The 72,089-nt window shown below is 42.1% G+C and overlaps 3 protein-coding genes and 1 long non-coding RNA gene across 17 annotated transcripts; 2 read left to right on the top strand and 2 right to left on the bottom strand.

Annotated features, from left to right (window-relative positions):
* The first annotated feature begins 6,991 nt into the window (after positions 1–6,991).
* LOC111258999 (uncharacterized) lies at positions 6,992–12,432 on the top strand. Its single transcript, XR_002679351.2, has 3 exons — positions 6,992–7,749; positions 9,317–9,540; positions 10,153–12,432. It is a non-coding gene; the product is annotated as an uncharacterized LOC111258999 (long non-coding RNA).
* Positions 12,433–12,864: 432 nt separating this feature from the next.
* Positions 12,865–23,748, bottom strand: LOC111258994 (low-density lipoprotein receptor-related protein 2). Its single transcript, XM_022830640.2, has 12 exons — positions 23,616–23,748; positions 22,696–22,764; positions 21,861–22,078; positions 21,111–21,330; positions 19,302–20,733; positions 18,629–18,959; positions 18,264–18,435; positions 17,047–17,777; positions 15,732–16,714; positions 15,143–15,454; positions 14,249–14,725; positions 12,865–13,443 (listed from the first exon to the last, which is right to left on the bottom strand). The coding sequence occupies exons 1-12, from the start codon at positions 23,665–23,667 to the stop codon at positions 13,122–13,124; spliced, it is 5,319 nt and encodes a 1,772-aa protein (XP_022686375.1). The 5' UTR covers positions 23,668–23,748; the 3' UTR covers positions 12,865–13,121.
* A 1,407-nt stretch (positions 23,749–25,155) lies between these two features.
* On the bottom strand, positions 25,156–51,872 carry LOC111258996 (uncharacterized). 14 transcript variants are annotated; one of them, XM_086967681.1, is made up of 5 exons: positions 51,537–51,872; positions 49,346–49,454; positions 26,542–26,686; positions 26,000–26,179; positions 25,156–25,505 (listed from the first exon to the last, which is right to left on the bottom strand). In XM_086967681.1, exons 3-5 carry the CDS (start codon positions 26,640–26,642, stop codon positions 25,367–25,369), a joined length of 420 nt encoding a protein of 139 aa, XP_086823807.1. In that variant the 5' UTR covers positions 26,643–26,686; positions 49,346–49,454; positions 51,537–51,872; the 3' UTR covers positions 25,156–25,366. The 14 variants fall into 14 exon arrangements, with proteins under 14 accessions (XP_086823807.1, XP_022686382.1, XP_022686380.1 ...); XM_022830647.2 differs by lacking the exons at positions 49,346–49,454; positions 51,537–51,872 and adding exons at positions 29,882–29,996; positions 31,798–31,843; XM_022830645.2 differs by lacking the exons at positions 49,346–49,454; positions 51,537–51,872 and adding exons at positions 29,882–29,996; positions 31,318–31,767.
* LOC111258995 (uncharacterized) lies at positions 31,923–34,195 on the top strand. Its single transcript, XM_022830642.2, has 5 exons — positions 31,923–32,128; positions 32,544–32,678; positions 33,009–33,233; positions 33,411–33,599; positions 33,962–34,195. Exons 1-5 carry the CDS (start codon positions 32,126–32,128, stop codon positions 34,112–34,114), a joined length of 705 nt encoding a protein of 234 aa, XP_022686377.1. The 5' UTR covers positions 31,923–32,125; the 3' UTR covers positions 34,115–34,195.
* Positions 51,873–72,089: the final 20,217 nt, after the last annotated feature.

Raw genomic sequence — 72,089 nt, forward strand, 5'->3', positions numbered from 1 at the left:
ATAGAGTTCCACATCAGGAAAGTAGGCGATCCTGCCCAGGGTCGGTAAAAATTCGACTGCAGGCATTAATGCAGCTGCTTGAAACGGGCTTCAAGGATATCTATTTTTTAAATACGAGAATATAGAGACGTTGACAGCTTGACAGGAAATCAGATTTTTTTTGACTGCCCAGTGGCGAGGCGGCTCGGCCACCAAATGAACCTTCATAGTTGTCTCGGATTCGAGACCTAGCAGGAACTCGGTAATATTTCGAACAATTCGAATTTTTAGCCTCAACTAACCGCACAGTTGTATTTGACCAGCATTCCTTATTCCTAATAGATTCGAAATTGTTTCTTAGCAAGCCTTAGCAATTGTTGCTCATTGAGACATTAAAAAACCAGATTTGAAATATAGTAAGTACTTTTTATATATCAAATTAGTCGAAGTGAAAACCGCTGCACAGACGAAGCTTTACTTGAGGCGCGGAGTTTCTTATTATTGCAACAAAGGCAATTTTAATATGGTATGTTTTAAGAATTATGCTAAACTGCCGATATACCATCCATTTGTGATATGGTCATGACCTTTACGAATCAATATTGGATTTGTGAAATCAAACCTGATGCTGTCGTGTAGCATCGTAAAGCTTTGTAAGCTTTTTATTTCAAAACTCTTCGACCAGCCATCATAATCAAATGGCTATATACGGCCGAAGCATTTGCTTGCTTCGAGAAGTTCAACTCGATGAGTATTTTTTCTAGCCCTTTTATGTACGATATACGGTACATCGCCAAGATTCGAAGGAAGTTTGTCATCGCTGGCTACCTCCTACTACACCTTTCTGTAGATTGTTTGTGACTGTACCAATTGAAGCTTGATGTCTTCGTGTGACCTTTTATTTTATTTTTTTCTTCTCTGAAATCACTTTTAGATCAGTTCCATCGTTTTGGACGCACTTCAGGCAAATCGTTCACGGAAATTTAGTCTTTGCGTCGTAACCGAAATTACAAAGTAAGCAGCTGCTAGCGTACAATAGTATTACGTAAATCGAACAACGAGATGCTAACCCAAAATATAAGCTAGATGGACAGTGAGGGCTGAGAGTACGTATCTATATGTGACCGAGCGGAGCTAAAGTACACAGTAAATAAAGGTGTCACCACTTCCGGTAGCAGCTTCCAGAATAATAATGAGCATCCTAATGAAAAGAGAGAAGACCATCCCAAAGTGATTTCACGTGTCCATAGCGCCCGCGGCCATATAATCTTTGCGAGTGCTATTCTATATAGGAGATACTCTTGTGTTGTCTGCTCCATAGACCTATCATACGGACACGAGACTCGCGTCAAGCAACGACCTTTCTCCTTGGCAAAGTGGATCCATCCATATACGCCGCGTTTTGTATATGACTCGCGTAATGAATATTTTTGGCTGGTTCGTCAATTAAAGGCGGTAAGTAGGCGTTAAAACGTATCTAATAACTGCTTGCTCGTATGGCCTTAAGAAAAGCCTGGATTGAGTTGAGTTCTTCGTAAAAAAATTATTATATATATTTAGAACAATTTTATGTTGTATATTGTTATATGCTTCTGTGATTATATGTCTTGTGACTTGTGAGAAGCGTCAATGCTCAAGTGTTTAATATAAAGCTGCGACATTGGCGTAACGCTGGTGTAAGCGATGAAGGATATTATAAAGAAGACAAATAAGTGGTAATATTAAAATCGCGCACACGCAACAGTGGTTGGTGAACGCTATCTATTGTTCATGCTGTCGTCCTCCTGTGCACGTCAATGTTGATCCACCATAGTGTAGTTTTTTCCGGAAAGCGTTTTGCCATATGTACTGTGTAACTGTTGCCAGTTCAACGTTACTCTTTTGCCAGTCCTTAGGGACCAGTCGTTTTTTTTTCATTGTTTCGCACTACGTTACCCTGCCACAGGTTACGAACACGTCTGAACCTTGCATTCTGCTGTGACCGTTGCTGTCTTCCTCCAGATAACTTTTACGAATGAAACGACGTCAGAATCGAACACCGTGTTGCTCAGGCTTAGTTGTAACTGTTGTGCTGCCAGTTTGATCTTCTACAGTAGAAACAGGATGCGCTTCAAAAGGACATAAGCAATGGCCCCCCAAAGTATCACTTTGAAAGCATCCCAACTGAAAGACTTGCTCGGTGCTACGTATTAAAAAAGCCCGGGCAAATCATATACACTGCGGTTGGGAGATGAAGGGCGTTCTTATCAGTAGGCTTTATACAGGCGTAAGGCGCTAGATGGAGAAGTAGGAAATTGTCCTAGCTTCTAGTATTCTCCAGAGATGTAGAATATGTTGCCTAAAACGTAGGGCCTAAAACGTAAAAAGCTAGCAGTGGAACTAAATATACGCTTTTTCCCATGCAGCCCGCGGCAATCCGCCAGGAGAGATGCCATATGCATACTCTTATCTGTGCAATAGTACCTGTATTTCTACATATATCTCCAAAAGCAGATTTCAACCTGTTGCTTATATTTATAGTTCTCGTTTTAGTCCTGTCGAACTATACTAGAAATTTATATAGGTACTGGGTAACTTTGACCCAACGCATGGTTGACTGAGTAGGATACTACTTTTATCAACAACATAAATTAAATAAACTAATAAAGCAGAGCCTGCTTATAGAAATGTATCTATGGTGGGAATATTTTCTGAGCTAAACAGTGAAACGTAAAAAAACAACAGATATAAAAAGAAAATTGTATATCATTGTACGCAACTGCTAACCTATTGCAGTAGTTATAGCCAAAGTTGCCAGCTCCTTTACAAGGCCCTTCATTTGAGAGATTATAAACAAAAGAACTTCAAATATGGTCAATGATAAAATGCAGGCAGCTGAGAACCTCAATCTTCGCTTTAACGGTGTAATCCCGAGGTGGGAATAATAATAAACATGTTATTATTTAGTGCACGACTCAAGTGAGTGACGAGCAAAAAACAGAAATTAAACGAATATGTACGATGATTCGATGACAGAAAATTGAAGCATCGTAATCGTATAGTCATCGGAAGGATTTTTCTACCCCTTTTGTCAACTACACAGATGTCATCTTGTCATATCTTGATTTTCAAAGGAAGCGCACCTTAGATTTTCATGAAAGTAAATACATATTAACATTCGGCACAGTTTTGTATTGTTACTATAGTTAATGGCGTGTTGAAATGGTGGCCGAAAGGGCTAAGCTTAACCTCTTTAGTCACCCCCTAGCGTAAATACGTTTCACATTAGCACACTGGCGTAGCGTATATTTAAGACTGGAAATATATTTGCTTTCAGGATATTAAAGTACATACAAACTGTACAGTGAAACTAACAACTCTGCTGGTGGCAACCGGAGCCAAAAAAATATTACTTTTTCTGTTCTAAATGTGTTAATGTAGTTTTTTTTTTCCATCAATACATTGCCATGGCTACTCACTTTATAGTTGGGGTATATTCAATGCTTCGGCTACCATTCTTGAGTTCTAATATTTATCTGTCTCTGTCTCGAAAGTACGTTCCATCGAGAAGAATACGAAAAATTTATTCGCTGCTTATTTCCACCGCGCGCACTTTGGAACGCCCACCAGGACAACTTATACTATTTAATCAAAAGGACCGGTTAACCAGCGTAGCCACGGGCCGGGTGGTTTCGAGGTAAGCCTTATTTTCGGTAGGGGATCAAGCTGTTTCTAACTGGCTGTTGCTGGGATTGTGGAATGGGTCTGCCTGATACTATCAAAGTTGTTTGTTTTTTTTTTTTGGAGGAGAAGTTGGGTAGGTGCGAAATAGGATGGATGAGCTTACACAAGAATACGCACACACACACACACACACACACGGCACATAAAGAAGGAACACTCTAAACACCTTATGTAACCAAGCTAACAATAATGTGGCATCATAACATTAACTACAGTACTTAGCCCCTATCTAGTGATACTGGACCCATCACTATCTAGACCTAGTTACTGTTCTGATACGTTAATGGCAAGAGGAGAAACGAAAACCATTTTAGCCTGATGGTAGCCTACTATTTGCTTTTGATTATATAGATACTTTTACCATCGCCTGTAATATACAGTGCAGAACAGCTGTGCTCATATAAGAAAAAATAAGGATACTCATTTTCCGGAACATGTTATACAAAAAAATGCAGCTTCCTTGCACTGCTGTGTTCTTTCATCAGGGTCAGCTGCTTCTGTCACGTATGATGACAGCTCTCTAACGAGTTCCTATTCGAAAGCTAAGATCCAGCAGATTAGGGGAACTTTTGTGGGGAACTGTTGTACAGGTTGGCCATGGCAGAATATCTCAAAGTTGAACGCAGAATAGCGCACATATGCTTAAGTGATTATTACAGGTTCTGTTGTCAGATCTCAAACAATCATTAGACAGAGTGGCCAACAAAAAAAAGCAGTACAAGCTAGAAACACTAGAAGTAAAAAACATGGCTTTAGAGAGTTAAGTGAGTAGAATGAAGATACGCCTTATTGCATAGCCAGTAACGACACTCGTATGTTACAATGACCTGCTGTTTGATGTTCCAAGTTCAAGCAGAGATAACTGAACAACAAGGCAAGCCAAAATAGAGTTATAATACGACACAAAGTTATAGTTGTCCACAGACTAAGCCAACGAGTAAATGACGCTATACAGCAAAGTTTGAATCGAAAGTTTACACTGAACATTGAAATGAAAAAAGAAGCTATCAGCTAAGCGCATGTATTTTGAGACCTGGATAAGCTCATTCGTATGGGTGGCATTAGCAGGAAAAACAGAAGCAAACGTCTAAGCACAGGTCTACAGAAAACACACAGATAACGAGAAAGAAGTTACCTAAAGAAGCAGACCACCGAAATAAAGGCCGGTGACCTGTGAGAATGTGAAAACAGATGATGCGAGAGCCGTGCCATTAACCCATACCACTCAACAAACAACAGCTCATTAGGATGACCAGTTGAAAAAATGGCATAATAGACCTGCTTGCTTTTTAACATTTCTATATTTTTTTTTCTCTGCGATTGATGTTATTCATTCTGAGATAATTCGAAAAGATAGTTGTGAGAATATTACCAAAAAATGTCGATCGGAACTGAAGGTAGTTTATATTAAAATGTTGTGTAAACAAAATGTGAAGTATGGGACTATGTCATCAGCTAGCCATATATCTAACTATGGGTAAACACAGTCATCTCAATTAGGGCATCAAACAATTAATGAGAAATAGGTCTAGTAAAGACGTTCGTGGGGGATCAGAATGGGGAGCAGAAACCAAATAGGTCGTGCTATAAGCGGTTCACCTTTTATTTAATAGAAACCGAATAGTTTTATATGGCAGCTCGTCTTAAAAGGCGACACAGATATTGGTAAACAACTTTGAACATTGCAAAAGCGTAGCTAAAACACTGACTAATTAAATGAGGTCAGGCAAATGATTAAAACTCTACATCTTTACAAGTGTTCCGGAGTTTATATGGACAAAAGTAGGTTGCATCGATTATCTGCATAGGATAGATAAACATGGTATCGAGCTACGAAATCTGTACGTAAGTTGGAAAATGTATATATAAGGAAATATATACATTAATAATAAATAAGGATGTATATATAGGTGAAAAAAATTACCTAAACGAACGTAGCGTGTCTTAAATACAGAATTAGGAGGAAAACAAAAAAGACAAACTGTGTGGCAGACAAGGCCAACGATTTCCTCTTTGAAGCAGAAAGAAGCTTGGCCAAGTAGCGAGGGCAAATTATTATCAAAAACAATGGCTTCTATGCTGCCTCAAACATAGGAAGAGTGAAAAAGTTTATCAAGAGTTGGAAAAATGAAGAGACGTTTGAACAATATAAGTTGACGCCAATAACCCTAATACATACCTGTTCACACGAGCGTCAACCCCCTAGTAAAACTCGTTTTCTACACGAACATATAGCTTAGCTGCAGTGATTTCGATATCCGAAATCAGGAGTTCTAGAGATCTTTCGCAGTGAAAACCCGTCCCACTTCTAACTATCATTAGCTGTGTTATTAAATGTCTGATAATAGAACAATTAACTTAAAACCAATGCATAATTCTATCGGAGTAATAAGAAAGGGCTGGGGCACTACTGGAAGCAGTACTGAGCAGCTGCCTAACTTTATAAACTCGAAGAACTTTAAAAAGGACCATGAAATAAAATTCCAGTAATTGCTTTCTTGGACTTTTTGTTTGCATCTGGTACAATTGCAAGAAAGCGAGCTCCAAATAAAGCTTGAAATAACAGGGATTTTCGGGACAACACTGCAGGTTATTCTATCATAACTCGATGGGAAAGAATTACCTAAAAAATTATCAACTTTTTTTAAAGTATGTTCTATTGATTTTCGGCGTACTCCAGTTAGGCATGACATCGCCGATTATATTCGTCGCAGACCTCCCGCGGGTCAATACATACATGAGAGCTACATAGGGTGCGCCGACGACCCATGCATTGTGTACAGATTTCAGACACAAACTAAGAAATGAGTAAAAAACTTCCTGTTGTAGTGTTAAGTCATACGAAGCGGTTTCTCCTAAATGGAAGAAACCCCAATACAATACGCTCGGTCATTAAACAGAAAAAATTCCTAAAAGGATTACAACGTATTAAAACCAGTCAATGAATACATGCGGCTATTTCAAAATCAATATGATTCTCAAGACAAAGCGCTAACAAGCCAGCAAAAACGCGTAGGCCGACTTTTTTGGCAGCCATAGAATGCTGAATACAAAAGCACCCTTTGCTGGTTTATGAAGCTGTCCTTCCGCGCATTCTAGTACTATAAAGTACCTGAATCAAAGAAATCGCCTCCGCAAAGCTGAGATGTAAAGCAGCACCACTATACGTTCGAGAAGAAAATGCTGCCATTCGAGCTATGTTTGCAAATGCTACGACTTGGCGATTGAACTGTGGCACCTTCAACGCTCAGAGCGCACGGATCTAACAGACCTCCTGAAGTACGGCTTCGAGAGACGATAGAAACCAAAGACTCATTGATATTTACAAGCAACAATTCGCTGGCCAAGATTAGAAAGGAATGAAACAAGACCATCGCAACTCACTCCTAATAGAATTTTTCTTCGAATCCGGTGAATATACATGCGTGTATTTATTCTCACGCTAGCCCAAGTTTTAATTGACACTACAGCGCGAAAACAACGTACTTCCAAAGACCGCTTAGGAGGACAACTTGATCCGCTCGATGCATAATTTCGAATCAGCAGCAGTCTCATCAATCACTTCACACGTACGGTGTTTTGGGGCAGCGCGGTTGTTTGATTCGGATTATCCGTCATTTAATCCTCCACCTTGGTGTCACTTTTGGTGGCAATTTGGTGTTATTGCCACGCGTCAAAATGAACTGGCTTAAAAACAACATAATTTTGTTGTCTTACGTGGTGGGGGCAGATTGCTCGGTCTTGGTAAGAGCAAGGTTATTTGCGTCCGGTGTGCTTTACAGAAAGGTACAGCTTTTGCTTTAAAATGCGCCGTATGGTGCCTGCCGAGTTATTGAGTACATCGTCGTGTTAAATTGATGGACTGTCATGCACACGGCTCCGTATTAGGGCGATGTTATGAGTTGTCCATTCGAACCCAATGCATCTTACTACAAAGCAGAAGTTCAAACAAAACCTCAGCCGCTGTATAAAAGCCGGCAGTGCCAACCTGGAGGTCTTTGCATAACTTGCGTACGGAGCGAGGAATTACAAATCCCAACAAACAAGGTAGGTATCATTACTTTTACTGAGACGATTAGTAGTACGTTTTATACTACTCTGCTGTATGTAGACAGGCGTTTTTTTTTGTTAGGTCCATGGTTGCCATTGAACCGCAAAACAAACATACGTACATCCAATACGTATATGTATAGTAGAAGCATGCATGCGGCATTGCGGTCGAAATAGATATTTGGCTGCCTAGGAGCCAACCAACTGCCGGGCAAGCTTGAGCTGATAGTTATTATCGGAAATATCATTCCTTTCTTGTTCAAAGATAAAAGTGCACCGCGGGTTTTCGGCCATACTAGTAGAATGTGCAACGCCCATAACATGGAATGTGGAGAGCTATGGGGCTGTAGCTGATATATATATATATATGTCTGTTTTTCGCCAGCTTTGCTTGTACCCGTGTGCATATGTGTGACTTCGTTGGAACATACAGAATGTATGAACAAGGAACTCTGTTTCCAAACTGTTATTTGTGATTGTGGTGAAAAGGGGAATGCGTCCAGCAGATCGTTCCACTGATCCTTTCACGGCTGAGCTCATTGTGGGGAAGGCACTGAGATTCCTCTCGGGACTTGGCCTATTACTTGTAGCTAGTTGAGTGCTGTCAGCGGCGGCAGCGCAGACAGGTCGTCACATATAGTTGTATAACGGAAATTAGGTTAAATTCGGCTATTGCTGTATTTTTTGTGCTGGCCGACGGGTGGAGCTTCGATAGAACTGTTGAACACCAAATAGTCTGTAAGAGATCATAGGTGGCGTATAGAGAAAAAAGGCGTCTAGTTGAACCCAAAGGTAATTCACAGGTGGAAAAAGGTCTTGCAGAGTATAGCACGGACGCCCAACGTGTAAGTGGTTATACAGATATCGAGACCCTCGAATAGCGCTTCGTATGTACTACACTAAACAGTTCACGCTAAATACAGTGTTTATGCTTCCAACCTCAAAAAAGTCTCTCCGTAGGATATTTACTGCACAATTGGCAACGAATTAGGCAATCGAAATCGTACTTTCTTCGATGGCCATAACTCGTACATGGACAGTGATCCCGTATTTCGTATATTATTAGACCCTGCTGATATTTTAAATTCGAATAAGCAAGACGAGAAATTACTCGAAACATTAGTTTCAACTATACAAGCCAATGGATGAAGTACATACTTCGGCTTTTTTTTTTTTTTTATAGACAAACAGTAGTTTTTGGGGGGCTAGAAATGCAACAAATTTAATAATATGAATGTGAAAAATGATATAGATATTAGCACTTCTGATTTTATCTCGCTTTCCTTTCAACTGCAACATGTTTTTTTTTTTTAAATAGTTTTTTAGTGTTTTAATAGTATTTATTTTTTGATAGGTGGTCTGCACCATCGTACTTAACGATAGCCACGCTACTGCCAAGTTAGCTGCAGCAAGCATCTATAATCATCCAACCCAATGAGTGTGTTTGTGGTATTTCGAATCAAAAGCAGATTAGTGAAGTCGCCCGAGCAATTCTTTTAACAGACAAACAGAAATAAAAAGCTGGAGAAGTATGAATTTACATCTTCACTTTGTTTTGGTTTAGCTATTCAACTAATTTTGCAGGTCGAAATAACTGAGCTAAAGGTCTGCAGTGTAGATGAAGGGCTATTTCATTGGAAGGTCATCCAACAGCGTACAAAAAATTATACTCGTGCGGGAATGTAGCAACTTTTACGAAGCCTTAAGCAGCTGGATGTGAGATGGCAATTGCAGACGGAAATCCATTGCAAGGCACGTAGGAAACATGTGTTATAAATAAGAGCACTGGTAAGTTTACATAGTTTGGTCATTAGACCGGTTATTATTTGAAACACGAATCTGAACTTAAGGGCATATCGATTATATTGTTTCCCTGATCACTGACCAGCGGCCCTGTCGCCAGTTCACTTGTATATGACGTAACTTACGCCGTACATCAGCACCTGTGTCTTTGCCGGATTTCTATTTAACGGAATAAGTAATACACGTTAATTTTTATGGCCGTATTTTATTCCGTATACCCAATGCTATACTCGTCCTTCCTTTCGTTTACAATATAGTGTAAAGTCTACGACATTCGTAGTCTAACCGTCCGTTTTGAACAATAACAATCAGAATATGCCTCCGTAACGAGCAATTCATTAATGTAAACAAATCCGTCGAACATACGTGTCAGTTCCGTCCCGTTTTTCTTTTGTCTCTCTCCTAGCTTTGTTTGAAAGGAAATTAGTATCACAATCCAAGTAGCAAATTTATTCGCCCACCCTTAATCGTCGTACACGACTAGCACGATCCATAAATAGCTAAATAAACAAATCTATACTCATAGCAAATAATCACTCAAGTAACGTTTGCTATTTTGCACACAATGATAATTTAACGCGCATTCTTTTTTCCCAGTAAAGCACAGTCAGAACTTTGCCACCGGACAATGCTGCACCGGCAGCACACTGTCGCCTCAACAAGATACAAACGAACATTTTTTCTGGAACTTGAACGCTATATTGTATTGAAAAACGACGATCGATAAAGAAACAAAAGAAAACCATAAATTGTCCTTTTGAGAAGAAGAAGAAGAATTCTACTGAAACCTTTATTTATTTGACCCATCAATTGGTTCACAGGTATTTATCTTTTAGAATTCTCACCAGGAAACATCAAGAAATATTGACCATTGCTTGTTTAACCTACTTTATAGTTGCATAGCATAAATATTGCTATTTACACGATTTCTGTATTTGAAAACTATACGTTTGCATTTATGTTGTAGATTATAACCGAAAGTAAGGATATCTAGACGGTAGTGGTCTTCTCGTCGTTGAGACGGTTCTAATGATTGCATAATCATGACGGGCGTTTATACAGTGTTTTCAACTGTTGTTTTCGCGTGCTGTGCTATGGTCTCATCACATATAAGGATAGTGTTAATCGATGCAAAATCCTTTTTGGATATCCAAAAATAAAACTGTAGAAGGTAAAACAACATCGTTGGTTAGTCGTGGCCAGAGTCCGTAGGATCTTACCCATGGCGACACGCCGTCGTCGGACTTTGGACCGGACGGGATGGTTTTTACCGTTTATTTATAGGCGTATTACTATCTATCTCAATTATGCATATCACATGCGAAAGCGATGCTGCAGGAAGCTCCAACATGGTTTGTAGACGAGCCCGAAAATATATTCGCTAGCTACACGGACACGTTCACACCCATCGGAGTCTGACACTCGCCGCTTGACGAGTCTGTTAGCTGACCTTTGAAGGTTTCGATACGTGAATTATACATCGCGAGCTAGCTTTCCAAATTGGAAACTTATCTCCTGACAGCACAACGAGTATTTAAATCGAAGAAATACATATTTTGCGTATTATGTAATATAATAGTATTACGTTAGGACTTGAAAGGAGGTGGAAATAAATGCTCTAAAATATACAGATCATGTCACGGTAAACAGTCACGTCATCAACATAATATTTGATCAGCGTAAATCAAAGAATCATGCACGTCAGATCGCACGGATTATCACAGGAAATCTTAGGAAATTAAGTAGACTTTTCTTGCATATTCCAGTATGGGACAACGTCAATGTAAAATAAAGTTACAGAAAGGCAGTGGGGAAAAAAAACTTCATCCACTTAAATGGTCACACCGATTTCGATTTTCCCTTAAAGATAGGTATGGAAACCGGAACTGAATTTGGACTAAAGCGAGTATTTAGTTTTAAATTCACTAGTAATCGAACTTGGATAAAAACAAAAATTTTAAGATCCATCATTTGTTAAAGACAAATATTACCCGTCATTATCGCGTCAAACAATTAATTTGTCACAGTGTTTATATATACTGAAAGAGCAACGTCAGTTTCAGTATGCTGATAGCTATGAAATGGGCAGCCTGATCGTCAATCCAATCTATAATATTATACTGATGTAAAATTTACATTATTTTCAGCCCAAAATGAAATCAGGAATATGAAACGCGTGTGCCGATAAATACATAACGATAATTTTTCGTACTATCATTAAACATTATACCTGTTGTTATGAGTACACGAATAATTGATAGAAAGCACAAAGCTGTGATCACGTGCTACGCATGTATGTCTTTGGATGGTCAGGTCTGCCGCACTGATCAACTGTTACAATGTTGTAACGTTTATCTCCATTAACCAATAGAACACGCAAGGTATTTCGCCTAGCGCACCCCCATCTGCATCTACGAAGCACTCATCATTCATTATTCGATTTATTCGTTTTGATAGAAGCGGCAAAAGGGTGATCATCACACGAACTTTTGTCCTTTCAAATATTCTCTTAAGTTATTTCGATAGCAATATAAAAGTGTAGCCATTTACATCGAGTAAATGTATAGCGCAAGGTTTGCGCACAAAAAAAACCCACCAACGCGACGAAGCATTACGTTAGATAGTTGCACTGCATCAGTTCACAAACTTGGTCCTAAAAGACGCTGGGTCTTCGCGCCTAAATCTCTTTGCCGTTCAAGATTGCTTTAAAATATCCTTGAAAGGAGACTACCAATCTTCATTCAAGGTATGGCGCTAGCCAAAAATCCGAGCCAGTGGCCATTTCTATCGTATAGATCGGGCAGAACGGCAGGCGTCACCTACGATTATATTTATACTTTAAAAACCTAAAATCAAAAAGCTACAGGCGTAAGGTTGAATTCAGCGTTGTACAACGATTACTTACGAGCGTTAACGGTTCGTCTCTGTGTTCTCAAATTTAAATTTAGTCAAACAAATATCAGCATTAGGCCACTCTTGATACCTCTAAATTGAAGGCTTTGGATGAAAAGGTAAATAATCTCATTTATTAGAGATTTCTAGTCTGAAAAGAGGGTGTAATCTGACGACCTAATTCTGTTCAAACATGTGTCGATGAACCAGCTTATTATCGAATAACTGCAGATGGTACAAAGAAACCCTTTAGAATAACAGTTTAGTTTTGTATAAAAGTACCTGAACTGATTTCGAATTACCGGTTGTTAAAACAGGACCTTTAAATTCACACGACTTGAACTCTACATGCCTAACACTGAATAAGAGAACGAAATTATATATATATACATATATGTACATAAAAACACGTTATGATTGGGACACTTTCTTATTCTATTTCATAAATTTGCTAATAAAGTCTATTTACAATTTTGTCAGTTTGTTAATTTAAAATTGTCATTATTGGCAAAGATATTTTTAGAAGCGCGCAGGTAACATAGCATTACATAGATTTCGTGAACATTTTCACATATATATATATGACTGTCCTAGGTATTCTATGTATATAATATGTATATATATATATATATATTTATATCAATATATACATATATATATATATATATATATAATCAGTTTAGGGAACACAGCCAACCCTTAAAAATTGAAAAAGTCTCTCTCAATGACCTCATTCTTTTCTGAAGGCCGTCGTAGATTCTGCTCCGTAGTTGGGGTGAGGTCGACGGTCGAATTTTGCTGTTGTCATGCGCTAGGGATTTTTCTCCTGTCTCCATAGTGGCCCATTGTAAACCGAACAGTGGGTTGTGCAGGACTCCTCCGTGTTGAATTTGCAGCTCCGGAATGTCGCCCAGGTCCTGGTCGTCCTCATCGTCTCCAATCAGTTTCTTCATATCACTGGCACGATAGGTAGCTAACAAATTCATCTTGGGCGAACTAAAAACAGTTGACGCATAGACACGAATCGTCTTTAGCATCTCTACTGCTGCGAGATTTGATGTCTAGTGTGGCTAGTGTAATTATAAATTTTGCATCGCAACTTTCTAAGCCTGGACCCATTCGTGTTCCTTCGTCTATCTATCTATGTAAGCTGGCACTCAGCGTACGACCTATTTTCTGTAAAACGTTTACTTAAAGAGTAAACATTCACAGTAATGAGACGAGTACACAAACGCTTAAATAACTACGTTATACAGCTGGATTGCTCCTCACTTGAGCGAAGCATCTTCATGCCGCGTGCCAATAACAGACAACAACTCAACAGCAGTACAAAAACAAACTAGATTAGTGTACATATGCAAAAATGAGTATAAATAAGGTTGGTGCAAACGTTGCGTTAGAAAAAGGACCCTTTCAACCTGATTAGGGCGACCAAAAAGCTTTTTAGGTTTTGCAACTATTGTTTGCAAATCTGTTGTTTATAGATTGCACAGAACGCATGCACGAATATGTCACAATATTTGTGACAATATTGTGAGACGGTTTTTACAGCATGCGCCAGTAATTTAATAGTGACAAGTCACGTCTGACTACTATTTAAAGCAGCAACAGCATTTCTTGGTGAGAGCAGTGAAGTTTTTTTTTTCTGAATCTCCAGATAGAAAGGTTAATCTCGCACTGTTCGATGTACATTGAAAGAACGAAAATCCCACATAGGTTTACAGAGGTAGCTTCTAGACTGTTGCATTTTATCTGTTGTTGTTTCCATGTTGTGTCAACATCGTGCTTATTAAGTACTCACAGCTGCGATGTGCACCGATGGAGAACAAGTAGAATTGTTCCGCCAATAAGTCCGACAAGAAGCAGTGTTACAATTAGCACAATTAGCGTTCCTGATGATAGTTCATGATAGGAAACATCACATCGAGCACCGCTATAACCTTGGGAGCATTCACACCTTGCCAGCTTCTGGTTCCGGTGCAGGATGCATCGACCGTGCACACAACCCGGATGACAGAAGTCATGAACCGCGGCGTCTGCGAAACGCGCGTCCATGTCGTCATCAGTTAGCGGAATACATGTCCTATTGTCGTGGTCTAGCTTGAACCCAGCGTCACATGCGCACACGTGTCCGTGTCGGTTGCGCAAGCACATGTGTCCACAACGAGCATTTAAGCACGGGTTGAAGCACGGGGGCTGGCGCACCTTGTGAAGGACGGTCATTAGCGATGCGTGCACTTTGGGTGCGATCGATGAAATTGTATTTTTCGAAGGGAACCTGTTGACGAAAGGACCGAAAAGCAATATTCTATCTGCTGCAGTAATGTTCAAAATCTAAATGATTCAATTCAATTGACTTAGTTTAATTTTTACATTAATAGATAATAGATAGAGAGATATATATATATATATGGAGAATGCCGAGGAAATCATTTATGAATGAATATTCTGAGCAGAAGTGCTGTTCTACTGGAAGCCGAAAGAGAAAATGCTAGGATGCAATATATTTAGCAGCTACGCTAAGAGGACATGGATTGAATACTAACGACATAATCATTTGACTTGGGGAGCCAGTAGCTGTTAAGTAACGTGGCTGTGTCAGCCAGTGTTCATCAAATAGCATGTAATTCATGTAAAAATTCGGAAGCGCGCAATGCAAGTTCGAGGTTGACCAGACCAGTCGAGGCGTACATACCAGTTTTTCTTGAAGATGCCATTATGCTCTGACCAGATAAGTAAATCAGGTAGTAATACAAACGCGTTTACGTGATGGCCACGTAGTACCACCTTCCGATTATTGCCCTGGAAATCGAAGTGTTCAATCACTTGAAGTCGTGAATCAGCGATATATAGGCGTCGGTGAATAAAATCGACCTGGAGATGACTAGGCTCTATTGTTCTACTCTCGATGATGACAGCCTTTGCACCCCCATCCATTTCCGAGCTTACAACCACACCGCTCAAAGAACTGGTCGAATGGCCAGCCCAATACGAATAGAACATTAACCTGTTTGGAAGGGTGAATGCAGAAGAGGCCGTTAGGTACAAATCGTGTACGATACTGCTACGACGAAGAACGCGAAACAGTACAGCCTTCTTTTCCCCCTGATCTATAGCGAAGCTGGCCTATAGCTATGTTACTGTTATAGCAAAATTTCAGTTCATACAACTAGACAATTTAATGTTTCTAGCTGCTGACCGATGTGTCTTATGCTCGTGTTGAGCAATTACCTTGACCAACTAGACCAAATAAACCTTTCTAGTACGACCTAATCATTTCTCACCCTTCATTGGCGGCGAGCGCTAAGGAGCGAATTCCCATCCAACCGTCAAGTCCTTCCATGTGAATACAATGCGCGCACGTCAGATTGCAAGCAACAATCTTTTCGTGTCCTTCTACCATATACATATTGCCAGTGACCCAGTCTAGAGAAATATGACGCGGCATAACGAAACGTGTTGCTTCGATCACTTCCTTCGGATTAAGGACGGCGTCTCCGAGAGGCAATTTCCAAATGCTTGAGTCGTCCGAAAAATACAGCACTTGAGTAATCGCGTTAAAAGTCAACCCGCTAATCATACTGTCGTGTTGAGGTGTCATGCGGGTCATTAAATGATGTCGACTCGACATTGCGCGAATCTCATTATGTGAGACGAAGGCCAGAATAGGAGGTACTCCGAGCAGTTTGCATGTCTTGTTGTCCATAGCGATCTCGTAGCCGGCACTGCAGCTGCAGTAAAAGCCACCTTCTGTGTTCATGCAATAATGAGAGCAATCGTCCTGATGGTCTTCAGCGCATTCGTTGATATCCTCACACGAACGACGATCTTCTGCAAGACGGTATCCCTCGTTGCATGAACATCGGAATCCTTCGGGTGTAGCGAAGCAGTGATGTTGGCACGGTTTACTATCACATTCGTTACGTAGGCAATGACGTCCTTCATCACCACCGTCGTCGCAGTCGTGGTTGCCGTCGCAGAGAGCAGCCAACTGAATACATTTCCCACTGCTGCATCTGAACTGATCATTGTGACAGCTTCTGGTGGGCGTCTTGTGACCGTTTTGAGCCTTTATGACAGAGCATTCGGGCAACGTCTCATCTGAGTTATCGCCACAATCGTCCTCTTCGTCGCAGACCAGGCCATACAGAATACATTTGTTGTTGCTGCAGAGGAATTGTCCCGAAGCGGAGCAGTGACTGGTATCGGTATGCGTACAGTTAGCCTCGTCACGTCCATCGAGACAGTTTGTCATACCGTCGCACAGCTATGAGTTGTGGGGAACAAAAACAACAGCGTTTCACGTGAGTTACAACGCAGCTAGGTAACACCGAACAACATCAGGAGCCGGATATTAACGAGCCGCTTTCTCCCGTAATGGTCGACAGACGTATTTGTCCAGGACTAGTAAAAGCTTTAAGATGTTTTTCTGACAACCCGCCAGAAATACCTATAAAGAGAATCCATGCATAGGGTAAAACGATCGCGGAAAATGGTCATGACATTCGTTTTACAATAAGGCGTTCATGTACAATTTGACAATGTAAAACCAAAAAGACTTAAATTTGCCAAATAAGCTCACAATTCATAACTACTCACCTCTTTGTAGTAAACGCATTCACCATCGCACCAAATCACGCCTTGCTTCTTCGCGCAGAAGAACGGAACGCGTTCGTTCAGGCCCGTCCGTACTCCGACGTACGTACAGTTTGCCTCATCACTTCCATCGGGGCATTCAATGAAGTTGTTGCACATCGAATCTATTGGGAGGCACAGATCATTACCGCATTTAAACATCTTCGGTGAACAAGACAACGGACAATCCTGCTCGTCGTCGCCGTCCCAGCAATCCTCGACGCCGTCACAAACCTTTCCAGAGTCAATACAGCGGCGCCCGTCTTTGCAAGCGTATTGCCCCTCCTTGCATTGGCAGTCGATCTCGTCGTCACCGAAGGCGCAATCGATTCGACCGTCACAGCGTTGGCTTTTCGGAACGCATTTCTGGGTGTGCAAACACTGATGCTCCGTAGCCGTATCACATTTATGTGATGGCACTTTAAGAACACAAAAGTTCTCATCGAAGCTATTCGGACAATCGATATGATCGCATATGGCTGAATCCGGAACACATCGGCCCAGATCACCACATTTTATCATTCCTATCGGACACTTCGTACATAGAGTAGAGTTTTCATCCGAGCGATCATCACAATGTCCGATGTTGTCACAGGTCAGGCTCCTATCGACGCATTGGTAGCCGTTTGAACAGGCGAATTCGTGTCTTTGACATTGCGCCCTCGGCATGGCCGTGCAGTTCCTCCCGTTGGGTTCTGTAATTAGATTAAGTAGTGAAACCAGTGTCCACTGATAATGAACAACTCATTGTCCGCTAAAGAGAGCATTTCTGCCAAGTATCTGTATTTCGTGAAGAATAATTGCTGCGTCAGGAGTCGTCTATGTTTCCCCGATTTAGAGCGAAATATGCCGCCGCTCCAAGGTCTATTCTGTACGTAGCCTATTTCGCTTCGCATAGCGGGCTGTCTGATAGACCAAACTGTCACCTATTTAAGAGCCTTTGCTTTTAAAAGGTTTAATAGACGAACTCGGTCGTAGTTGTTAAACTGTATTAGCAGTTCTCGTAGCGCGAATCCTTATCTGCAACTTTGCGTCTAATGCAAGCTACCTGTATGGGCGCACACACTCGCTAGAGTGCACCCTGTTAACAATACAGCCTATCGGTTCACAAAATATGTTTATAATGCGAGTGTTCGTATTTAGTTGGTCTATTCTATTTACATCGGAGATGTATACCGTACCTAGTTGCATGCCGACGGGGCAAAGACAAATCAAGCTTTCCATGAGGCTGTCAATGCAAGTATGGGAGCATCCGGCGTTGTTTTCGTGACACGGGCCTGAAAGGGCCGTCGGCATCTTTTCTCTATGGAAGGCCAACGCTGAAGTGAATGCAATCCACTCTTCTCGGCGAATCTTTTTTTTTGCAAAGAAAGGTAAACAAAGCATCTTGCTCGATTAGCAGTCGGCGACCTGAGCAGCTTGGGAATGAAATTAATGGTAAGCCAACCTCTATGATGATTTATTATCGGAGTAAAGCTATGAGAAAAAGAAAAAAACATGAAAGAAAGGAAGAAAAAAAACAATAAGTTAGAAAAGCCGAACGCACTTGCTTAACTGTCCAGCCATTTGGTGCTGCACTAAAGAAGCCCTGTTGACGCAGTCCCGACCAGACCAGGTTCGATTCCCAGAAATAAAGATGCTGAACATACGAGACGTTGTGAATTGTGATAACTGTCTCTCCTGACCTCACATCGAGAGAATCGATTTGTTGCTGTTCAGCATCGTAAACAAAAACAATAGTTTCCTTATAGTCCACGGCAATTCGAAATGGTCGTCGTCCGCGGGGCTTCAGTGCACGCTCAAACTTCCCATTAGAGCGGTATATATTAATTACGCGTGCGGCCGTGGTCTTGTTCACAACAATAACGTACATCCGTCTGTGGAGATGGCCATTAGTAACCATTAGTCATGCGGCTTGTAATCATTATGTCCACATAAAACTTATACTCACAACTTAAATCAACGAAAGTTAAAAACAACAAAGGCGAATCCAATCGCTAACTAGTGATATTAACCGGAACAACCATGCTATGTTAGCGCATATCGCGATCGACGCAGAACACTATTATCATTGTCGTATATCACAAAAAAGCCTCATACTTACAACCAGACAAATAAGAGTTCAGGTAAGTGTGGTAATATGAATAAAGAGCCATTAGAAAGACCAGGTACTATTCTGTCAAAACGAAAACTAATTAAATATAGTAAGAAGAACTTGCCCTCGGCTAAAATCAACGGCAAAATCGATTGGACTGGTTACGTCGGGATTCTCTAATCGGAAACGAGATTCCTCGTTCCGTTGGGGGTTATAGACGCCAATGACAGCCTGCGAGATGTCCAACCAATACAGCAGGCGATGGATGGGATCGAAATGCATCGTCGTAACGTAATCGATGCTGACATTGACCGTTTCCGGCTGGTAGTTGTCTTCTAGCTTGATTCTGATCATACGGGGGGTACCATTATCTTCAACGGCGTATAGCATGTTTTCAGCGTCGTCGAAGGCCATAGTAGCGACGTGGGGAATCTTCTTCGCAGTTGTGGTGGCGCTCAAATCTTGACCGAGAGCAGCGTCGGACGGAACAAAAATGAGCTGTTCGCTTGCGGCCATCATGAATGACGCTGTACTCAATTCGCATTGTGTTTTCGATACTAACTTATAATAGGAAGGACAAAGGCAAGCGAAGCTTTTTTCGCTAGGACCAGAGATGACGCACAAGTGGGAACATGGATTGCTTTTGCACGGATTTTTTCTCGGTGGCTGCATCAGAGGATGGTAGGCTCGTAATGTGAAGATAAATTTGCCTGAATTGGTTTCAGTGTGGATAGTAACATTCTTGCCGGTAAGTTTGTCGCATGATGCCACTTTGCTACTGTGATGCCCCAGGTCTGACCAGTAGAGATGATCACCAAAGACGGCAAGTCCTGAAGGGTACCTGTTCGCCGGCAGTGCGATGAGCTCGCCTCGGACGCCCGAATCGGTACGGACAAACTTCACGCGCAGATCCGCAGCCTCAAGCCAGTAGAGTCGGCTGGCAAATAGATCGAGTGCTAAACCGTATGGCTTAGTAACACGTTCCGTTACAAGAGCCTTTTTCAGCTTGCCGTCCATTGATCCTTCATAGATTCCCTTTTTGTTATCATCTAAATCGCTCCAAAATAGACGACCTTCGATTGGATCAAGTACTATATAATGAGCTGAGCCAAGTTCAGTAAAGATTTGAGCGCATATCTCCTCGCTCGGCCGACAAACGACGATCGATGAGATCAGTGCGTCAACTATGTACAAGTTGTTCGTTATCCAATCTACTGCAAGATCTACAATTTCGCCGAGGTGTGCATGATGCTTAAATATGGCATTAGCTCTAGCGCCTCTTGTACTTGACATAAGACGACATCTCCTCGTTTCATGATCAGCCGTTACGATATACAGAATACTATTGCCTATACTTATGTCGAATGCTAGAACCGACGACGCCGAACTTGGATCAGTGAATTTAGCGAAATACTCATGGTTCGCCGCGTCTAGTTCGAGTACTTGATGTCCCATAGCAAACAGGATCGACGGCGGACCTTCAGCTGCATCGATCTCGCAGCGCTTTTCAGTTGTTAGATGAAATCCAGTCTGACACTTGCATTTCACCGTTTGTCCTAAAAATTAGTCGCGGAGAAACACAGAACGTCAAAAGGCAACGAGAACAAGCCACTGAGACAAATCAAATCTTCAGTAAAGGTCACACAGTGAACATAGCGAGATCTGTGTAGACACTACTATACCGAGACTAGGTTTATAGAGGTATTTTAGCTTAACGTGACGCTATTAGTTTGCATGCTCTGTGATGATTCCGCATTTCTCAGTATCAACAGAAACTAGGATAGAGTGAGGTAGCAACGAAAACAGTGCCGACTGTGCCAGTTCGTAACGGTGCAGCTGTCCAGAAGGAGACGATTATTATGACTGGTAGATAGAGCGATGTTTCTATCCGCACGTAGAGGTGCGTAGCTAGCCGATCACATGTTACCCATACCTATTTGGTCACATTGCTGCGAACAACCTTCCGCCATGCAGGAATCGGCTATTCGACAGTGTTGGCCGTCAAAAACATCGTAACCCGGTGTGCAACCACACATCGATACGTTTCGGTGACGTATACAGAAATGCTCGCAGTTCTTTAAGCATGGATGCTGAGAGCAGAGTGTCGGGGCTTCATCGCTATTATCTATACAGTCCTTCCTTCCGTCGCAGATCTATGATGTTCAAAAAACAAAGAAGGTCACATTTGAAATTATTGGAAATTGATTCATATTTGAAATTTTGGTGATTTGCAATTATATTAATTTATCTACCAAATGTTCAAGCGTCTTGAAAGAAGGATTAGTTAGTAGTTAACACAACAATCCGCGGTCAGTGTATCAGTATTGTTATTATATGAACATTCTATTTCTCTCATTTATGACACGGCATACGGTTGATTTTTGCATCTATGCATCTATCATACATAGCGCGATAAATATATCTATCATAGTAAGTGCCCCAAGTTCCTCGCTGGTAGGCTTTTGCATGGTCCATGATTTATCCTTTGTTGACGATGAAGTGCTCTCTGTCTAAAGCAGGTAAGCTGAGCTTCATCTGCTTTAATTAAATATGATTTTCATCAAATTGCAACTTTGCATTATCATGTGAACTTATCATAAACCCTATGTGATCGATATGTTCCATCTACATGCCACTAAAGCACTATAGACCAAAGCTAATAGTAGAAGTATTGGCCTCTTACCTGCTCACTCTCAATGCACGTCCCTCCCTTTTCACAACGAAAGCCTGAACAGTCATCTAGAAAAGTGCGCGAAAGCCAATTGCCTGGGTTACTTCTATTCAGATCGCAGTGAAGCTCATCGCTACCGTCCTCGCAGTCTTCACGTCCGTCGCATTGCGCCAGCTTCATTACGCAACGTGAGCCATCAAAACAACGAAATTCCGGGCAACTTTTTTCCCCTGTGGAGAGCGTGGGCCATCGAATTAAGCAAGCTTAGAGAACAACTACTAATTCGAAACTGGACGAGGTTTTCCGTCGATTTCTGCCTAGATGAGATGTGATGCGCGAATTATACGATCCGCATAAAGGGCCTAATATTCAAAGATTTTTTTACTGGCGTTGTTCCTATCGAGAAGGTCAGGCGGTTGATAGGAACACACGAAAATTACACAATCCGGAAACCCGTCGCATTTTAAAATGTCTATGACAGGGTTGCCATTGTCGCATTGGGATTGCGTGCTGTGGTTACACCCCGCACGGAGTGGTAGATCCATAAGCAGTGGCAAACGTTCGTAAAAGTTCACTTTGCGTAGTACATTATTTATTACTATAGTTTTATTATTTTTATTATTAATATTATTATTAATTATTAATATAGATATATTATTAGATTATATTATGTATATGAAATTTTAAAAAATGAAGAAATTTCTGTAGACCAACTCTAACTTAAAATAACGTTTCAATTTCTTAATTAATCTATCGGTTACTTCATTTGGTTATTTTCTAAGCCCCGATGCTCTAGCAGGACATGACGTCGTTTGCTTGAGGCCGTTTTAAGCTTGATCGCACTCACCTGCATTCATTCCCACGAGGCCGATGTTACTAGCATTCGAAACGACCTCAGATAAAACCTGTAATTTTGCTGTGTTTTATTAAAACAAAAGACCTAATTAATAGTTTGAATGTATCTGACGCAAAGCGGGTTACTGGCTACTGTTCTGCTCATCAGATCCATTTTTACAGGCTTCCTCGCTATCACACGCGGAGCTCGTTGGGGTATACGATATTGATCGTGGCAATCGAACATTGTATGGATGCACCTTGCCGCCGTTGGTCGCAAATCATCAGTATCATTCGCATCAGAATTACACTATGTTATAGTAGAATGTTCCCTTTTGGTTTCTTCCTTAAAGAGTAGTAGCGAGTTTTTTCCCTTTTTTCTAAATACAGAGCTTCGATGCATGTGACGATGCAAAATAGCTTTTCTAGATACACAGTCTTCTTTTCAGCCTACGACATCACCAGTACGAAGCATTTCATGTAACCTCGTAATGAGCCCAGCTGCACCTCCAATTAGCTACGCGGTGAGTCAATTTTTCGGCCTAATTCGGGGAATGGTAGACGTATCTACTTTGTGTTGATAGCATACGCTGTGTGCTAAAAAAACACATTACCGGATCTTCATCGCAGGCAAAAGAAGCCTGAATATAAGTACACTATTAGTATATACGTATGTATATATAAAGTGCCACATTATACCTACAGTCATATAACCGTTATACTTCGTATGTAAGAATTTTATCTATTGGAAAAGCATAATCAAATGTTCTACATCTGTATCTAGTTTCTCAGCTGTATGCAAGAATTGTCAGAAATAAGAGCTATTATGCTTCACTTCTATTATAGGAACCTCAAAATATCATTTGCAAAGGAGCATTGGAGATAATCGTCATGAAGCAATCTATGCAAGACCATATAATCGATGGTACTCACCAGAATCGATTGCTAGGGCCATCCCCAACACGACTTCAAGGGATAACTTCATTGCACCGGCGTCTGACAATTTGCACGAGGTGAAGTTGACAGAGATTTATCGCCGACTGCTGTTTGCCCAAAAGCGGTCCCTTGGAGTGCTGAGAATGGCAAACGCAGCACCCCATAGGCGCTTGTCTGATGCAGGTTTGTATCGTTCACGTTCACGCTGTGTGCAGTACCGTGCAGGTGCCTGAGTAGACGTCACTGTACATGTTCGATGTGCAGTGGACCCAATACGACCTCGCATTGATAATTATTCGGACGATAGAATAGTTTAGCGTGACACAATCCGTGCGCAATAGTTCGATAGGCCAACTATTTTGAGACGGTTTTCAGGGCAAGGCTAGTTTAGAAAGTCAGCGTTTATATATATATATATTGTTTCAAGCACCAATGCAATCAGCTGTTACCAGAAGAGAATGACCTGTTTATGGCAAAGGTCGGTGATGAGTCATGACCTAAAGAAGTACGATTTATCTGATCCGTGCATCGTAGCGTGCCATTGTCAAACCAGCAATTGTAGCCTGATACCGGCAACAAATGGTTTACAGAATTAATTAGGATTCGTTATTTCCGTTGTCGTTGGATAAAATAAGCTAATTCTGATGATCGCTGAATAACGTTTCAGCCAAGTTTTTGTTGGGAAACGAAAATGTGTGAACATCGCAATTTTTGTAGAAGGACATTTGGCCTTAAGCCGTTCTTGCTCTGTCATCATTCTTCAGTCAGATTCTCTCGTCGACAGGACGCTTCGAGTAGCTTATTGAGGGTTCGTCAATTGACTCTGCGAGAGTAATTGAAATACTGAGCTAGAAATATAACGTGTTCTTTTTTGTTGGCATTTTTTCGGGAGCTATAGCAGTCACAATAGTAAATGTGTACACGAATGTGTATCTCTTTAGATCATGCGTCAACAACATCGGTCAAAGATGCACAATACTATGTGTAGCTTAGAATGGTGTGATAATGTAACACAATATATAAATAGTGTTGAATGAATCTATACGTTATAATGAGCGAACGACACGTTTAATTGCGTATCACGTAGAAGAAAGACGATACTCCTGCTTCTGAACGAAACATCTATAGAGAAAAACAGACGCTTGTAAGCTCCCTATCATGTACCCGATTGGAACGGATCGATTTACCTTGCGATCGTGTCACCTATTTTTTTTTTTGAGATGGATGACGATTTTGACATAGAACATAGCGCTAGTATACGATAGACATTTAGCAAACGCACCCGAACCCTATGATTCCGTCAAGCTCCAATGTATTACTACAACGCTTGAAATGCAAATATAGCGTGTTTTTCACATAAATTTATGTTTACTTCAGCTAAGAACATTTCGATTCTCAACATGCTAATGACTTCCATGTCACATTTGTTTCCGAAAAATTTATATATGTCCAGCTTTTCTACCTGAACCGGTGATAAGTGAACGAATGCTTGCACTCGAACGCGCCATTTCTATTGCGTCAAAAACAACGACCACCGTACTTTATTTATTTATTTATTATTATTATAGCTGCATATTTAGAGACAACCCGAAGTGGCGCTATATTAACGGTCCATTCAGCTTTGCTGTTGCATCATCGTTAGACATTTAACTGGCGCTTTAAGAGCAATGTCAATTTTTGACTGTCAAAGGATTTAGAGGACACAGTTCCTGTGCGTCGGCTCGATGATTCCTTTTTGGCCGTTCAATTTAATCCGGCTGTTGCTGCTTGACGCTCTCCAGATCCTTAAGAAGCCTTGACAATTTACTTTCGCCACTGTATATCATCTCGTTATAGGTGTGAAGTTCATTGGAGAGCTTCTTTGCGAACTTGCCCAATTCCTCAGCTCTAAAACAAACAAGGATTGACAATACTATTCTACCGAGCACTATCTACGATCAAACTTTGAACGAGATTGTTTCCATTTGGCCTAGGTACATACTGGCCATAATTACACTCCGAAGTGTAGACCTATTTGTTTGCTGTTCAGTGCACACCAGAAATGCTTTCCTGTACATTTTGCCCTTGAACTTCACTATAGAATTTTTGCAGTCAGCTCGAAGCGGGTCTAGCTAAGCAAGATTCACATTCTCATTTGTAGATTACATCGACTATAGCTGGCTGTAAGTCGATGCGATCAACTCATATTACCGATAGCACGTATCTTCCCTGGTCTTGGATTATACGGAGATAATATGTATATATATAATAATAGCCAGGTCAATGTCTGTCATGAAGCTTCTTACGCGCTAGTCTAAATAAGATACTTCATCTCTAGAATGAAAATATTAGAAGGCATGTTCGCTTGTTAGGCACGGAACTATTGCAAAACATCTGCTTACCGTTTTGCAAGTTTTTCTTGGACTAAAGAAAGGGCTTCCGCCCGTCGATCGAGTTCTGCATTGTAGTTACGGATCTGCTGGTCAAGTGCATCAACCTCTGCACGAAATTCGGTCTCGCTTGCTTCTAGGTACTCCACCGCTTTCTCAAAACTATCGAGATAGGTCGTTATCTGTGACTCGCTAAAAGGGGTCACATACAGAACCTAACTAACTATCTGATGCACGACTCAACGCAAAAAACGCACTTAAATTTGTACTTCAGTCTTCTAGCGTCAAGGCTATGATAGTCAAACGAAACATTACCACGAGCACCTTATCTTTGTCGCTATAAGGCCTTGACATAGTAGTACTAACAATACTTACCTTAAATAATCCATATAAAATCATAGTTAGGTTATGTCCGATTAGAAAAAAAATACTTGCGCCGTGTACCAGCTGCACTGGCTCGTACTATCCTTAAATTTGAAGCTTGAAATCGAATTCTGAATCCAAAGCTATTATGCTCATGCTATTTTAAATAGTGATATATTGTCTAATCGTACCCGTACAAGGAGTCGTTCGGTTCCTCTGCGAATCCAGCGAGCAGCTGCTGAGATGTGGGCACCAAGCCAGCTTCCTCATGAACAGTTACGTTTCCTGTCATTTTCAATCGCTGCAATTGGTAGCTGATGCTCGTCGTGTTGCCAGCTGTGGATACGACTGGCGCGTTACTAGTACGTAAAAAGCATGCATTTTTCGAAGGAGGCAGCAGTGTTCATAGGTTTCGGCCCGCCACCATTCGAACATTGGAAATAACAATAATAAATTAGTGATAATTTGATTGATGATATATCTCGTGCTCGGTTGTAGGTTTTTATTTTTGTCAATTCTTTGAATCTCCGCAAGAGTAACATTATGGGGCTTTTGAGCTATACGGGACACAAATCTGATCCATGGGTTGAGCGCACAAATTGAAACTTTTTTAATAGTTGCTTCTTGTTGCCGCTATATGTAAGTTAAGACGCTAACAAATGGTGATTCTAATATGCGAAGCGTTAGATCGGTGAAGTTCCACTCAGGGCTTACGGTGCAATGACTTCAATGGATTGCGTCGCTTTTATATCAATGAGGAATATTTCTTGCTGGTTCATATATATATTCGGTTATAATGGATAATAATCTAACATGATAATTTTGACTGTTAATTAAGTATAAACTATTAGTAACAATCACATCAACGCTGTTTCCTGTGTGAGGGAGCAGTGTTTAGGGGGTAGCATTTAGGCTTGATCTCGGTGAAACAATGTCCTGAAATTAAATCATTCAATCTACAGAATAGCCAAATTGCTCTCTCTGCTTGTTGCCGAACCGCTGACGTATATAGCTCATACGGCGCAGTCATTTTCTTTCTATGTAATTCCTCATAACACCTGCCACCGTCTTTTAGACTCTACACGAGAACACCAACCTATTCTGCCAGTGATAACTAAACCTGTTACAGCGAAACAATGGATTAATCTCTGGACATCCGATGAGCCCGTTTCAGCCTAAAACCTGGTCCTAAAAATGGTAGTTCTTACTATGCTGTGCTCCAATTATTGCAAACCATAAAATACAGCCAGAATGAAAGTTCTGCGCCAGACACACAAAGGTACCATTCTAACCAAACGCTGGTCAAAACTTACAGAAAACCTCTAAAAAATTAACAAATATAAATATTATTTTCTTAAAATCAAGCAATCTATTGTTTCAGTTGTTTTCTTAAGGCTCACCGTCACTATAGAGAAAGTGAATGGGTAATCGTACTATACGCCTATTTTTGCTTGGTAGCTTTGATTGAAGCCGTTTGGCTCGTGTTAAAGGTCAGCTGCCTTACGCGCTGCCAACGCGATTCCAGATGCAAATACTCGAAACATTTTTTTAAGATATCTAAAACAATAAGTGACCTAAAAATATTTATCTACTTTTATGTTTTCATACGATCGTGCATATCGCATTAATTAGACTTCCCAAAAACTATAAAACCTGATAGACCGCACGTATAATCCCAAAGAGTACAAAATCTCTAGTAGTTATATTACTGCATAACGGGAGTCTATGAACGGGTTAATAAATAGACTGTTTTGGGACACGAGATAACACAGTTAATTAATGAGTAGCCATACTAAGATCGACGCAATGACATATACGTTTCCCTAAATGAGATCTTCTCGTTAGGTGCCGATGGTTTACGCGTACGTTTATACTCAGGTACCATTGTACCGTTGATTGTGTAAGGCTTTTGAAAACTCGGTTAAAAACAGTGTATATCACAGATAAGTGGATTAATATTGCGTGAACTTGGAGATCCAAGCGTCTAACTGAAAGAGACAGGCGTCGCTGTTCAAGGTCTGCCAACAACACAACCCTTGTGAAAAAAGCAAATTATTATATACACCATAACGTAAGTGTAAAGGTAGTAAAAAAGGGATCTTTTTTTTTTGTGAAACGTTGCCTGTTTTTTTTAATCTAACGTATATTGACAGTGCGCTTCTATAGGAGGACACGACGACGTCACGTGATGCAGGAAGTTGGCACGATCTGTATTTGAAACCTGAACATTGTAGGCATCTTATCAGCCTCAAAATAGAGACACTGATCGGCTGTCAGGGAGGTAGTGGAGGACATGGACGGATTTTGATTAAATTTTTTACGGTTCCGCCCAATGCCTCAGCCCCAGTTAATTTTTATAGGTAGTGCAAACGGCTTAGCTCGAAATATTTTTCATGCTTGTAATTACAATAACCACTGTCCGAGATCGGTAAATGCCTAGGTCTCATTTTTCATATGATGGTATACGATTCGAGCTTTTCAAGGTGTCTCTAAACTTCTCTCTGTCTGCTGTGATATCAGGTACAGCCTGACTCATCAATAACAATTGGCCTGAATCGTCTGAAGCTTAACATTTAAATGTTTTCCTTATGAAGCGAATATCTGACTGACTTTCGCGCATTGTAGTGGCACATTGTTCCGTATGCTGCTATTTTCACTATGAAAATAATTCACATAGAGAATGATAGTTTATAGCATTGTTATTTTACTGTTTTGTCCTGCTTTTTGAGGCATTGTCGATTATAGATACGAATCGCATAAGTCAACCATTTATTGAAGCTATGCCCGCATATTAGACATTGCTTCAGATCGAGTTCCCAATACGTTACCTTTAGCAAATGTAACAGACTAACACAGAATGCTTTGCTTTTTATTGGTATAGCTAATAAATGGATCAGACTTCTTAAGTTGATACAGAGCTATGACCCTTTTTGATCCACTATGTAAAGGGCGTAGGATCTTACTGGGCAAATACAGGAACTTATCCAATCGCTAATTATATTAGTAATATCTAACTTGCAACGTAATGTTCGTGAACAAATCGAACATGAAATACGGCCATCAGCGCTAAACCGGAACTACGAAACACGCTCAACGAAAATATCTGTTACAATCCACACGTTTCAAGCCCCATTTTTGGGCTCTGGAGAAGCAATCTACGTTGCATGCATGATTTAAGCGGCCGATTAATAACAATCAAAAGGTGGATCTTGAATTGGCTTTAAGTTATGACGCAATCTGGCAGGAGAGAGTTTTGGCTTTTTGGAAGTTCCAGCTTGTCGGTATCGTATCGACTTCTGCCAGACCTCGGACCCCACTAGCGTCACTTTATTGTACTAAAAAAATAATCATAGATTAATCTGTGCGTCGCGCGCAGCAGGTCGTGTTCTTTTAGTATATCAGTAGCGTGTACCGAATATGCTAGAATTACAATAGAAGAATTACAGTAGAAGAGTATTTAACTCGGATGTTAAAGTTGCCATTGCTAAGTTATACTGTTAGGTTTAAGTTGTAGATGAGCACATTCATTACTTAATGTGGTTCGAAGATTATCAGTCGGAACACCTCCGAGAGCGCTTGAATCAACCATTTCGGTTGCATCGGTCTAAGCTCCGAATACGTGGGGTGATAAATAAGTATTTACATCCTGTGAACGAACAACAAAGATAAACTACGTATGTGGTATAAAAGCTTAAACAATTTTTGTTGACATTTACAGACGCGTTTATGACAGTCAATAAAACAAATATATGCTATCGACGGAGTAAAAGTATAGATGTACTGAACCTACTGTTTGACGTATCGTCTAAGAGAAAATAGATGCAGTTATATAAGCCAGTTTAGCTAAACACCTTATTTTTCTTTCTGCGAGACTATGGCCTTCCGCTGCAAGAAGAAATCTTGAAGTTAGATTTCTAAAAGCGACAATTCGAAGCACAACCAGCTTGTGTCATGGATAACATTCGCTATAAAGTTAGTGAATAAATTCATGAGAAATACATCAGGCAAACAAATTCATTAAAAATAAAAACTTAACAGGTATAATCGGGTGTGCCGTCGCACTAAGGAGCCCTCCGATATTCGCGTAGAGGACTCTTGTTTAGGTGCAACTACTGGAAGCTCTGTGACTTTTTTTGTACTGTCGAGGCTTCTCATTGCAACAACGCTCAATTTTCAATTGGAAATAACAAAAAAGTGTTTTTTTACCGTTGTCTAGCCAGCATTATTTATACGATATCCGGATACTGTTATCTCAAATAGAGTCAATGAAATTATTATCATGCCTGCTAGATGATATAAAAGGGTTACAAGGCCTTTTGCTCACCTTTGCTTTGGAAAGTTACTTTAGTTGTCCATAAAAACAAAAAATAAAAATGCTTAAAAAATATAGTGAACTGTTGTTGGATAATTTACAGACGCTTCGTTTGAACGGTAGCTTTTTAATGAAGTAGAGGTAGTCTTCGTTGCCTGAAAGAGATAGATGGGTGGGCACTGTGTGACGGGATTCGGACCAATAACTTATGACCTCCCAGCCAAAAACACGATCGCCCGAAACGCAGCAACGCCTTTACACCGTCGACAGCAGTTCCCTTCATCAACAACCTATTACAATTTAGACTGTTTACAGCAAAAAATCCGCAGAAGATATTATCATTGCGTTAAAACGTCCTACAATGTTGAGACTTTGTCAGTTGCCCTATGTGATGCCCCAATGGAGCCACCCTAATTGTCGACGTCGAAGACGGTCTCAGGGTTCAAACTCGCGGAACCAGGTTATCGTATTATTTTTCATTTTATTTATTACATTATATTATTTGTTATATTTAAGCTCATTGTTCCCATTATAGGTGAAGTAATAACAAATGAAAACGTGGCTTATTTAGATTTACTTGTGTTTGCTAGTTATCAAGCCACTAGAGAAGAGAACACGCTAGAAAATATCGATTTACCATGGCAATGCAATTTACCTGGCGTTCATAAAGTGACAGCTGTATAGCGAGACCGCTGAGGACAACACAAAACAAGAGGGTGTTTTTGACAATAGAAGCGAGCGAGCGAGTTCGCCTTTCTTCCGAAGAGATATGTCCGATTGTATAGGTTATTAAAATTTTTTTTGAGATATCTGATATTTAATTTTTGTAAAAACGCAGTGGGATTTTAGGCGTTCTCGGCTAACTAATCGTGTAACTGGCAGAAGAACTATCGGCATTTTTTGTCACGATCGCCTGAGCTATAATATCACGTAGTGTTCACTGTTGCACGTATTGCGTATGTAAACTTAAACGCTGTAGCGTTACAACTGGAACAAAAAAACAACTCAAGTTCAATTTTTGCATGCGTAAGCAGAGCAGTCACTTTTTTCCTGCAGTGGCGTAACGTCTCATTTGGCAGCCGCCAGACGAGACGTAATAGCACCATAGGTATACGAATAGGCATTGATCTTTTACCTGCTATCAGTCATGAGGCAGGAGAGGATACTGGCTCGTGGAATTCAAAAGCATCGAAGCCGTGGCGACCTTCGCTGAACTTATTCCGTTAAATAGGTACATTCGTTCGTTTCACCTGGCACAAGCGGCTGGTGACAGATGCGTTGAGTATACGTAGATCTGCCTTTGGACAATTTGATGGTCGTTCGGGTATGGAAGAGTGTTTCTCGACGCATTAGCGCCTTACACTGAGTATTATTTCGACAATACCAAGGAAAAATCACCCAGCTTCCGCCCTGGAACTACAATTCTCTGCTTGCTATACAATCGACTATATTCTTCATTAAAAATGGTTGGTAGAGCTGATTTAATCCTTTTGAGTACCTATAATATAACATTGTGTGGTTTGAAATTTTGTGACGTGAACATTTGAGGACTGGCTAAACCTGAGAATTTGATTAGTTCAGGAATATAGCCCTACATGGAACTGTATGATTTCCCTTCACACTTTACATTTGGACCCATTATTTGACACTATGCAGGCTTCGTTTAAAGGCCAAAATGTAGCGATAAAGGCTTACGTAAAATAGATTCCCGTAGTCTGCAACATATACTACAGTCCCGACATAGAGCAACGTCCGAAAAAAAACAGTGCAACGAATAGGTTCGAATACGGTAGCGGGATAGTGTAATTGAAGAGAAAATATCAACTTACCGAAAACAGCGTTTTCGTACATGATAATGCTTTGATATGCCGAATATTATAGGCCGACCACTATCGAGTTCCCGCGACCGCTGTCAACGGTAACAAAGCGTCTGGCGCAATTACGCCTCGCGAAATCGCCTGCTACATTGTGGAAACAGCTGTGATCTTGCACCCTTCTCAGAAGCAGCTCATTGAGGTGGGTCAGCTGCAGGATGGCTATCCAATCAACGATAGACTAAGCGTAACCTATGACTATTTGATAGGGCGTTCAACTGAAAAGTGACGTTAGGTATTGTGCGCAAGCACGGGCCAGTCTTAGGAAATATGGCGTCTCGGCCCTACGTGTAATAGAACCTAGAGATCTAACTGCAGTCCTGAAGTAATTCAGGATCCAGTTGACACCGCGCTAATAGATAAGAAATGGTGTCACTGAGCAGAGCTAGCAAATGCCAAAAGATTTAGCTAAGTCAGCAAGAGAACTGGGCGAATTTTAGATGGTAAAAAAAGATTTAGATGTTCGTTTTAGACTACAGCCACACATCCGCAAGGTGAAATGATGGGCGACATAACGCAGCTGGCCTGGTTCAAGTGGCTACTTCGTCTAATGAACGCGAGGAAAGTTGTTGATGTTGGGGTTTTCACGGGCTGCAGCGCTCTCGCAGCCGCACTTACAATTCCGCCGAACGGCAAGGTGTACGCCCTCGACGTCTGCGAAGACTTTGTCAACATAGGAAAACCCTTCTTCAGACAAGTACCTATTTGAATTATGCCTAAAAGTTCGTTGAGATTATGCCAAGTTCATTGCAAATAAGTCCTTCTGACGCCACGTAAAGGCACCATTTAAATCTCTCTTGATTTCGGGAGATTCTATGGCCGAGATGAGTTACAGAGCGCACCAGAGCTTATATAGTTTATTCTTCTAAAATAGGCTGGCGTTGATTACAAGATTGAGGTGCGCATTGCCCCGGCTATTCAGAGCTTGGAGGATCTTCTGGCAGAGCTTGGTGGGGACTCTATTGACTTCGTATTCCTTGATGCGGTTAAGATGGAGTATCGTGAATACTACGAAAGAGCACTCAAGCTTGTTCGACCTGGAGGTGTTATCGCTTTTGATAACGTAAGTGACAATATTGGTAACCTGAAAAGCTAATAAATGAATGCACACAATTGAATGAGACAATTTCTATTTGTTACTTTCTTATATATGTTATATATATATGACCACACTGAAATGTATGTAGTTTATATGTATAAGTTCCGATGTTATCGTATGTCATTTATATGTAAGAAAGCTTGCTACGTAGGTTTAGAAGAAACATCGATGCTAGATAATTTAAAAAGAAAGAAATAGCAAATATTCACACATTATCAATTATCAAACCTTCGCTGCACATGTGACGACCCGTATGGAAGTCTAAAGATTTTGATCATAGTCGTCCTTCGCTAACGGTACCCTTTTTGCCTTCTCCTACTATACAGATGTTGCAAGGCGGCCGCGTGGTCAAACCTACGGTCAAGGACTCCCAAGCAAATTATATTCGAGAGCTCACAATGAAGTTGCGGGACGATCCTCGAATCGACTTCTCTCTGTTGCCAGTTGGAGATGGATTGGCTCTAGCTCGTAAACTTTAATTATACAAGGGAATTCTTCATCGGCAATGGCAGTAAATAAATACGAACGAACAATAAAAAAGCTTAGTAAAGATAAGTGTATTCTTCTGGCACTATTTGAAGCTCAGATATTTTGTTGACATTGAAAGTGGATCAACTTTACCTGCTTAAAAGAGATATACCGGCACTATCGTAAACATGCCTAGTAAGATATTACTATTCTGTTTCATGGCTTTCTGCACAACCAGTACAAGCTGATGCTTAGAGAGTTATGTTTCTTTTTAGCCCTGTATGTTCAATAGACTCTGACAGGAAAATACGTACGCACGTAAGATAAATAAAAGACAGAAATCAATGCCAGCAGAAAAATTTGAGTTCGGAAAAGTGCTATAGAGCATTGCGTCGTATAGACAAGCATCTCATTAACTGGCCCAGGTTAAAAATCCTAAGCAACGGACAATAACGTGCTAGAAACGAAAGGTACGTGTCTTGCATGATAACAATAGTCGTGTATCATTTATTATAAGTAAATAAGATAATACAAACAATCAAACATTTTCATCTTTTTAAGGGTATATGTAAAAAAAAAAACATATTATTGGTTTTTCTGTCATCCTGAACAACTTACCAAAAATTGGGTAGGGCTTTTCCTTACGGCATTTCTTCGTTTTCCGAAACGTGCTGTTTCGAGACTGGTCTAGAACATTGCACAAAAACTACTTATGATCTTTACGTAGGGAATGTTCAGCTTTCAAGTAAAAATAACTAAAACGTTACATTGGATAATGTAACATATAGTTATTATTATTATTATTATATATACGACTGCATAGTATCATTAGCACGATGTCTTTATGTTCTTAGTTTTGAAAAAAGCAGAGAAATAGAAATAGAGAAGTAGAAATGGGGCATGTAAGATGTATAGAGAACTAGTTCGAACATCTTTCGCGACAGTTTGTGCGTGTATACGGGCTATGCTTAATTAATGAGGGATGACTTGTGCGGTAGCAATTGATATACCGCTTTCTGGACGATCAGAAGTACAAGTTTCTTGATAAAAGTTATATCAAGGAGAGGACAAATCAAAATACCGTAATTGCATTCGTTGCCCCGGTTGACGTTGCGGTAGACCTATCTCGCCCTCCATGTCATAGCGATTTTTAAATTTCAAAGCCACACAGCAAGAGAAGCCATTCGTAGAGAACAGTAAATAAAAGCGTATCATAGTAGAAAAGGGTCATACTGACCAGAACGGCCGCGATCTGGCTTCTTGTCGCAAGACCTATTTTATTGCGTAGATAAACATGGATTTTTTTTAGGAGATCCAATGTCAATGTTGGTAGAAAGGTCAGGTCGGAAAAGAAACGTAAAAATAGATTAGTCGTGTCATAGAACGCATGAAACTAGAATAATTTTACGTTCTTCTTTGTAGTGAAACAGGTATGTGTCAACAGACCGGAGGAACGGATAATTGAGAATTGGATCTAATCGAATTGCTGGCTTCAAGGCCAATATATCGGGTGAACTTTTGTCCTAAGTGATGAAAACGTGTGAACTTTAACCGAAATTTCTACCGGAAAATACGCTAGGAGTCTTCGTTCGGCTTTTATTTTGCAAGAGACACCGGGGATTTTTGAAGAGTTTAGCATATATACTTTTTGGCGTTGTACGTCTGCTATTTGGGTCGTTAGGTATTACTTCAGACAGCTAGTGCCCGCTAATACGGCGCAAGGCTTGTCTGCGCCATGATTCGAACATGTACGATCGACTGTCCGCCAAATACATTATCCATGGCGCTATCAAGGGAGCTTTCGAAAGTTTATTCAGTACTTCAGAAGCTAAAGTATGCCAGTGTCATTCCCAGCTGGGGCATCAGAATTTGTTACCCGTGTAGCATTTTACGCGGACCTGAACTGCTTGTAGAACGGCGTTTAACATACATGTTTGTATAGTCCACAACGCGGTAGAGACTTAATTTAATCAACGCCCTTTTGGACATGATAACTATCGAATTGGCTTACATCGTTTCGAAATCAACACATTGCACCGAGTGAAAACAAAAGTCTAGAGAGCTCTTGTTTAAACTAAACGTATCATCTAAAAGGTTAGCTTTATAAATTCATTGAACAAGCAATGGCGTAAACAGTATAGACACGTGCGGTCGTGCATATATGTATGTATATGCATGACTAGTATTGATCGAAAGCGGAGCCAGCTGAGAATAGTGCATGGACGGCAGATGATACGGTTACAATTTCTGGTTTACTATATGTTAAATCTGGCCATTTCTGAGCGACTAACTTTCCATACTAAATGCGTTCTCAGCCAGAACTTACACAATAGGTTAGTGTTAATCGAATTCTAATTGATTTTAGCGATTGTACACAATGATATCAGCTGGATCATTTCTAGCGATGACCGTCAAGATGTCACCCTTATACCGATATATGACTCCGATTCGCAGAAGCCGTGACCCGCTTGGCCTGTGCTAAAATATAAACGTTTACTTATACTACGCCAAATGAAATTACACGTTATATAAATTGTCATAGAGTACACATAGTTAACTTCACGCATGGCTTAATACGTTTTTGTTTTGCTGCCGCCCAAACATTAACTACTAACGTGCTCTGCGAAGTAAAGAAATACGAGTTACTAAGTAATAGAGCCATTGGCTTGCATCAGGGAATCGCAGGAAGTTATTCAACCGATCTGTTAGATTCTCAGGCGAAATTTACCTGCCTGAATACGTCTGGACCGCAAAGAAGCCAGATCATTCTATATAATGTCGTTGTCGACCAAGGAACCCGCCTGCGAACAACTCAACGCTTTCGACTTTAATTGTATATATTCATCTATGAGTTTGCATATTTTTAGTAAGTACTCATAAGGCTATAAAAAACTGTGTCTTTTTTGCTGTAAGCACGTAGTCCATCTAGATCTAAATTATGCTCTCTCGGAGCACTTCAAGCGCTTAGACAGGCCACTTAGACGTTTGATTAACTTCCTTATATTTGCCCAAGCGATCCGTACAGCGAGAAATAGAAGTTCCTCCCCAGTAAGTCTGCTAACGAATCAAACTTGCCCCTGGCAAACTTCTATGCACCGTACAGCGCCTTAAAAGGAGTTCGGAGATTTTCGCGAACATCACAAAAAAACGACTGGAAATCGAGCCAAAATGCCAATAAAAGGGCGTTCGGCACCCACAACCTACAGAAATGATAGCTTCAGAAATTGAAGGCATGGGGAAAAATCGGATCAGTATACCCCCCAGCCAAAGAACAAATAAAATCAAAACTAACCTATTTCTGTTAACCTATTTATTTTCATATTATAACGTATTCGAAACAGGAGGTATTGCTTGTAGATGACAAAAATTTCCATTCCATCATATGTACGGTAGCAATATGTAATTGTCTATGAAGAGTCTTTGAGCCTTTATTTTCATGAGATTCTTACGCGCCGATAGCAGATTAGAACCGGCATTAAAAACAGCACCAGGCTAGCAAAAAAAAAGAAAGAACAACTCCGAACGTCGATCTAAACTATTCCTCTCTCTCCTTAGACATCTTTGTTAGCAGCTTTTTAGTTATAACAGCAACGTTTGAGTTGATCGAAGAGACGTTAACCTCAGTTCAGGTGTTGCCTCAGGAGGTGCAGATGCTCTGTGGATAATCAAGATGGCTACATTACGATAAACTTGTTTGTCCAGTATAACAATGAATTAGCGTGTGCGTTGACCATAGACTCGCGACCAATCCCACTCCAACCGAGTTCGTCTACGCTAATTCATAGAGATCACTATTCATAACAGTTCCTTTGATACAGTCAACTGCAACGGTCGGCAGCCGCAATGGTCTGCCAGTACCAGCTCTCCCAGCTTAGCTCGCATTGGCTATATAACTACATGCGAGCCTACAAAAACACTTGTGGACTCATTACAGACTACGCGTGTACCAATAAGACCATTTCTGCCATCGTTAGTGCAATACCTGTCGCATGTTGTACCGAACGCCCTAACCACTATTCGTTCTTAACCGCTAGAGGGAGCACTGCGACAACGGAAACAATCGCGCCGCTCAGTAAGACGTTTGGCGGGAATGCGGCCGACACTCGAGTCGCCGTTACCTTTACGTTTATGTGGATATCGACCCCAGCACTACAACAACATACTCCTTGATATCAAAACTGTGATAAGTACCCGTATCTTTGTGCCAAATAAAACGATGTCACGATAGTTTTGCCTGTTCCCTCTATTGACTGCAAGAAGGGGGGTAGCGACAACGTCAGCGACAGGAAAACAATAGTAGCACTTAAGGGGAAAATGGCACCCCCCAATATGAAAAAGCTACTCTGGCGCGCATCAGTGCCGTGTTGATACATTTCTGAATCCCGAAAACTTTTGACGGAGTAGCGAAAGTAGCTTTAACATTTCACAGGAAGTGATACCTCCACCAGCGGTATATAACATCGTAATAATGAAAACAACTGCAGGACCAAAAAGCTGTCAAAGCGACAAGTACAGATTAAGCTACGAGAGGCCACGTTAACGGCAATTCGCCTTTGATTGAAATGGCTCGCCTGTTCTCGGACCATAATGCTATTACTCCAATACTTATGCGTATAGCAAACGTAATGGCACAACGGGTGGGATCCTATCTCTGTCACATTTTGCTTGTAGCTAGGCAGTCGCTGAAGAGGGGCTACACCGGCGACGCATCGGCTGACTGCTCCGTAACTTGCGCGGTGTGGTAGCAAAGCCAGATGTACATACGTCCACAGGAGGGCAATAACACCTAGACAAAAATGCTCCGACCCAACGTCGAGCTGATCGCAAACAACCAGCGAAAAAACGCTAGACAGAAAACGACGGAAGACAGAGCGTCAGCGGCCGCTTTCTGTAACAACAATGTTATTCGACATGCGAATATGGTCGCTCAAGGCGCGGTGCAGCGCGGCGTACCTTTGAACTAACACGCGTCTGTGTAAGTAAGTACATAATCAACCAGATGCATAGCGAGTTTAAAATATCGAAAAGCAACGCTATTTACTCTCCGCCTGAATAGAAAAAGAACAGAAAAACGAAGCCAGAACCGTGTAATGGAATTGACACGTTGTCGTCTACTCATCGGCGCCGGATAGGTGTGAGTGCGTGTCTCTGCATGATTAATACAGGTTCAGAACTGAAGTGGCTAGGAGTTAGCAAGCAGATAGATTGATCTTCATTTGAAATAAGCAGATAGAGACATTTAACTACTATATAGCAGAGTATGAAGCGAACTAGATACAGCAATAGTGTATCATCGCCGTACGTCTATGGCCTTGTGACACGCAACCCAGAAGCGAGAAAGCAAAGATTGCTCGGCAGGTTGTTTTATGCTACATATTTGATTTCACACGAATGCCAAAAAAGAGAAATAACACAGAAGAGTTTTGAAAATTTAAAAGAATTGGCTAACGGTTTCACGTCGTCAGGCAGAGTGTGTCGTTGTCGTTTTTGTGACAGTTAAGGAAACTGTGACAAGAGCAAATATTGAGATCGTGATTCAGGCTAGCCGATATTTCAGGCTATTTGAGGCTATCAGTGTACTGAAATCCCTCATTCAGTTGTCTAGCAATTGTGCCATGCGCACTCGGACACGATAACGGAATTCTTGAGCATTTTTACGGATTGTTTACCTATGCAATAAACTGTGAAGTAGCCAGACGTACATGCGAGAAAAGATTTCATTATGTCTATAAACCATTAACCGTTCATCTATACGTTAACCATCATCTTTTTAGTTTCGCGTATGTGTTATTACTTTATCTATTCTAAGGTGCATGGGTCTTTAAAAAGCGCCATGTTATGCCCTCAGCCCCAATCGTTCGACAAACAAAATCACAATCCATTTCGATACCTGGCCGCTATTTATTCACTGTGCCGCCACTGCTCCATTTGAAACAATGCCCATTGCTGAAGGCTTCTCCCGTCATCTCTTTCCACTATGTAGTGCTGGGTAGTTGTGCCGTTGCGAGCCACCATGATATCGAAATGATCACTGAATAAGACTTCCAATCGAAAAGGTTCCGGATCTTCGGTCTTAGGCACAACCGCACAATAGGATTCATACAAATTCTAGTGTTTAATATCTTTACGATCTCATGCGAGTTTTTACTGTGATACGCTGCGGACTAAAGGCCGCGAGTGTGAAACTGACGATGACGTTGCTGCACGAGGCCACTGAAACCGTGATCTCCAATACACTCGCAGATACACACAAAAGCACCGACTCCTAGATAAACAGATAAACGTACGCGTGCATGCACGATGAATTGGATGGAGTGGCTGTAAATGCACCGCTTCGTGTCCGACCATGTTCATCGGGATCAGTCGCATTCGAAAATCTGGGCTCGCAAATCGAATGCCACCATGTTATTGGATAGTAGGCCACATTGTATACGAACCTACCCGGAACCGCTTCGTAGGCACATGCCGACGTGGACACGCCGAACGCACAGCTGCACAAGCGCATGCGTATGATACGGCAAGAACGCAACCAATATATGCTTATACATACACACACACACGCCCGCATATAGTCAATAGCCGGTAGCCAACAGTGTCCTTGGCTTCAGTTCACCTGTGCTATCTCTGGCGACACGCGTTCTAGCACTAGGAGACTCAGTGACGCCGGAACGTCTTCGGCGGACAGCAGAAAAAGCCGCAGCGTCATCAAGTGGTTCTGGGAACCAGGCCAATGTTGCGCGGCTATGGATTTATTTCCAGAGCGAGCAGCGGCAGCCCACGTACATTTAGCTGGTACTGTCTCCGGCGTCGATAATTTTGGATCAACTACTGGGTACGATTAACAGGAATATATATATACATGTGTATATGTGCGTCTGTGTGTGTGTGTGTGCAGCGCGTAGATACGAGGCATAGTTCGAGATTTTTCTGGTTCATCAGCAATAGAGCGGTTACGGCAGCAGGGACGAGGGAACATTAAATGCATTGGGTCATCGGCACATTGGACTTCATCGCATCGGAAGTGGATGAGCTGGGTTCTTGGAATGCGAAAACAACTAAAGAGTATGTAGCTTAAGAATAACACGAGGTAATAACGATGATGAAATAAAACTCTTTAATACATACCTGTGCTATTTACATGGTGGGGGGCACGTGAAACTGGTGGGCTAGCCACTACCATTTCGGATCTGCGACTAAACTGAATAATCTACCAAGAAAATTTTTACCACGGTCGACATCACGATAAGGTTATAAATTCATGAAGTAAATATGTATGGATATCTATTTATTTGAGTGTAAGGAACATACAGCGCGAGGAACCTGCCTGACGAAATGGAGCCTTTCCGAACAAGCGATTCCTAATCATATACATGAGCTTTTTTACCTTTTCCATTCTGAATTAATCTGATCGTGTGAATTTTTTAAAAAGAAATATGGAAATAATTAAGGAGATGGTAAAAATTAATGATTTTACTGTTTGTGCTTCGATATCGTCGGTTTAGACAAAAAGGAATACGGCTTTGCTTTATTATGAACTATTTTTTTTTGCCTATATTTTAGATATAGAAGCGAGTTATATTCTATCACTGGCAGTATTTTGCTCATTTTTGTAGGGTTCCCTACAGAAAAGAAATTCCCCTGAAAAATTCCTCGTAACACAATGTAGTAACACAACTATAAATTCATTCCGATGTGTTGCTGCAATAAATACCCATCTCATCCAAACACAGAAGAACCTATCACGCGTATAAGGCTGCTGAGCGGTTCAAGCCCTAAAAATAGAACAGAGAATGTATTTGTATATGGATAATATAGACTAGGCGTAAGTTTGAGCACAGAGACTTAACTCCCTTATAAAAAGTGTACTTTTTCACCCATATAAACACATTTTTTTGCCAAAATTGCCATTATTAAAAGCGAATATTCTTTACTAAGCTGTGTTTTTTCTCGCTCGTATTTGCAGCGTGCAAAATTAATACCCATATAATCATGTGGCAAGGTAAAATTCTAGAAATTCTTAAAGTAAATTTTGTTAACAGCATAAATTGTTAGATAGGTCATTGTGGCCTGCCGAACACCACGGAAAGAAAACATTCAGTAGAAAAACAGCTTTTCTAATATGCCAAACACTTAGCAAATTTGATGGACAATGAACAGACGTTTTCTAAAGTAATATTTTGTTGGTAGTAAATATGCCTTATCGCATATACTACTCGTTTATACTGATACCGAAAAGTGCGGTGTAAAAACGGGTTATTGAACGTAGTCAAAGCATATGAATGCGATGTCGTGTTGGATACGCAGCGTTGGTTGTCTCCTAGGCTAACCTCCAGAGAGTAGCAGTACTACCACCGGCTGAGATGCGAAGCCATGTTTATCGACTACGCAAAAGATCAAGACCATAATTGAAACGGCAATGCATTCTGATTTAGGCATCAAGTAAATAAGCTCAAGTTCAAACCTTAAAATTCCTTGATAAGTTCACAAGTAAGTAAACAATCTTAGGTTAGAACTTTTTCGGATTTATAAGGCGTAATCACCAATTCACTTGCTCGATTTATGCGTTCTAGCTCGCGTTTAGAAGGCATGCTTGTATAGATGCTGTTTCTCCAGACACGCATCCAGTAGACTACTGTTAATATAGATTCAGACGCTTAGATCGAAGACATCCGGATTGCTTAAGGCTACCCTCAGTAACTGCATTAACGATTTTCTTAGTTCGGAGTCTTCGCGAGTGTCTAAGGCGCAAAAGAACAGCCACAGGGTCCATCGTACAACTCGATTCTGCGAAACGCTTGTTGAGTTCAATCGGCTCCAAAATAATGATAACCCGGCATTTTCCGCCTATTTAATTAACTAGTACTTAGTTTGCACCAGTTACTTGCTTGTAGAGCAAACATTTTAATCAAGTTAATACATTGGGAGGTATTGAGAAGGCCAGTGCGTTTGCACCTTCTTTCTTCTTTTGATTACCATCTGAATAGGCGTAATGCGGGCTGTTTCAGCAGATAGATAATTCCCAAGCGTAGATTAGCATAGGAAAAGGCGCGTCTGCTACAGACCTGCTTGAACCTGAATGAAACTTTAGTTCGTTGATTGCACAATGGGTATATACTTTTGAGTTATTAGCGGTAAAATATTCCTCACCTGTAATCCTGTGCCCAAAGCCGTTTACAACAGAGAAATCAACCAAATAAATTGTTCGAGCTCTCGACTTTGAATCTTGCTGTTTGTGGTAAAGATAGGAAATGCATTTGGCATGTATCCCCTCAGCACGATAGTTTGTTCCTGTTGCTGCCAAACCCCTACCCCCCCCCCCTCTGACAAAACCAGGTTTTCAGTCTTATACATTTCACGTGTTCTCATATTCAGTAGGCAAATTTAATACCAGTGCACGGCCGCAAGGACACTCATCTTGCCCTAACGTGCATCTCTATACAAGCGAAAAGCTCATCGACAAAGAGCGGTAAAATCCGTCAGTGCATGTTTAGTAAATTCCATTCGATGCTTCCAGGTAACCTATCTGGCCGACACCAGCTCATTCTCCAAACGTGGACATCTATCTGTGATTTCGTGTGTTCCTATAGTACGCAATCAGAGTTTCTAAAACGTGTTCACGTTTGCTGCACGTATACGAAAAGCATGCAACCAGTTTGTAGCCAGTGTCGGGTATTGTATGTTCGTTTGGCGTCATCCATTTATGAGATTCCTGCGATTGAAAGGTAGGACTCGGCCTTGCGAAAGCTGTGCTGCAAATGTGCAACGCTTAGTTTAAGGTGGCTGCTTGTCTGTCACGATGTTCTAATCGATGCATGTGTGTGTGTTATATCGATACGGTTGTAAGTGCCATATTTGAAATGCCACCTATGCGTTACCTGTTTGCTCTATTGCCGCTTATGGTAATTTTAGATGCCCCTCAAATGGGTAAGCAGTGTAATGTAGAGCCAGCACATGTTCTTCTTCTGCTGCTGCTGCCGCTGTCAGATACCGTGGAATAGCTTACTATATTTCGAGCCATGCCTGAGCTAAGCTCCCGACCGGAACAGGAATGAATAGTCAATAACCAGACAGTAATAGCAACCAACTCGACATCCTGCATTGGTACCAAATATCGAATGCCTGTATAAAATCGGCAATCCTGCTGCTGCTGCTGGCATAGAATTGAACAGAGAGCGTGGACGCTCGTATTTATGTATGTAATTGTGTACCTAGCTTAGCTTCGCCACTTCACTTGTTTTTTTGCTTGCATTTTTTTTTTGCTTTTCTGTCTGTCTGCGCGTCCGTCCGTCCGTCCGTCCGCATTTCCCTCTGTCTGCCCTCACGTTACTTGCCGCTTCGCCAATGCAGTCGTCTTTTGCTTGCTTCCTCCACGATAATGGACAACGACAAGTAGATGGTGCGATAAAGTCTCTTCTAGCCATCGGTTCCTACGACTGTTACTGCTGGCCCAGCCATTTCAGGCATCGTCACAGGTATCGCCAGTGCTAAATGCTGTTTATGCAGGCCCGTTACCACTACGGCCGCCGCCGTCTATCTAGTATCAATAGCAGTGGCAACGGCAGAGCTGGAATATGCCGGAGCTGTCGTTGGTAAAAGGTGGTATTACTAGAATTGTTGCTACTATCAATGTTATTGCAAAGGCCGCAAAACCTACTGTGAAATTCCCGCAATCCTCGCTTGCGTTTCGTCCGTGTCGTCGGCGAAACGGAAAATAGCTTCAGCGGCGACGTCAAAGCCGTCAACAACAACGCCAGTAACGACGACAACAACAACGCCGACTGCGATGGAAAACAACGAACCGTTTATCCTTTTCTTTTGACAAGTTACTACCGTCATCGCTGTCGTTGTTTTTCCGACTAGTCAGCGTTGCTGCCATAACGTTCACAATAGTTACCGAACCACGGGTCTCGAGTCCCACGTGCGCACACATCCCCATACGTCAGCGCATCCCGCTCCTCAACTATCCCAGTTCTAACAAGCAGACGGTAATATCATCATCATTAGATTCGGTCAGCTTCAGCTTGGCGTTAAGGTGGCTTGGGTCTGCTGCTCGCTCACTGGCCGGAGCGACGGCAGCAACAGTTGTTGTCGTGACTTTTTACGTGTATGTGTGCCGCCATGCCCTTGAGTGCCTATCTATCTGCCTGCTTTGCGTATATATATATATATTTGTGTCCATAAATGTGCGTATATATGTGTAGTTGCATCTACATAGACTTGCCCGAGTCAGTAATCCATCTGTTTGTAAGTCCGTTCGAACTGCCGTTGCTTTCCTCGCAATGTTGACCATGAGTGCCCCTGCTGCTGTAGATGTGTGTTTTTGCGTATGTGTGGGTCTCTGAGAGGACCCTCCAAGTCAATGCCGGCGTGGTGTGTCGCAGCAAAGGTGAGTGACCCTTTTTGGCGCACGTGGTCGGACCCTACGACCGAGTCCCAACATATTTCGACGGGCCGGATGGGGAAACTGTAGAATAGCAAACAGAGGTAGAGCAACCAGCTCTTGCTTTGACTTCTTGCCTATCTCACATCTGAGCCGACCAGCCAAAGTCTGTAAGGCAGAAGCAGCAGCAGCAAACGATTCGCAGGTGGCAGGGAAGGCAAAAGGCCTGAGACAGGGAATTAGACGAACGAGCGGCATGAGCCATCAGCGGCCGCCGCCGGTGGCAGCCAACAACCTTCGTCCCTGGCAGGCGGGTCAGAAGCAGCAATAGCAGGACACGTTAGGTAACTGTATCACTACAAGAAAAGACGCGGCAATGCATGCAGCAGCGCTGGTGCCTGTAGTGGTAGTGGCTTTTGCCAGTTAGAATAGAATAACATTACCCGTCCATCGACCGGCCTCTAGACACAGCAGCCTCTAGCGCCGTGCTGCCTAATGTTTAGCGTCTAACGGCTTCGAGGTCTGCAGCCACCGCTGTCGCTGCCGTACCACGTTGTTCATGCGGCCGAACCATTTCTGCCCAGCAGAGGAACGTTCTAACTCCCGTAACACCCAGACCCGTGCCATTATTTCAGCAATATTGTTGTTGTTGTTGTTGTTGATGCCGGTATGGAAGCGCCGGCTTGTTCTCCTTCGCTGCTGCTATAACTACCGCTTGTAGTGGCTGAGCTGAGCTGCTAAAGTACTTTTCTGACAATGCAACTCCGGTACGGCGAAAACTGGGAAGTTGCCCGCTTGACTCTTGATCTCTTGCCTATCAAAGCAAGAAAAATATCTGGAGATGGAGTTATTTGATTTACACTTTTTGTTCCCTACTAATAGACAAACAGACACGCTCGTATATATATATAAATTTAAAATATGCGATGCACACGTACATGAGGAGACGCGCATGCAGACGTATTGACGGTACACGCACACACACATACACACATTGACGCCAAACTAAAACACACACACACACACATATTTTTAGACATTGCACTATGGCAAACTTCTACGCGGCCTGAGACCCAAACAGCGTGATTAGCACCCACACGGTACAGTCAGACGTCGCTCGGCTAGACGAAATTAATGTTATATATAATATTATGACGTACTATATGATACAATTAATGTTATACATAATGTAATGGGTACTCTGCGTGTAGTCGCCGTCGGTATCCGCTGAAGTAGCCGCTATTCGTGTGGGATTAGAGACATAAATTCAACGAGACATAGGATGCGAGAAAAATAAACACATTGTTACCGTTCACAGCAACACTCAACGCGTCAGAAGCATTCCCTTACGAACAACAGGAAGCAAGACTGAACGAGACAGGAAGAAGACTACTGGAACAAGACGCGCTTGTTTTAGTTCTGATCGCGAGGCTAACAATGGCCACGGCAGAGGGCGAAATGTTGGATAGAACTGCAATAACTTACAACTATTCTAATAGAGGCAACAGTATTATCAGTAGCGGTCGTTGAAGAGAGGAGATTTGCCCTGAAAATAGTAAAAAAACGCTCGTTGTGGTTGAAAACTCTCACATGACAGTGCACTACCGCTGCTCGCAATGGTGACGGGTGCCACACAGCCGCAAAAAACAACATTGCCGCTATGCCGACTAGCCATCAACAACAACAGTAAATACGGACGAGCTGCTAGTCAGAATAACAGTGTCTGGGACGGACAAGCGTGAGACAATGGGTCGAAGGACCGGCCGCAAGCTTCATGCCGGGGACGTCTGGCCGACTGCATCGGCGTACCGCGGACATGCCCATTACTGGTAAGCGTATCAAGCTTTGGAAGCATCGATGCAGATACCGGTAAAATAAAACGCATAAAAGCGTTTCCCTTAGCGTTACTACCCATGTGATTTCTACGGCTAAAGCAGTTGCTGTTACCCCGCCGTGGCCTGAGCTACTGCACGCGTTTGGCCCTCAGTTAACGGCACTCAGACATTCTAGATTCAGAATCAGTCCATACGAGACGAGAAAGAAGACCCGACGCAGATTTAAGCACAATCTTGGCCAGTCGGTCCAAATCTCTGAAAGATTAACTTGTCTCCGCGTCCACTTTTCACAGCATCGAACTTCTTATAACGGTGCCACTGTCAAAATCTGCTTGTTGTTGTTGTTGTTGACACTCGCTATTTGATGGCTACGCATGATGATATTAGTTACATCGACATTCGTCCACCAAAAACTGAATCCGCATCGGTTCATATTTATACGGCCACTTCAGTTATAAGGCTATTTTGTAAAATGTCGATTTTCATTAAGGGCTTCCATTGGATAGTTAACATGGCTCTGGATCATTGTTGATATGGCAGTATGCCTATTTAGAGAATACGCATTTTTTTTTTTTTTTTTTTTTCGAAAATGTTTAACCGCGGTCGTTATTTCGAAATCCGAGTTAATATTCGGCTCACGACATTGCCGTGTCTTCTTCCTCTATTTCCACAACGTCTACTGGCTATTGTTATTGCAGTTTCATACGCTAGGCCAACTACTGCGATGGCTTTCTAGTAGATTCTAAATTTCTAAAACTTGGTACACATTCACAATGTCTAAAGGTGCAATTGCCTGATTGTCATGACCGGCCTTTCGACCCAAAACCTTTCATAAATAGTAAGGGTTTTTGTCCAGCTTAAGAACCTTGGTTATGATCTGTAGAAGCTTTTTTATGCTGATTTGGGTGTTTAGGATCTTGTTAGCCGAAATCTTGCCTCAGAAAGATAACCGTTATATTTTTGTATGGATAAAAATCCGTAACGTTTCGACGCCCTGATAGATGTATTCGACTAAATCCATATGTTCCGAGATTAATAACACGAGCCCTTTTTCTCCAGGAGGCCTCTTACGCAGACCGGTTTAGTAGGATCTAAATTTGTGCGCACAGATCCAGAAAAAAAATCCCTTCCTGCCTAAAGGCGTGACGTAGTGCCGCCTGTTGTTTATTTTCCATTCTTTTGTTATTTGTCTCCGGATACAACTGGGTTGAGTTGCAGAGTAGCGCAGCTGTCTCTAAATTTTCGGGAACCTCTCCCATGTCAAAACACTCGCTACGACATATAATGTAGTCTAAGGTACAATTCCGTCTCGTAGTTCATTTAATCATGTACATTTTGTGCCGTTTGTTGTAGGTATCTTCGCTTTGAGCGTGAATGACTCCGAGGGCAACTCCCTGTGACCGTCGTCGTTCGATAAAAATCTACCAGAAGGGCATTTCCATTGTCTTCGAGTAGATCCATTCTCCACTCTCTCCTCCGCATTATGTGGTAATGAATGTCTTGAGCAGTTTCTCGGATACAATTGGTTCTTCAATGCGTGTCCGGTTCCCAGACCTGCGGACTCAGATCTGCGTTCCAGTCTACGTAGTGACAGCCCGTTTGTTGTTACCTTTATTAGCATTCTCGGTTGAAAGTCTGGCAAGTATTAGAATACCGACTTTAGCTTGCTTTTGGATCCTAGCTTCAATTCCTTGATTTGACCCTTTTTTTTTTTTTTGATGATACTCACGAAACTTAGAAGGTAGTTGCCGCTCCGTTGCGTCCATTTCACTTAGCATTTGTGCTGTGATGGGTCCTTTTTGTAGGATATCTTATTCAATATTAGCTCTATTATGCGCATTGTTACATCTATCCTTTGTATTGAAGGTTGCAATGTATACCTCAGTGTTCTAAAGCTACATCAGTTTTTCTCATTATAAGTAGATGTCTCAGTTGCCTTTGAGATCGGCTTAACTATTGCTGCCGTACAAACCAGTCATTGTAAATTACAGCTGACGCTGTAATCTTAGCGGCTGTTTCAAATTTACCTTTTTTTTTCGACAGTGATCATGCGCTGGCCGAACTGCTGCTATTGAAACGCCAAGAATTGAGCTAGATCCGATCCCTATTGAGTGGCTGTGTTGTCGTCCCCTAAATCTAAACATTAAAAAATCAGCAAAATTATATTAAAATCTGGCCTATAAATTATTGTTCAATCGTATTTAAGTACTCCCCTTAACGATCATTTCATAGAACGCACCCTTGAATATCCTAAAGTTTCTATTGTTCCATTTGTGTCGCCGTTAGATGCTGGATTCATGATCAATTACTCGGCATGTCTGCGTACGTCTTTAGTGCGCCCGCGTAAGATAAAACCTTTTTTATTCCCACAACGTTGCTGTATAATTCGATCAGTTAAGTTTGTCGATCCCAGTGAAACGCTTAACAGTGTGCAGTATAATATACGTAAAACCCTCTCGGTCAGTGACCGTGCTAAGTAGGCATAGTACGACCCACGCTTTCAGCTTACGTCGATGGTTTCAAGCTTTGGTCGAGAACTAGTTCAACACATCACCGTCATATCGCTGTCCGTCGCAATTGCTATTGTTGGTTTGTTAAAGAACTTTCACCGCGTAAGTCTTTGCCTCCATTTTACTGCCTCGATGACATTCTGTTGTCTCCCCATTTCATTATATTCGTTCGAAAGCTCATCCTATATGAGTATATGTATGCACCAAATATCGTCTTGTGTGTGCTGTGTATTGATGCCCATCCCGGTCCCGCTATCCATCAACGAGGCAGTGAACCAAGTGCTGAATAAAGTCGCAGCAGGTTGTGAATTGTCTTGAGATTTTTTCGTTCTTTCGTTTTCGTCAGCAGGCCCGCGTAGCGTAACAAAAGCTTACGCCAACGTTTTCTTTAAACGGCGTTTCACAAACAGCTTTTCCAGTACGTAAGCCTAAGAAGAATCATTAGGGGAAGGGTGGGCGGGCGGGCGGGCGGTCGGGTTGTCTGGGAAGTCGGTGTGATGAAAAATACAAATGACAGACCTTATCACCGCTTGTAACAGGCTGCTAATTGATTTAATCATTAGAGCTACATAGCATATATTGTACCCTATGGTAAATCGTTTCCTAAGCTTTGACGCTTGTTGGGCCGGACTTCGCCACTGTCCAGTAGCGTATGTCAATGTGTAATCGAACCCACATTTCCAATTGCACTCTCGCGTTTCCTTCTGCCACAAGCTTTTCCATTTCCTATTCTTCACTTTACCTTTAAGTTTGGAGCCGAGTTGCTCTCGTGGGATCGTCGACACTTGTTTGGGATTGCCGTTTCGATGAAATCCAGCGGTCTGCTTGCATGTTGGAGTAACCTAAGAGCATCGCCAAAGCTAATGTAAGGAAGACGATGCCCATTTTTCAACGAGAAACATCGCTTCGCTAGGTGCTCTGGCTTCCAGCCATCGTAAGTTAGACAGTCGTTGATATTCCGAGGTACGGGAAAGCCGTTCGAGACGAAGTGCCCATCGAGCGAAAACGTTTATAAACTCTTGTGTGTTTTTCGATTTGAAGAAGTATTACTGTTAATCGTGAAGAATTTACTAGAACAAAATAAACGTTGAGTATTCGCTTTCTGTGTGCCGAACGATTATGTAACCTTGCTGATATCTACTATACGCAAACTGACATTCACAACAAACATAGAGGGAGCTGCAGAGACTTTTTTTTTTCATTAATTATGACCTGCAATTTCCAATATTCACGACAACAAGAAAATACGCTACTTTTGCGGTTCCCTTACAGCCAGCTACTCCTATTTAACGAACTATTATGTTTCACATTAATAATGGACCGCGTTTAATTTTAATTATAATCCATAGGAATGGGTAAACGTAGATAAACGAAACACAGAATCACATTTGCTGTAGAAAAAAGCAGCGCTCAGTGGAAGAGGTGACCCTCAATGTCAAAAACGTCCTCAATTCTCTATTTTTTCGATAGCTGTGTAAGCAATTTTTTTTTTGTTCTGGCTCCTGCATGAGTCCTTGATTGGCCAGAAACCAAAGACTGATACTTCTTGAAAATCACTTCGATCGGAGTCTTCAAAGTTAAGATTTAATTAGCCCTAATTATTACACGACGATTATCTTTAATAATGCTAATCTTCAATTTTTCATTTAATAGGTATCATTAGAACATATACAAAATCGAAGAAGCTTCTAGAAATGGTCTACCCTACCTGACTACGTTGGTAAATTGAAGCGTACGTAACTCCGATGTCAACACGGTTTGGTAGCCCAACCAACGAATACCACGGAAAGTCGGCGTCTACACAGTTAAGATTTGCAACATCAAACTACATGTTGGATCGGACCTGCTATTGCGGATAGTTAAGGAGAGTCAAATAATAGCGAAACGATTACCGTAGCGATCAATGAGTGCGAACGGCCGCGTTTATTCATTGGCTCTAAGAGCACCGTCAGTAGCGACAACCGGCAAACCACGAGCGAACCAGGGAGTTACAAGAGATGCATTCGAGTGGTAAGCAAGTAATACTGCGCAATTGGCAACGATAGCAACAGTCATCGATACTATGTTTATGTATTTCGATGGTGTCTACCCAGTCCTGACTTGTATTACCACGATTACCAGTCCAATGACTACTAGTATCACGTATACATATAAGTAACACTGAAGATGATGTTGCTGGCGGAAGCTGCACGATTACGGCACGGTTAATGGGGCAGGCGGTATTCGCGCGAATGGGGCAAAACAACAACGTGAGAAGGCGGAACCTATCTAAAACGACCAGACAAGGTATACGGATCCGTATGTATGTAGGAAGCTGTCATTGTCACCAGAATTGCACAGCACATGGCACGCCATTTTTCTACATTTGATACAAAAATGAAGTTTTTTTTTTCTGTGCCTAAAGAAGTGGCTTGTGCACAAGGGTAATCAGAACAGCAAGCAGGTGTGACGTTGGACTTCCGTGATACGTTTCTATATTCGAATATTTTTGGCTCTCTGTAAACGATCAAGAATTTTCGAAAAGGAGCATCTCTATGTGATACGATTCGTAAGACAACCAAGGATCCTCTGTGCAAACAAACTCGATATATCTGAGTTAACTGAAGCATTTGTTTTCGTCATGAGAAACTGTGACTGCAGGCATAAGAAATATTTACGGAGGGTACCTGATGAAGCAATATCTATTCAATACTCTTAATTGTTTAAGAATATGGAGTTGTATTTGGTTGTAAACAGTTCACCGTTCAGACAACCCTATACCGCTGCGTCGTGCGATGAGTTAATGAAGCGCTATCTATCTATCTATCTATAGATACTGAGTGCAACGCGATATTCAGTCCAGGCCGTCCAAATATGACAAAACATTCATTTACTATCAGGTTATTTACATGGAACATTAGATAGAAACTCAGTAGATCCAGTTTCTTTGGTCTACCTTTTTGTCAAAATTCTAGTGCGTTTTACCTAAAAAAAAAACCTAAAACTGGCCCCAAGAACTTTAGTCTAGCAATTTTCGGCTGATTTTTGTATGAATGTGAGATGCGGAGTGCGTATGCACCCTGTCTAATATATCCGTATGACAAAAAGTCTGCGCAGCAACAGGATGCAAGGAAACGGATCAGCTTCTGTTTGGCCCTAGTCTCATTTTCCATTAGGTCCACTGTAGTTCTCTGCACCTGTATGTACATTTCTGACGACTTATCACATCGCGCTTCTGTCTTCCTTCAGCCACGCGATCCTTTGCCTGCGGCCAAGCTTCTTAGATTTCCTACTTTATTCATTTCGGTCTAGCCACTTCATACGATTGGCATGTTTGAAGATAGTATTCTTTTAGAAAGATGCAAACTGCTGATGCAAGGTGAACGGGTGACGTCGACGGTCGTCTGCTGCCGTCGCCATTTTTTCGAAATAATCTTGAATTTGCGATTTGCTCACTCGATCACAATGCGCTGGAATGGAGAAAACGAAGCTGCAAAAGAAAGAAGTGTGAAGGCAAAAGAAATACATTGAATTGTATTATACTATATTTAGGATCTGGAGGGTCTCAATTCGCAATCCGCAGCAATCATCACGAAGTGGCTTTTTTGTTATCTATTTCTATTCCATTTTATTTCTACTCTGGTACGACGATACCAACGATGACAATGAAATAGCGCTGGTGCGGTTCCTTTTTGCTTTGTTATGATGTTCGTGCGTCACAAATACGATCGGGCGGGTTCTATTATCCGTTGATTATCCACCATGGGCATCCATGTATCTCTCCTGCATATGGGCGAACCAGATAGTCAATAGCGTGTATGTGGCTCTCGCCTTTATAAACTGCATGCCATAACATATGCCTGTAAGATCCGTACAGGCATGAATATATGTATCTTTTATATCCCATCTATGGAATACATTCTTTTTTCGTCCAACGATGCCGGCGCGGCGAAGAAGAGTGAACGCGGTGATGTTGCATACGTCTTAAAGTATTCGTTGTATCGACTTCGCATATTCTGAAGTCGTAATCGGGCATAATGTGGGCAGGGGAATGGATCAAGAACGTACCAGCTTCTTTATCGTACAGCAGACGGACCGGCTGCCCGTTTGGCCGCTTTTTAATCCAACCTTACAATCTGCGTCATGTTCAAACAATACGACTGGTGAGTAGAGCAGAACCGGGCGCCAACTATTGGGGGATTTGATAAATGGAGTAGAGAGTGACTCATTCACTAGATAAAACAATTTTGTTCTACTACTCCCTGGGCTAACCCGTGTAGCGAGTGCTTCAATGAAGCTACTATGGATCAGACTTCCAGAACTAAGCAGGTAAATCATACCGGGACCATTCTAGTTTAAGGGTTTGCTAAAGTATAATAACTTTCATGAACGTAGCCAATGCTACTCGTGAATCAGAACACAGGAGCTCACGGCGTTTTACTTTACATAAGGAAATTATTTCTGGCGTCCAAGTAGGACTGACGCATCCTTCGATGACGGTATTTGCTCTGACGTTGTGCTGTCTTTGATTAACCCAGCTCTTAGCCACAACTCTATCCACAAGAGAATTTATACGTCGAGAACTGCACATAAGTTCATGCTCACAAAAAAGACATGAGTTCTAGCAGACCACACTTACAATGGTATGTTACAGGTAATACAGATACCGAAAATCATACAGATTTCTGATTACAGTCTTTGAAGTGTGTCCCTGTATGGAGCAGATTCTGGAAATCTTCATATAGATGTTATTGGTGTTAAATAGATAGGCCAACGTCGTTCTCGAGCTCACGAAGCTTGCATAGGGATTTGAAATTAGGCCAAAGCAAATAGATGTTAAAATCTACGACAAAGATGAAAATATTTTACCAATTAACGGTATAATGAACGAATGAAGTGAGAAGGGTCAACTCAGTGCGCTCACTGGATCTCATGTATGCCGTCCTTATAGCTAAAATGGTGCGGAATTTTGAAAACATAGCGCATAATCACTGCAATGTGATTAGTATTTTTTATTATTTGATAACTTAGACGTTCCTAGCGAATAAACCTGCTCTGGCATAACGGCTCTAGCGTATCTCTAGCGTATTTAATTGGATGTAGACATTATCCCTACAAAAGTTCCGAATAAAAACTCTAAGACCGAAAGGATTGTAGTCTTAAAAAGCACATGGCTGGCTGGCTGCTTGCTTCCGTTTCACTTTAGGCACCCTGTGCTGTGGTTTTCTCTACAAACAGGGGCGAGCAATGAGACTCACATATAACTGCCAACCTTCACTCTATGCATTTACTTTAATATAATACAACTTGACATGGTATCCCTATATGTAGGTTCCCATTTTACGGTGAAAGCTTTTAGTTTACTTGCTGGAAAAGTTCAGTCGCGTCTGGACCAAACTGACAACAAGATTACCCACTGCTATTCTATACAACTCAGAAAGTTCTCGACGATTAGGAACGAGTCCTCGACACGGACCTAATCAATACATTCTTCGGGGACATGCAAACGAACCAGCTTTTACCAGCCGATCCGAAACGTAATACGCGTAATAGTAGAGAATTTAAATGTCACAACTCCGTAGTAGTATTAAAGGCGCACTTCAAAGATGGACGTCCTATGCCCAGAGATTTTCCTCATTTACTTGTTAATGCTACCCTTGTCGATGACCAAAAAGATCGACATCAATGATTACGGCGTCCCGTCAACGAATAGTTAATCGCGCTTCTGTATGATGCACCGTTGTGCCCGGCAGCTTGGGGTCAAAAAATATAGCGTTTTCATGAAACACTCGGGAGAGGGTTCGATTTTTTTGCGAAGGTAACGTGTGACTGCTTCCGTTTACGCAACGCTAGTAATCCCGACAACGAGCATCTGAAACTACAATGCAAGGCGCACGCGACTATTTCAACTTATAACTGACTCTGGAATTTTTCAAAGCCTGAGTAAATAATTTGTTGAGTTTGAGATGATCCTGCGAACAACCAAAGCGGTGAAATCCCAGAAAAGCGGATAGCATTTCGTTCGTCTAGGGGGCTACTGAGGTGGAATGCATCAACAGCTATATCTACCACGGGTTGATACTACTACTTTTGAAGGCAATTTAGTGGACGTATTCAGAGGAGACTGGCAAAAGTCTGGCTTGCTGCTACGATCACAGATAAACCGCTCCTGTCGTTGGTTGAAGTAACACTTCTCCTGTTCGACTTTGGGCGATGGGCCTACTAAATCATGCCCATACATAGAAGTATCTAGCAGCAAACCAGCGCTCCCGTCTTGACTGAAACAATTCAGACTTTCGTAACCGTGTCTTGAGAGTCCATGCCTCAACCATGATCAAGCTCACGCGCTTACCTGCTTGACCGGGCTGCCCATAAAAAAAAGTGGCGATTTGTTTGAATTTACAGCCAACTAAGTCGATTCAATCCGAATACACCTTTATGGTAAAAAAAAAGGCTAATTATTAATGAATTTACAATACGTCAGCAGCTTATTGTTCTATAAGCAATTCCGCGTTTTCGTTATTGTATAAACCATATTATTTGAAGTTGTGCCAGTGACGTTTCTCCACTGCGGGGGGTGGGGGAGGGGGAGGGTGCATTTTCTCGAATTTTAGCAAAGTATTTTATGTTACCAGACTGAAGTAACCTATAATAGACCACTGTGTGGCCTGCGTTAACGTATTATTTATATGTTGGCTTAAAAGATCGATCTGGAAGTCCTATCCACGCTGCATCTAAAAGCAGCCCTGCCTTCGTTGAGCAGCGTGTAAACGTTCCCTCATATAAGCTCGCCAAATTTCCAAAAAAAAAAGACGAAATTACGATATTTTTGCTATTGTTAATATAGAAGTCGGCATTTTTAACTACAAAGAATCTATTAAGTACACCTAGTACAACTTATTGATACTAGTCTAATTCATCTTTTTCATTCATTGTAACTCTTCGGTTTTTTAGTCAGCTGATTCCAGGAACGGTCGCCTTTACTGGCTGGAGAACCGTATAACCTCAGGTCACTAGCATAGAGGTCGTGCTGAACCACAGTATAGGTTATATCGAAACTAAGAATACTAACTAAGAGGTGGTAGGCACATTATTCTCAGCCGCCGTGATGTTTGCCTACTAGACTCAGTAGTAATCTAGGTTCGAATCCAAGTGCAGACGCACTTCGTTCTTGCTTGAAGGCAGCCTCTTGAAACGGTGCCTAACGGCAGAACACGACGTAGAACTCGAAACATTTCTGTTAGACATAGGATTTTCGAGACCCTCAAAGGTAGCCTTCTCTGGAATTAAAAACGTCAGTAATTTTCACACCTAAACTTCAGTTCATTTAATTTAATTTAATTTAATTTATTTACATAATTTAGTTTAAGGAATTTAATCAGATTGTAGGTTGGCATCGTCAGATTGGCATTACTTGTAAGATTCTGAAGCGGTAAGACGGATTTTTACCCTCTTAAGATCAAGTCATTATCGCGCAGAGGGACTCGGCATGGGTGTGTGCAGAACCTTTATAGCTGATAGTAGAATGCTAGATGGGATAGAAATAACAGGGACTTGTTTAAGCTAGCGGATGACCAAATGATTAAAGAGGAATGCTCATTGTTGTTTACACTTTTATTTGCTAAGAAATAACAACGGAGCCAAAGGCGCCTTCAGATGCTTTGAATTTAGTCAGATCATTACAGTTGACTAAATTTGAGTATATATATATATATATATATATATATTTGTCCACACGGACTGTATTTGGCTCGTATGCCGGACAAAAACTCCTTTAAGTTATCAAAGTTCGAGTAGACTCAAGATGAAGATCCCTGTGATGGTGCCTTGCTAACGTGTTTCGCTTCGAAACTCATAAAATAATCGAGGCTCGTAACTGGACGTAGACACGTCGCGCTTCGTACTGATAGCGGCTAGTCAGCAGTGCCAAATCCGAAACATTAGTCAGACTTGAATTGGAGGTAAGAATTGTAATCGAGCATCGTTCAAGCAATAAGAAACGTATTCGTTAGAGCAGGAACAAGTTGAAAAGTTTAGATTAGGAAATCGTTAGGCGTCCTGTTGAGAGCGCAACAAGCGACAAATAACCTTATCTAGATAAGGAACGGATCAGTTCATGATCGCATGATTTGTAAGAATCTATATTTTTGTCCGGCGTCAGCGCGCTTTTTTAAGTTTACGACAGCTTCAAATAAAACTGCGTTGTGCTCTCCGCGAACAAATGGATTAGTTATGGATAGATTGTTTATGATAAGGAAAATTCAGATCGATTGTTTGCCGACGGTTTTTCCAAACTTAACAATAGCCAGGCGGGTAATGTCTTGAACAATTCGAAATAGCTTATTGGTAATATGGAAGTGATTGAGTGGCTTCCCTAAAAAAGTCGTTATCGGCTGTCGACAATCAGCTAATAGTAAGGAGGTTTAAGTCTCCGTATCTGGGTGCGGCTTCCATTGTATCACGCAACGAATTAAATAATCTAAGAAAACTCTCTAACTGTCTCAAAGCTTAACAGAGCGAAAACGAAGATTGAGGCGAAGACGTGAGTCCACTCTTCTTCCGGACTACTGCCACGATAAACGACGCCCAAAAGCGTTAATTACTGATAGGATCAATGAACGCTTTGTGTCTTGACACCCCACCCGCGGCAATCACTGTCCCGTCTGTATAAGGCTAGAATTTCAGGAGCCGCTTTATTTCCCTGTGAGTCAAGCGTGGGACTCGACCCAAGGCCGACCCAAGGTTCATCACTACAGTAGACGAGTGTCCTCTTCATGTGATTTAGCTCGCCGTTGATCACGCAGGTAGGTCACTGATGTATCCTCTACGTGTTATGCCTCAAGCAAGCGACATGATGATCCTGCGTTGGTTTTATGCTTTCAAATAGATAATATATCCAGATGTGATGAAGATGTATCGATACATTAAATTGAATTTCAAAAGAGAAACTATGAATTACAGCAACAGTAGCAGAGTCACACAATTCACGATCACCATCTGTTTTCTAATCGCTATTTATTGCCCTTTTTCAATGGAAGAAAGGTGTATGACGGCAATGCGCGGCGCAAAGTGGGCGAAAAAAGAATTCGATTATATCAACAATACTAATGTCTATCATTGCTACGTTATTGTTAATTTCTCGAGGTGAACTCGGTATACAAGATCAATATGGGTTAAAATGATAGCTGCGTTGAAATATTTTGCCATAGATAAGACGGCCTTGAGCACTGTGCACGACTCTTCCGCTCTATAGCAAACTGAATTAGACCTTCGCGAGATCATGTGACTATTTAGAGTAGCGATTACGAGCTGATGGAAAGACGGCATTAACTTAATCCTCAAAAGTAACACCTTTTTCAATGAACAAATCTGTGTTCTTTCTTATACCTATCAATAAAAATAGCATACGGTTCTCAGTGATATTCGGCATTCTAAGATCGTGTAACACACTGAAATTTATGTCCCGCGAAAAAATTTCGACAGTGACGGTCCCGTAAGTTTGCATACTTTGACAACTGCCACACCGACAGAGTAACTTGAAGCTTATTCCTGCGCTAACTTCGTACGCACCATATCGGTATATCGTACGTATGATTTAGCCATCAAACGGTTCAGTGAATACTACAGAATACATTACCGCAACGGCGACATGATTGATTGATTTATTTAAACATCTGCTTGTCCAGAGCTTAATGTTGCGTTTTATAGCTTAACCACGTGTATATATCGTTTGGTAAAACTGGTAAACCCAATGTGTTGATTTATATGTGGGTATGAAAGGTTTCAGTGTCATCCCTTACAAGATAGTTGTTTGGCAATCTTTTTTGCCTGTCAGCATCTTTACCTATCTGACGATATCAAACCTTGAAGGGAAATAGAAAACACCTACATAGATGCCCGAGGCGGCTGAACTGGGAAGTAGAACAAGAAAGAAATCGGCTCAATGAAGACTATGAAAATCGATGTTGTTATCACATTGTCGACGGTCGACAGAGTGTTTACTGTGAGTGACCGATAAGCAAAGTATTCTTCTATCTTATGTTTACTTAACAATTAGAGTGAAGATTGTATCTTTTAAAAAAAGAGAAGAAAATGACTAATCCTATTGAATAGCATTCTTGTCGATTTGATTTAAATTTTTTTAGTCTCTTCGTTTCTTGGTTTGCAGAACGCCTACTTGTTGAAGGTTTCCTTGTCAATCTCAAATAAGCATCAGAGAATTTACTCCGAACAATTTTCTGTCACCATTTTTTGTTCGATTGAGTATAAAATGTTTGCAAGTTGAAAAAATTATTTGCTTCAACTGCATCGTCTGACCAAACAACAGAAAACACAGTAAAGAAAACAGCCTCCCTTAGACTTTTTTTGACAGCACTTGGCAATGGCATACCATTCAACATTATACAGAACTACTGCCCAAATGATCTGACTGTTGAATAACATCGTATTTATATAAGCTTTGGCTTCATATGACATACGGTGGTATTAAGGCTTTTTTATGTTGCTTCATATTGCTCGTTTATTTGTACACTCTGATACTTTTTACGCGATCTCTTTTAATGAACTCGCGTTTTCGATGCTCGAACTCGCACGCCACGTGTCGGATCTTGTTATCTGTTTATAGTCCTCATACGAATCACAGCGAGAAACAGTCGTACAGCCTGGTTAGTATATAGTCTCGCAGACTGCCGCCCATCAACGAGAGTGTTGTTTTGACTGAATCGAGAAAGGTAACAGAACATTTAGGCTTGAAAATAATGGGAAATAGGTCTCGTGCCGTAACAACATGGTCAACCCTCCATTGTTTAATTAAAGTAATTCTTAGTACGATACAATCAATTAAATAATTCCATCCAAAAAAGACACGGATAGTGTACATATGCATATGATTATCATAGGTATCCATTAGTCTTAGCGTGAACCCTTTAAATTACGTTACTGAATAAAGATTTTATGACTTGACTTTTTTTTCTGGCATCGATCCAGCATCATGCGCTAGTGATACTAACAAAATACACCTCCGTGTTAAAGGGCCTAACTATATTGTATCTGTACACCTTTCAAAATTAAACATTTCATCTTATGGTATCACATTGAACTGGTAGCGAGGTTTGTGATCGGGCTTGTTATATCTGATGTTTGTGGTTAACTGCTGTGGGCCTCAAGACTGGACTCCGTAAATTCGAATTAGCATTACCGACAAATAAAAATGATGCCAATAAATTACAGACGATGCAAAAAAAACTTGTTTAATTAACACGAGCGTGTTAAAGCGACCTTGACGTCGATGTGCAGAGAATCCATTACCGGTACTCAGAATCTTTTACCCTGTTCGTTATTTTCATTGTTGCACACATGGGTCATACATGCACAACCAGATATCCCGTTACCATGCCCTATACGTTGTTTCAGCTCGATTTTATGCCTTCCCTATAGTTAAATTTGAAGCTTCAGCTTAGAACTTACTCTGCTAGACCCCTATGCGGTTCAGCCTCTAATCTTCTGATTGAATTAGCCCATATTTATGCGCAATACATCTTCCACCACCGACGGCAATTGCATGCTTTTGGCTGTACCTCTTTTTATCATTAATGTCCAGCCACGGTGAGAACCCTAGTAGACGTCCTGCGGGCACCTCAGTTATTGCCTGGTACCCCTCAACGGCAACCGAGAATGTTACCGCCCCTCTCCTGTCTGTATTTACTGGCTCTACTCAACGATGTAGCAAACAAATATCTGGTGACGAGTGCTCCTGCCTCCGCTGCTGGTGTTGCTTCATGCGCTGTAACGCGGTAGATGCCAATGGCTGGTACCATTGTGACGACGCACGGCCATCATAGCCGCCATGACTAGTGAGATTTGCCACGGTGGTAACAGCAGCAGCAGCAGCAGCATCGACAGCAATGTGATGGTCTTTTCTCGAATCCAATCGCATCTATTTCAAAGATGTCACAAACGCTGTTGTTATTGTTGGGGCTGCAGCGGCTCGTTCGTCGCACTTGGCCCGCCTTCGTCTGTTGATTGTATTTCGTTGCATCGACGGGCACAATATAATGCTAAAATCAATAGCCTTCTAGCTGTCCGGACTTCCACTCTGTTGTCCCAGTTCAATTCGGTACTGGAATACGTACTAGCCAAATAGCCAGTGGCAAACGCAGGAATCGCACTTTTCGCATCTATATGGTGTCTATGCAGTCTCTCACTACATCTGCCCTGCGCCCCTTACATCTTGAGCCCACGCTGCTGTTTTCATCCTGTAATTTTATTAGAGGGAAGTGTCAGACTACAAAAATGTCCAGTTGGGATTGAAGCGCTGCACGAAGGAAACCGACAGAGAGGACACGGAAGATATCCGGGAGACATTTTCAATCTCGTTCTCGCTCTCACCCGCATTTCCTCCTGCTTCAAATTAATACATTGTGTGTTTGCCCCTGGGTAAGTTCTAGAATTTTCCAGTTCATCCGTATTGCCGTGGTCTATTTGCTCAAGGTGCCTGCTGCTATTGTGCCTAGAATATAGATGTTGATCCCCGCATCCGCTTTCCGACACCCGTCGTTCGCAATGGTGGTTACCAGCAAATCACTAGCCCTGTTATAGCCACCATTAGCGCGACAACAGCGACGCCTAGTGGGTTGGCCCTCTCAGGCCCCTTCGACATCGGCGTCGTTACGGCTCTGATCGTTTTCATCATCAACATTATCATGACAGTGCTGGTGCGTCGCTAGTATCATCACTACAGCATTTACTGCGCTCCTGCGTTTGATTCTATTTGGCCGCGTGCCTGCCTGCCTGCCTGCCTGCCTTCCAGCCTAATCCTATTCATGATTATGTTTCTACTGCTGCTATTGCTTTTTCTGTTGCTTCGGCCCATGCTGCTTGCGCTGCCGCTGATGGCTGAACGGTTCTCTGCTTCCGTCGGCGGATGACGCTACCGCGGCGTTCCTGCGCCTTCAATCAGCAAATATTGCAGTACAGGCTATCAGCTGTGGTCCATGAGTTTGTCTTCCTGTTCGTAGAAGAGTAGTGGTTGCGGCAGCGCCAGTACTAGGCTGTTGGCCAAGTGCGTCATTTCGTCTCCATGCCGTCTAATTAGCCAGCCTTCCAGCCTAGTTAGCCTTCCAGCCTAGTTAGCCTTCCAGCCTAGTTAGTTAACGGCGCTGCCGTTACTGACTGCAGCATTGAAATCCGCTACCTTTCTAGTAGACTGGAGAGTACCGTGTATAGACTATACGGCCGAGGGACGACAAATCGTCGCGAGCGTCGCTCAGCTGATATTGGTTTTGACGCTTTGGAAGGCGCGGCGCAAAAATAGACCGCCGATAGAAATAATCGCAGCTACCTCAACATATATACATATAATCTGACGCAGTTTGGTTGTACGTGTGTCTATGTGTGTGTGCACATATAAATGGGTAAGAATCCGACACGAACAGATCGAATGAAGGAGAGACAGGCTTTAGCGCGCAGCGCGATCCGTCCCTTCGTCCATAGAACTAAATAAACGTTCATGCCTAAATGTGAGCTGTGACGGTAGATAAGTTACCTAGAGGAAGTAAAGCCAAACGAGGTCATACAGCGGACGATCAAAGGAAAAAAACTAAGCATTCTAACTTTGCCGTAGGTAAAATCTGAACAGGCTCTTATATGAAAAGTAGTAACGAAATTGATTCTAAATGTGGAAATGTTCAGGTTAAACAGGACGGGCCAATCTTTCGATTTAACAGAAATCGATTGGATTTTCTTAGAATTTACTTGGATATTTAAACAGTGACGCCTTAAAATATGTCTCCGTTGATACCTACCGAGTTTCCATTTTGCCAGTAGAAGAAGTATGCCGGGTGAGGACGCATGTAATTTGCTAGTAATGAAGCTCATCAGCCAATTTTCATCATTGATTTAGTATATTTAACTGATCACGGATGAAGTTTACTTACCGGCGCTAACTCCCGAAAGCGTCAAATTATTTTTTAGCAACCACATAAATCAAGTCTTGAGCTAAGAGCATAAATCTTTAGTGAATCTACAGTGTCTGGAATAGCACAGCGCATTTGCAGGAACCGCCACCTTCTCATCCTATTTCCATTTTAACGGATACTATAGACACTGGTTAGCTATCTGCAGTAGAAAAAAACAATGTTTTTTCAAGGTAGTCACCAGAAGCCAGGACACATAAAGCTAGCTGGCTTTAGCTCTATAGCGGCATTAGTAATTACAATGTCCTGGGTAAGACAGCATAATCTTAATGTTTGCCCTATTTGAAATTACATAGTCGTACTTGTTGACAGGCTTGGGACAGATATTTCTGAATGAATTCAAATATATACAATCTGAAAGAAGCTGCACTCTGCGTTACCGCGACATAATTTACCTTGATACCAAAAAGAGCATCATTTTACTATAGGACTTAATGTAAAACACATTGACCACCCGCCGGTAGGTAAATTAATTTTACTGATGGGCGCACTAAAATAAGATAGGTAATTTGCCTAACGGCTTAAATATCAGGCAATCTTGATAGCAGCTAATATAAGCGTACCTGTATTTGTCATTAAAAGCTAAGAAGAATGAGCGGTACTTTTATTTAAACATAAACACATGACTCAAATGTCGCCTCAAGCTGTCTTTTTGTCAACTAGTCAAAATAGTATCTTTGTTTCTAACTTCAGGAAATGAGAGCCGTTTATTCTACGAAAAAAAAAAAAAGTCTTTCTATACTTCATTATCTAGAAGTGCGTGTATATTTCAGCTATTTGATAGAATATAGGCCATTAGAGTAACGAGTCCAAAAATCCTACTAAGACCTTTATTGAGGAACAATGTAATATATGATCAAAAACTGTAAGCGTTCTACAATGAAAGGAATAGTAGTGATTCGCGCTGACCGATAACATGCAACCGAGGTGATCGTCTGTATTGGCACATTGTGGGCTTTACGCTATAACAATAGCTATTTTCGATGTATAAATAGGTATTTTGAGGAAAACCCCCACCCCAAGTGGTTTTTTCGAGAGCTATGGACGAATTCGAACGGGATCGACAAACGAAACGTTGGTATTCGGAGCGATGTTGTTGCTCGTAACCCACTGATGAGATAATCATTCAACACAAACATCCTCGCTGTCAATGCAGTTACTTTTCATGGCCCACTGATCACTTAGTAACTTCTGCACAAACTTTTAGCATGTTTCCAATAGAATTACGATCCATGTCTTAGATAAACTTTAGCACTCGGCAATTAGCCAATACAAAAGAAAAAGATTGCAAAAAAAAATTACTTGAAGAGTACTTCTATTAATTTAGAGAACAGCAATTATGAGTGGGTAGTATTGATCTGGGATGCCCAATTTTATTTACCAGCTCGAGCCAATTCAGGCATGACATATTTGAAGTAAATGAAGAAATACGAATTGAGATCTGTTAGTAAATTTACTGTTCTCTTATATTACGTGTTACAATATCGCCTACCAATAGGCTCTTGAAATTTTTGAAGTTACCGAACATAAGCTTGAGTAAATTCGAAGCTTCCTGTTCCCCGAGCTGATGAGTTTACAGGGCGGGTACCCCATAAAGCCTCGGTGAGTACAAATGGCCATATATAAACGCTCTTTGGGTATTTGAAGAGTCTGCAGGACAAGTTGTGATGCGCAACAAGCCTTGACATAGAAGGCTTAACGAATTAGCTAACCCGGTCTAAAGTAATTCGCACGAGGGGACTACGTATACTGCAGATTTAGACTATTACCCAATCAAAACCGACATATTATTGGACGTTCAGAATCTTCCCTTACCCTCTACTGATGACAGTGGAAGTCTACCAGTGTCTAAAAAATTTGTGTACAAGAGAATAACGTAGAAATAGGCGTAGAAAGCTGGAATCGCGAGCCTTCAGGCTGCCCCAATGTCCCTATTGTTAAATAATTAAATAAACTGCCATAAATGTCGTTATTCAGTACATTGGTATATATATATATATATATATATATATATATATATATGGGCGTATTATTATTATTATTAACGTTATTTACTCTACTGTGCTTTATACTAACTCAGACTTACTGCCACATCAAGTCGGTACGCTTCGGGTCACATTAGTCGTTAACGTGCAGACGTGCAAATCACCGAATGGCCTACCTAACCAACATGTACACATGCCTGTGGAAACTATATTGTCCGTATTGTGTAAATACTTACGATGCGACACCGTAGTGCCGAGAAGGGGCTCACACCAAATCAGCTTTCACAATGATCTCAGAGAAGTTTACAGAACTCTGGAAATCAGTGAGAAAGCCCGTTTCGTGATTCTGAACCACCCTCTCTATCCAGCGGCGAATAGTAGTAGAGGCAGAAGTAACTCGTTAGCTGGTCGATTTATCATTTATCGATCGACTGCCTGATTCGTGACCAAGCGGTATCGCATAGCATCGCCACACATCGACGTCATATGGCAATAAACACATAATGACGACGACGTCTGACGATGGTTGATCTATAAGGATTAGTGTTCAGACTCTAGAAGGTAAAAAAACAACTGCATAGGAATAAAATTTGAGTGAAAGAAGAACACTTACATGGTCTGGGTTCGATCCTTCGCGAGTAAAAGCAAGGTCGATCTTCTTTAGTTGTTGTGGCTGCTGGTCCTGATTGTTGACCATCGAAAGTATTAATTCTCTCCCTTGTCAACAAACCCTTACTAGGCACAGCGCTATAGATCGAGCCATAGTAACAATCAGCAGACAACAACGATTGTGGCAATAAAAAGCGGTCAGCTAATTATAAATAAGGCTCCTGCTATTGCCTGGATAGAGTCACGCACTGAATGCTGCTAAACATCAGTGGTTCTTCAAGCCCTTCTGCTTTCAGCCAAATTGTCGTTTCTTGCTTTCCGACATCGTTTTCGTTCCTAAATTATATATAAAATCCTTTTCGACTTTTTTTGTTTTTACTTACAGTTGCTACGTCTAAAACCAATTGCTATTGACTTCCCCCGTTGTACCTTCTTACATTTTCGACTGTTCTCCTGTCATTGTTGTTAGGCCTTTACGCTTGGGTCGCTCAACATCAAAACCAGCCGGCCCTATGCCCGGGGACGACCACGAAACCTACACGAATCCTTGTTGCTGATGAGGGTAAGGAGACGTCCGCGCAAATCCACAGCATCAACAACAACAACAAATAGATAATCCAGCAGCGTAAATGGCAGCGGCAGCTGCTGAAGTATTAATTCTATGTATGACACAACCCGGTGCGTTTTACGAGAGTCAGCAAAAGCAACAGCAGTGGTCTTGTTAGCTGCATAAAACGGAGCTGGTTTGTCGGTGACGATGTCCGCGGCGGCACATAAAGCCGGTTTTGATTTGCGCTGGCATCGCTATGCCGCTAGTTGTTGCACCTGTTTTATGCGAATACGATACAAATGGATAGCGCGCCGTAATGCAGCAACAGGTACTTTCTACACAGCGCCTCTGTCTAGACAGGCTGAATAGCAGACATGTTGGCAGCCCCTCTGAAAGCGCGATTCGACCCAGACAAGAAATTGCGTGAGACAGCAGTCAATGGACAACACTACAACAGGAGATCCGGATGAGAACAAGGGAGCGAATAGGAAATCAGTAGGACAAACATGGACTCTTCTCTCCGGACATAGTCTTTCCTACGCCCAGTCAATTTGACTGCTTCAGCCTCCAGTAACAGTAGTACCTGGTTGTTTCAATGCGACCTGTTCTATCAGTGCCCGTATGTACAATAGTTGCTGTTATAGAAGATAAGTGTATTCTGAGATGGAACCAGGAACAGAAAATTCTTGGAACGCGAATGAAGAAAAAGCACATGGCCTTGTGCCATCGAAACACTGTTAACATAATCAGGCGCAATCTGAAGATGCTATTGGAGAGTGTGTTCTTGTACGGCACCGTATAAATAACGAGAGTGTGTTTTCCTCTGCTTAGTCTTCGCCGATATAAGTTTCTTCCTTTTGAACCGTGTAAAACCCATGGCTCGCTTTTGGAATTATAATGCCCTCGTACTTAGGACAACGTCATTGCTCAAAGTATACTGTTGACAACATGGAGAGGTGTTTTTCGTACGTCTATAGAGACAGCTTTTACTCCGTTGCTAGTTGCCAGTTAATCGGGGAAAAACTCATAAGGCAGACTTATTTCTCAACGTGGCCGCGCAGTCATACGTAGGTCAATGTACACCTAGACACATCTACGTTTTTGTCCCTGCTCACATGCATGGAGTAAGGGTCCGACAGGCCAAAGTTGTCTGCAGTACTGAAGCAATCATCCCGATAGGTATTTGTATTAATCTTGACCATAGGTGGTCTGTCCGCGGTCACACTGACCGTCCACAGTAAATTGGCCAAGTGAAGCTGAGTTGCGGATGGCGGCGGCGGAGCGGCGTATTTATTACACCTATTCGTACAGCCTTTTCCTAGTCTTGTCCGTGACGACATTCGCTATCGCTGTCTTTCGCGTTCCCCATCTCGCGCTCGAGTTTTCTTTCGCCGTTGTTCCGTTCCACACCACTGCAGTAGTTGCCGCTGCGCTCACTGTTGTTATTTACTGTTAATGACTGCGTGACACGGTCGCGACTGTTGTAATTTGTCAATGCTGCTGCTGCTGTTGTTTGCCCTACCCGTGTTAGCACTATTGCTGGTGCAGCTTGCTTCTATGCTACAAGAGAACTAAGAGTTTTCCGCCGTTAGATTTATTCAGTTTGCTTGTTGCTTCATTCTAGTAATCGGTGGCCTTTTGACGATCTTCTTCCAAATCACTGGTTCGCTCTACTTCAACAGAAAATCGTGTCTGCAGCAGGGAACAGGTTAGGTAAATTTACAGCCCTATTAGCATAGCCGATGAACTTACACAAGTTGAATTTCAGTGTAATGCATGCAGTTCTAGGAGGAATAACGCCAAGAACAAACAGAGTTGTCTTTTTTGGCCTCTTTTTTCAGCAGGTGCTGATTGCAGTCGTCATGGCTGGTTATGGTTGTGTGGCCAGACCAGTGGTAGCTGTACGTGCCCTATAGCGCATGAGCAACCTGTACGCTGGTAGCGATAGACTATTCTGCTACAGCCTTAACGCAGCCGCTACTACTGCGATCACTGCTGCAATGGCGTCAACAGCGATGGTCACTGTTACCACTATTCCGTAGCTGGCGGTCATCGTTGTCAAGCAAACCAGCCAGCCAGCCAGCCAGCCAGCCAGCCGGCCGGCAGGCGATCAACTATACCCTACTATTCTTAGTGCCTGCCGCTAGCCCTAGCAACAGAGAGCAACAGCGCCATGCATTCAGAGGCAGGCAAAGCGAAAGCAAGCAACGAGTCATAGCTGTTACAGCCACTGTCCGCTGATGCTAGTGGCCCTGTGATGATGCCAGTGTCGAGGAAGGAAGGCATACCACGCTTTTCTCTGTTGCTGTTGTCGCTGTGCTGGTTGGTTTGACTGTCCGTCCGTCCGTCCGTCCGTCCGTTGGTTCGTCGGCCAGCCGCCATCGCCGTTACCGCCGCTGCGAATCGGTCCTTCCATGGATATGTCTGTCTATCATCATCATCATCGCCATCATGTAGAGGTACCACGATGACGGCAACGGCGGCGGTAATAGTGACGAGACGAACGTACGGATAGCGACGGCGACGAAGTCGACGATAAAGGAGGACCGAACTGTCGACCGCTGCTGACTATCAAATGGTGACTGCGTTCCTACAGCCTCTATAGGTGATTCCGACGCCGCTGTTGCTGCCTGCGATGGTGACGAACACCGACCGCGGTGCGCCGTGCGCCAGCCGGGTTAACGCCAGCGCAACAAGACAAGAGACGACGTAAGGAGCAAGTACCAATCAAAAGATTGAGCGAGCGCCGCCATCACACGCTGACGGAACAACCAGCAAAGACGCAGCCGCGACGTCTGAGAGCTTTTGCCTCTGCTGTTGCTGTTGCTGAGGACGAACTTACGGGCGGACGTGCCTCTGCGATGGGGAAACGAACGGGCCGTCGTGGGCAGCAGCTACCGCTTCCACAGTCGCCGCTTTGGCGGATTGTGCTGGTCGTCGTCGTCGTCGTCGTCATCAGCGCCGTAATGCTGCTGCCACACTTGTTCTTACTGTCGTAAGGTCTCACTGGACGTGGACACGGTGCGTTGCTTGTGCCACCGTTGCTACACCATCGCTATTGCTGGCAACCAGCGAGGGAAGAGGACAGGTGACCGAGTGAGCGACCAGGTGAGCTGGCCCACTGGGGAGCCAGAAAGCTGACAAAGAGCAAGAGAAGAGTTGCCAAGCAGTTCCAGCAGCAAGCAGGCAACTGGCTACCAGCAAGGGGCAAGTAGGCAGCAGCAGCAGCAGTCGTTGAGGAACAGGCCGACGACCGTCCGACCCGTACACTAGCGGAGCTGGTCCTGGTGATGGTAGCTGTGATAGTAATGCTGCTGATGTTGGTGAAATATCGAAGAGAAAACGAATAAGTAACAGGAAGACGTAGGCTGTTGCTGCAATCTTCAACGTAGTTCTACGGGGCAAATGAGAATAGAAGCGCCCGCAATAACGACACAAGCGAACAACGGCTGTGTGCGCGCGGATACTATTGTCAGCATCCACACAGTCTCTATATGTGGCATACACAGGTGACATGGGGACAGCGTAAACCAAGGACCAAACTGATGACGTCAGAGCGCCGGTACCTGAAGAAGAATGCTGATTATGGCATTGTCCCTGAAGCAACAGCATCAGTCTCTATTCTTAGCAACAATCGGCAGAATTCCACGAAAAAGACGGAAAGGCAACTCCCAAATCCATTGACAAGCGATTCACTGAGAAACGAGAAATGGCCTCATGCAGCCAACAGGAGACGACAAACCAAAAGAAATCAGCGAGCTGAGAAGCCGAGAAACAATGAACTTGTGTATATTGCGACCGTTAAGTTAGGTCGAGTACATTCTAATGAACATTGGACTTTCCACATACAGTAATAATACACCGATATTCCAGGAAGCTCACGAGATTCTAGAAGATTCTATGGTCGCTTGTAGTGTGAGCCAATGACGCTTTATGCTTACGTAATGAAGATACTATACGCATTCGTATTACACCGAACCCAACAAATCCGGGTGTGCTAATAAAAAAACAACAGTGAGCGTGAAACAAAGACGCATACACGTACACACACGAGCCTAAGCATGACAAACTTGTAAGCGTTGTATGAACGAAGTGGTCCGAAATTTAATGACTATTGACATATGTCCGCCACTAGGAACGTCCCACATATCCATTCCTTCCCTTCTTCGAACCCAGAAACCAATCATTGCACCAAATTCTACTGCGTGTATTCTACAATGATGAACACGGCACTATTTTAGTACATGCGTCGCATAACGTGTCCTATTTAGGGACCTAAATAGGTTACGTTGCTAGGTAAATTTCCTGCGCGCGACAATCAGTTAGCTAGTTAGTTAGTGCTTGGCAGGAACAACAATATATGTAAGAAAGTAGAATCAGCGTCAACGGTGGTTCGTAAAGCACTCGCGAGTGTGCCCTTTGAGATGCCGTCCCTCCTCTCCGCTTGGGACCTTTAGGCTGGAGACTAGACCCGACTGGTCAGCGAGCCGTTCGTCTAACTAACAGATGGGACTGATACAGTGGACTGCCTCCCATGGCCGATTTTGTGGTAAAGCCAGCAGGAACACCCGCAATAGCGATGCTAACTGTTCACTACTGTTGTTGAACGGAACGGGCCAAGCAAGCCAATATCAGCAGTGTCCAGAAAGTCGGCAAGGGGCACTCTTGCTGCGCTGCTTTCTGGCGTATTCTACTGCACACGCCCCGCTCAAGCCACTGAAGCAACGGCGGCGGTGGTAGCAGCAGCACCAGCAGCATCACTGTGAACGATTCTTTACGATGCGGCGGTTGTGTGCAGCGGGCGACGGCAGATAAGGCCAGACACGATGGTAACGCCTGTTCCATCCAAGAACGATTGGAAGCCATGAAGTAGGCTGACAACGATAGCAACAACAACAGCGGCAACTGCAACTACGATGATAACAAAGGGAATATGGCCGACTACTATAACAAACGTATTAGTGCTAGTAAATGTTCCGTTAATAAACTGTGTTATTTTACGGTAATAATAATAACAGCGACGACAATAATAATAGTATAATAGTGCATGTATGATTATTAGTCGTATTGCGGATGAGGTATATAGGGACGGCGTATTGCATCTTGAAGAGGGAATGATGAAGACGAGTATCGAACAACAACGACAACAACAATAATGATAACAA

The sequence above is a fragment of the Varroa jacobsoni genome, unplaced genomic scaffold, assembly GCF_002532875.2.
Source record: "Varroa jacobsoni isolate VJ856 unplaced genomic scaffold, vjacob_1.0 scaffold_284, whole genome shotgun sequence".
In the NCBI taxonomy this organism is placed as follows: domain Eukaryota; kingdom Metazoa; phylum Arthropoda; class Arachnida; order Mesostigmata; family Varroidae; genus Varroa; species Varroa jacobsoni.

Coding starts and splice junctions, on each gene's coding strand:
- LOC111258994 (XM_022830640.2), bottom strand. CDS start 23,667: ATGAAGTTATCCCTTGAAGTCGTGTTGGGGATGGCCCTAGCAATCGAT. Junction 18,436..18,628: donor ATGGCTGGACAGTTAAGCAA/GTGCGTTCGGCT, acceptor GCAAAAAAAAAG/ATTCGCCGAGAAGAGTGGAT. Junction 14,726..15,142: donor GGCATCTTCAAGAAAAACTG/GTATGTACGCCT, acceptor TTTCGTCAACAG/GTTCCCTTCGAAAAATACAA.
- LOC111258996 (XM_022830643.2), bottom strand. CDS start 27,258: ATGCTACCCCCTAAACACTGCTCCCTCACACAGGAAACAGCGTTGAT. Junction 26,180..26,541: donor CCGAACGACTCCTTGTACGG/GTACGATTAGAC, acceptor GACCCCTTTTAG/CGAGTCACAGATAACGACCT. Junction 25,506..25,999: donor CAAGAAAAACTTGCAAAACG/GTAAGCAGATGT, acceptor TGTTTGTTTTAG/AGCTGAGGAATTGGGCAAGT.
- LOC111258995 (XM_022830642.2), top strand. Junction 32,679..33,008: donor CTCAGAAGCAGCTCATTGAG/GTGGGTCAGCTG, acceptor TGTTCGTTTTAG/ACTACAGCCACACATCCGCA. Junction 33,234..33,410: donor GAAAACCCTTCTTCAGACAA/GTACCTATTTGA, acceptor CTTCTAAAATAG/GCTGGCGTTGATTACAAGAT.